This window comes from Xenopus tropicalis, chromosome 1 (genome assembly GCF_000004195.4).
Source record: "Xenopus tropicalis strain Nigerian chromosome 1, UCB_Xtro_10.0, whole genome shotgun sequence".
NCBI classification, from domain to species: Eukaryota; Metazoa; Chordata; class Amphibia; order Anura; family Pipidae; genus Xenopus; species Xenopus tropicalis.
This window is the reverse complement of record NC_030677.2, coordinates 74224057-74283780: the sequence shown is the minus strand read 5'-3', so window position 1 is coordinate 74283780 and position 59724 is coordinate 74224057. Positions and strand designations below refer to the sequence as shown.

At 36.8% G+C, this 59724-nt stretch overlaps 1 protein-coding gene across 5 annotated transcripts; it reads right to left on the bottom strand.

Moving 5' to 3' along the window:
• Positions 1-4072: 4072 nt before the first annotated feature.
• Positions 4073-57829, bottom strand: emcn (endomucin). Of its 5 annotated transcripts, XM_031903130.1 has the most exons (16): positions 57683-57828; positions 50840-50899; positions 48979-49038; positions 46441-46500; positions 44610-44624; positions 35642-35713; positions 35216-35275; positions 34986-35045; positions 33116-33178; positions 29089-29190; positions 16657-16710; positions 13495-13557; positions 11040-11129; positions 8296-8320; positions 7151-7212; positions 4073-5276 (listed from the first exon to the last, which is right to left on the bottom strand). In XM_031903130.1, the coding sequence occupies exons 1-16, from the start codon at positions 57735-57737 to the stop codon at positions 5224-5226; spliced, it is 954 nt and encodes a 317-aa protein (XP_031758990.1). In that variant the 5' UTR covers positions 57738-57828; the 3' UTR covers positions 4073-5223. The 5 variants fall into 5 exon arrangements, with proteins under 5 accessions (XP_031758990.1, XP_031758992.1, XP_031758991.1 ...); XM_031903132.1 differs by lacking the exon at positions 48979-49038 and having other exon boundaries at positions 57683-57829; XM_031903131.1 differs by lacking the exon at positions 44610-44624 and having other exon boundaries at positions 35642-35710.
• Between the last annotated feature and the right edge of the window lie 1895 nt (positions 57830-59724).

Sequence of the window (59724 nt, the reverse complement as noted above, 5' to 3'; positions counted from 1 at the left end):
GTCCTGCCTCTATCATGACGCCAGAGAGGGGCAGCGCAGGCCTATTAATACCAAGACTTGTCTGGTTAGGGTCGGGAGCAGATACCAAACTGGCAGGTAAGGTTTGGGTATGGGTCAACTTTGTGTTAACCTGCACATCACAACTTAACAGCTTTTGGTATTGCTCAATTGTCACTGAAGTTTAAGTCCTGGTACAGCTGCATAGTGATTGGATGGGTAACGTTTGAATTCCCCCATCCAATACCCATGTGGCTTTACAAACTTGAGTGCAAAAAGCTGTGTAGGGGAAAAACATGAAGGCACCTGGGCTCCCACCCTCCCTTCAAAAGTCTGCAGTCAAATTACAGCAGGAGAGCCCGGCTAATCCCAGTAAGTACAGCACAGCCGGGCTCCTCTGAAGACCAAAAAACCCACAGGGCCCGGGCCAACTGTCACCTCATGCGCCCCTGATGGTGTCCCTGCCCATTAAGATATTGTCCTTACACTAGTTGTTCACCAGTAAGATGTCTAGCTGGCACAGGCCAACCACCCATATACAAAGCTGATCACTTAATGTATGTTCCCTTTAGCTGGGGAGCATTTAGGGAATTTACTGATTTACACATTTTGTTTCACTTACAGAATCATGAGAACATACTAAAAACATGACTAAATAAATCATTCTTTATTAGTAAATGGGTTCAGCAGTACTTGAATTGTTGATGAAAGGCATTATCATATAAGGTACAGGTATGGGACCCGTTATCCAGAATGCTCGGGACCTGGGGCTTTCCAGATAAGGGATCTTTCCCTAATTTGGATCTCCATAACTTAAGTCTGCTAAAAATCATTTAAACATTAAATAAACTCAATAGGATTGTTTTACCTCCAATAAGGATTAATTATATCTTAGTTGGGATCAAGTACAAGTACAAGGTCTAATTTTTAAAAATTAGAATTATTTGCTTATAATGGAGTCTATGGGAGATGGCCTTTCTGTAATTTGGAACTTTCTGAATAACGAGTTTCCGGATAAGGGATCCCATACCTGTACAATGCACCCTAGCAAACAAAACAAATACATACTGTATGTTTTTAAGGCCTTGATTGAATGCACATATTAGTTGTTCATATTTTCTCATTCAAAAGAGCAAAACAAATAATTTCTAGCCATGCAGAACAAAAATAATCCATGTGCTTATGGCTTAATAATGACAATACATTAGCTAATTGATGCTAATGGATCTAAGTAGATTTCCATTTGTTTTTAGTGTGTTGGAACACAGAAACCTTGAATAAAACAATCATACAAAGGTGTTATGGGGAGAATCCATTAGAAGATCAATCGGAGCCAGGGGATGTTTTATTGCTTGGGAAGCTGTACCCACCCACACACGAGAGAGAGAGAGAAATGGACAATCTAAATAATATAAATTGTAACTGAGATATCAGGGATGGAATTAAATAAGTTGTTCACCGTAAAATTAACTTTTGGCATGTTGTAGAGAGTGCTATTCTGAGACAATTTGCAATCACGCTTTATGTTTTTATTATTTTGGAATTTTAGCAGTTATCCGGTTGTTAGGGTCCAAATTATCCTAGCAACCAGGCAGTAGTTCGTATGAGAAACTGGTATATAAATAGGAAAGGCCTGAATATAAAGATAAGTATTAAAAGTAACAACAATACAACAATACAACATTTTAGCCTCAAAGAGCAATAGTTTTTAGCTGCTGGGGTCAGTGACCCATGTTTAAAAGCTGGAAGATGTTAGAAGAGGAAGGTAAACAATTTAAAAACTATAAAAAATTAAGCCCAGCTGTAGAGTTTCTAAGAAATGGCCTTTCTATAACATACTAAAAGATAACTTAAAGGCGAACTACCTCATTAAGTAAGTTTGAGTCAGTATAGTGTGATTCCTGACAAAATACATTGAACCTGTGAGCATACACAACCATGTACTGCACTGTGTGTAATTAGGGACCTTAATTACAGTAGTAGGGTATGATACACAGCAGATCTTGGCTTCACTAGACATAAGGTAATACACTGTTTGCGAATAACCACATTCTGTGGAATTTAACTTATGGGTTTGAATATAAAGTTCACTTAGTTTTGACAGAGATCACCAAGTCTCTTTGCACATTTAAAATGATGGTTTGTGCCCAACATAACATAGTATAGGAGCTGACTGAGATTTCTGTCTTCTCCATTGTGTGATTATTTTTGGCCCCGTCACCTTGGTTCCTGCAATGTATCTGTCGAAACCATACAAACATGGAGCTGAGTATATATGTCTCCTGAAGCTAAGGACATGCCAGTGGCAAAGTAGTAAAGGTTAATATTTCACTAAGTAGTGAGTGCTTTAGTCCTATGGTCAATATCAGATGACTCTGGACTTAATCCACTCATGTGCTGAAAACACTATTTGTATTCAAGCCTTGTCTCTCTTAGCAGCAGTACACACTAAACTGAACATACAGGAGTCTGGCATTCTAAACACAGTACAGAGGCTAATAGTATAGAAACACTGTTTTGTCTCTGTATATGTGCATAAGTGAAGCTTACTTTATCCACTTCCTCAGGGCTGCACTATTACTGAGCTCTTTTCAGAATGTCCCAGCCAAGTGCAAGAACTGAGCCAACAGCAGTTGTACTTGCACATGACTGTCAGTCATCAGGGTGAATCAGCAGAGAGGTAGGCATGTTGACTAACACTGACCTTTTCTTTATTACTGTAAAATAGACTGTATTTACAGACATAGTCATTTTAATAGCCCTCCAGAGTATGTTTGGTAAAGCATTCATGTCAGTTTAATTATTAGGTTAAAGTCAAATTAGTCACTTTTTACAGAGTGATCAATCCCTGAAAAAGGTTGCCCACGCTTTATTAATCCAAAGGCGATTGTGCATTTAAGCTGATGTTTAATGTTAAAGCAGACATTTACTCTTATGTCCAGCATGGCAGCAATACTTGGCTTCTGCTAGGAAGATGCTGGCAGCAAAGTCTGCACGTCTGGCCCAAGGCTCAAAAAGTATTTATCACAATTAGACAGATTTTAGCTATAACATGCAATGCTTGATGGGAAGATAATTGCCCCTGAGGGGTTGAAGTGCAAAATATATCCCTGTAAAGTAGTTTGTTAACTTTCTGTAGGCTTTTCAGACCTTTTTTTACTAGAACTCTTAGAGGTTATGCAATAAAAGGCACTAAGTTTGCCCAGGAGCAGTAATATTAACCAATCAGCAGGTAGAATTTACTGGTCACCTGTTTAAAAGCAAGCATCTTATTGGTTGCTATGGGTAACTGATACTGGGCAAATTTAGTGCCTTTTATTACATATGGGGCGGGGATAATGGCCTTAGCTGGCATCAGACTCCATAGGGCTATCTGTAAGCTGAAAATGTAGCAAGTTGGTACTTCTATGTCAGCGCCAAAGCTTCTACGATCCAAAGCACAGCAAGGAAACCTGCACCACTTCTGATGGTGCAGGTTAAAGTGCAAAACCATGCCAGATTGTATCCCTTCTTGCAACCTGCCCAAATGTCGTACATGACCCCAAATGTCTTCTGCTTGCCATTTTGCACAGTAGAATAGTTGACTAAGGAAGTATTCTGATTGGACTGTGTTTAAAAGAAACCCCACCAACACTTCTATGCACAGTAACTGCTAGCCAGCTAATGGATGGTAACATGCTCAGGTGAATAAAAACTTTAAGGACATGGTTATACTGGTGAGAAGCATGATACTTTAATACTAAAGCAGTCACTAGTCACTTGCTGCCATTCTATTGAACGCTGCTTGCAGGGAGCAATGCACAGGTATGAATGCATTTGATTTCTATAAAAGGCAGAAAGAAATTACAATTGCAGAGGAAGATTTATACCTGCAGCCTACTCATGTAGAAGATATGATAAGCTTTACATAAAGTTATATGAATACTAAAGAATATTCTATAATAAGAGTAAGTTCTTTTTTAGCATTAAGACATTTTAATTAAAAAAAAAAATCATTGTTTCAGGTTAGTATAACTGGATTACAGTTACTTAACTAGTTAGTTAGTTAGTTAGTTAGTATTACTGGATACGTTACTTAACAGTAAAGGAAAATTTATTTTAGTATTTTTATTTAGAATCCCTTATGGTACCTGTATTTGTACAATGGCAGAACAGTGTCATAATGATTATAATACTTTCACTCATGCTGTGGGCCACAAATCAGTCACATTTACCAAAAGATTAACATTAAAGAGGCTATATAGGCTGGATATTTTCCTGAAACAGGAATGTTAGAGCTATTTTGTTTGGTTTTAACCACAATGCAGCATTTTATTAATGTTGATTCATTTTTTTATATCAAAAAGTGCCAATGGATCATTGATTTGTTTTTACATGTATGCTATGTCTCTGGAACAAGTTTGTGTAAGTCATGATAAAGAACTCTCAACAATGCAGCCAGCCAGGAAGGGTCATTCCAGTGTAGATTCTTTGTTCATAGAAAGTCAGGAGGGTGGCAGTAAAATTAGCTGTATAATTGAGGACTGTGTCAATTTTAATTCAGCTGCTTGTCTGTTTGGATTTGGGCCAACAACTAAAGCGGTCATATATGAACACAGCCGCAGTGTGCAATTTCAGACCCAAATTGCCATTTTTACACACAAAACAACATTTTCCCCATAATCCCACTTACAAACAACAATTGCATTCATTTTACATGACCGCCCTTGCAATTACAATCATAAATAAGGCCTTAAGGAAGGTCTTGGGTAGTGAGGCTGACATCATGTAACCAGATTTTCTACTCTACCAATTTTATACAGAGATCTTATCTTTGAGGCACCCCTGTAGTGCTGCAACGAGCATAGCAAGCTAAAATGTAAGTAAAGAAACAATTGTGCTAATTAATGCAAGAAAGGATACAATTGTAGATTATTTTATGTTGCAATAAAGTAACAGGCAAAACATATTTCCAATGTAACCCTTATCTGCTGGCCTAGTGTAATCTTTTGCTCCTTTAAATGCATTCCAATCGGTTGATACATATAGACCAATTTATATAAGCAGCAAAACAGAAATGCATTTCGTATTGGAAATGAAAAATTAAGACTTGGTCTAAATTAAGTCAAACTTAAGCCAAACTTAGCTTACAATAGCATTCACATGAAGAGTCAAAAGATTTTACATTTACATTGCGAGCACATATTGGAATAAAGTCACAGTGAGTAATGTCAGTGAGTAATGTCTTTAGCATTCAGCAATAAATTCTGTGTGGTTCGAAGGCGTTGCTCTTTTTAAATCTAGAGAAATGCAAGAGATAACAATGGAGATCATTAATATCTAAATACAGAATCAGCAATACAGTACTTTTAGTTATGTTAATGGGTGTGTTTGTCTGATTGTACATATGTGTGTGTTTGGGATTAAAGACAGTTTTCAGTGGTATATGTAAGTGTTAAAATGGGTGGTTGAAACACAACCTATACTAGCAATAGTGACCCTCTGTCTATAATTAAGAAACAGAATACATTTGGGGGCAGCCCCAAAAAGAAGTAAATTGTTGAAATAATTTCATGCAGGTAAAAAAAACAACAATAGCAACACTCTGAAAGAGAACACTGTGACCACATTGGTGTGATATTCCCTGAAAAGAAATTGAAAATCTGAGCCAAACTTTATATGGCTCCTGAGGGTGATACGCATCGCGCAGAACCTATTTAAGGCAATATCTCTTCTGTGCTCCACAAAGGAAACATTCTACTTAAAATTACATTTTTGTAAGGATCATCACATAATATAAATAGAAGTCAGCATATGGGAATAGCTTGCTTTTAAACAATATCATCATAACGGGGCCAGGTTGGTTAAGCAGAAATGCTTTATGTTTAGGGAATTTCCAGGCATAGTGCAATAAATGAAAAGCTCAGATAATGGCATGATATTAGATAATGGTTAAATAATAACAGGTCCACAAAAACATAACTATACTGTACATTACTTGGAAGCAAAAAATAGCTTGCTATTTATAGGGGTTGTGCTGCTTTTTTCATGAAAACTGTTTTTTTTTTTTATTTAGACATTATTCCTTTTCAAATCTCAGGGGTTAGTGCAATAACCAGTGCAGTGTTTGCACCAATACCAGTAACCCATAGCAACCATAACAGCAATTAGCATTTATTCGACTGCTATTTGAAAGCAAACATCTAATTGTTCCTCTGGGTTACTAGACCTGAAACACACTTTGTTTTATTATTGTATTGAACCCCTTTATGTCCTTATTCATAGCACTGAGAAATGCTACTGCAATCAATATTCCTGTACAGCAACAAAGAAAAATGGAAGATTGCTAATTTAAATCAGCTTATAGAGCCTTATCAGAACAAGATGCGAAATAACCCTTTAAAAACCAAAGGGCACATGTCGTGCCAAATTTGGATATTTAGATCTATTCATATGAAAACAAAGGTATATGATGCTTGATTAAGTTTATGCATTTACCATAACAGCAATGGGTCGGCACCATGACGCAGTTGACGCTGCAGTTGCAATTGTCAGCCATGGCAACAGAGCTCATTTACAATGACCCACATAGGGTTATATTTTTCAAACAGTGAAGTCAGAGCTTGCTACAGTCTGCTATTGTGAAATTCTGCCACTCTCCATTAATTTCTATGGGATTTTTAAAAGAGTATTTTTACTCAAAGTTTGCCTTTGACAGGGCAAGAAGAACAGGTCCATGTCACCCCTCCCATCTCTTGTTTCCTTTTGGACTTTATTGACAAAGCCCTTAAACAAATGGTTAGAATTATTTCTAGGCAAGCCACAGATTTGCTCTAATGCCATAGTAACAAATACTGTAATATTAATAAAAAGCAGCTTGGGATAGAGCTGAGAGAAGTAAGTCAATTCCTGCAATATTTCATCCGCATATTGTGCATTGCACTGCATTTTTATCTCTTTATTACTTTTGTTATTCATGTTTACAAAAAATGTTTACAGAAGATAAGCCTTTTCTAATGAATGGCAGCTTTTTAAATAACTTTAGTGGCATTGTTGGGGGCTATCCTTGCACTTATATCCAGAAATCCCATAAATACTTGCCATTTAAATACATCATAGTCATTATATATAAATATATATATATACTGTATATATATTATATACAGAAACTTACCTGAATCAATATCTGATGATTTTACAGAAAGTAGTTTAACACTTTCTTTGTTTTGGGCAGATCTATGAGAGAATCACAAAGTGAGTTTTTAAGTACATTTTCACACACACAGTAATAGAAATCTATTTATTTTGTTATATAATACATTTTTAAAAAAATGTCATTAGACTTAAGACACTGAGTACATGGATGACTATGTGACCCACTGTGGCCACATCTGGTGCAAGAGCAAGCTACACAGTGTTTAGAGTTCAGCAGCATTCAGAGCTGCAACCAGTCTACTTTCACGCTGTGCTTATGTGCTGGCGCTCTTTAGAAACCTTATGTAATATATGTATCGGTTTTTAACAATTGCAGTAAGCATTGTGAGATCTGAGATTATAATTTTTTGATCTCAGCAATGTTTGGAGACTTATATGATATAATAATAAAGCATAGAGTTATACAGCAGAAAGCAAAGTCATTAACAACAACCAAAAATACTGTTTTTTTTGACAGAGCAAGGGTTTTTAGAGTAGACACTGGCCCTGCCAGTCAGACCCAGTGCAGTGTAAGCGGGACCAGACTACTCAGATTATATAGCGTGAAATAAAGTCAATTTAACTTTTTTTACTTCCCACGAATGCTCCAAATCTGTAACCCAACTTAGAATGTGAAGTCAAAGTACCATAGTATCCACATAGAGTCAGATCACAAACTCAGAACATGCTTCCAGCTCCATTAAACACAATGGCTTGTATCTTTTTTTTTTTTTGTACTCAAGATCCAAGTGGCAAGCTTTATCAATCTCTGAAGAGTGATTTAGCTTTATAGGTATACCTCCCATGGGAGCCATTAAATAGAATGGTTGAGTTTTGCACTGCATTGGTTTCACTCATCTCAAGGGGTCCTTAACGTGCTGCAATAGTTTCCATAGCTCCCCTTACCTCCTAAGTTATCCCCAGAGCCACTAAGCAAGTTGTCTTTCTCACTCTAGCCAGGAATATTTTTAAAGACCCCTTCCTGATTTAGAAAGCATAATGTAGAAGCCTATATATTCCCCATGCAGCCTGGTAAAACCCTTTAAACCCTGTTCTGCACCAGGCAACTGCATCAGACTTTTTATGATTAATGCTGTCATTTTGCTTGGACAGAATTCTACTTACAGTTTATTTTCAGCACTCTCTGCAACTAAAACAGAATAAAATGAGAGATATCATTACAGCTTGTTCAAAATACAAAATCTAGAGTGAAGGTTATAGGTAACATGGGATTTGCGTAAAGCTGCTGACCTGACCATTCACAGCAAGTACAACTATCTAACCAAATTAAAAGCACTACAAGGCAAGATAACTATTTTGAAAATCTTACTATTTAAACATCTCTTATGTCTAGAAATGTTCAAGGAAAGGTTATTCTATTTTCAATATACAAATAGATCTATTATCTGGAATGCTTGGGACCTGGGGTTTTCCAAATAAGGGGTCCTTCCGTAATTTGGATTACCACAAGTCTACTAATAGTAGAATGTTGCACTATGTCATAGTTCAGAAAAATAAAAGATTTTTTGTGGTAACATGATACCATTTATTGGCAAACTGATATCTGCTAGCAATAAATGGCATCATGTTGCCACAAAAAAACTCTACTTAGTCTACTAAAAAACTATTTAAACATTAAAAAAACTCAATAGAATTGTTTTGTCACCAGTAGGGATACAGGCCTCTTAGTCGGGATCAGAGAAAAAGGAAATCATTTTGAAAAAATTTAAAATAGAGTCTATGGGGGATGGCTTTCCCACAATTCTGAGATATCTGGATAATGGGGTTCCAGATAAGGGATCCCATTCCTGTATTTGACCAGACATACATTTACACCACAGAATAAATATAGCATTGAAAACAAGAAGTTTCAAAACTGCAGTTATGGGATCATAATCCAGAAACACATTATTCAGTAAGCTCCAAATTACAGGAAGTCCATGTCCCATACACTCCACTTTAATTAAGTAATTCTAATCTTTAAACATGATTTCCCATTGTAATAATAAAACAGTACCTTGTAATTGATCAGAACTAAGCTGGATGAATCCATACTAGTGGCAAAATAATTGCTTAACTTTATTAGAGTTCCAACAGTATTTCACCCAGAAGCTGTGAACTATATAACATCAGATTCATTACTTTATGTTCCTTCCTGTTCTGGGACAAATGTTTCCCATGTTATTATAGCAACCGCTGTGTCTTACCTCATACCTGGACACGTTTTGCACACTCCCCTTTGATGTCTTTAGGTAAGATTGTGTTTTAGAGCAGCTAGTTCTCAAAAAAAAGATTAGATCTAGCTTGCTGTCATTTCTTTATTTTTTTGCTGGTGTTTCCTCCTGTTTTAAAACTTTGTTATAAGAAGCTGACAAGATTTCATGCCACTGAAAGCAGTTTGCTCCTTGCCCTCACCAGGCACCTTGTCAAAGAAAGGCTATGTTTATTGCTAATTTACAGCAAAATCCCAGCACAGCCGAGACGTCCAACACAGAGGGTGAAATGCACCGGCAAACTGAAAAGAAGCTCGAAAATAAGAATATTTTCGATATCCCTACTCATATCCCTATTTTGTTATAAGATAGTATCTTGTTCTTTTGATATAAAATTACTATTAACAACATTATATACTGTATATATATATATATATATATATATATATTCAAGAAAAACAGATTATTTATGAAAATATTGTCAATGTTTTGAACTTTAACAATTTATAGAAGCTCAGTTTCTATGGAAATATTTTGTTCTGATCACATTCTGATCTTTCTGACTTTGATTGTAACTTGTAACTATGACTTTTTCCCAACTTCATCCTATTAATTAAAGACTTCACTTGGACAAAAGTATTGCTGAAATTTGTTTTGCTAACTCAGATCTCTCAAAAACACCATCTCAAAACATATTATCTCCTAAGGATGGATAAAGAAATTCGTTTGGGCAAAATGAAAGTGGAAAAGTCGCCATGATTAGTGTTAAAATAATGGGATCTTGGTAACATTTCAACTAAATCTCAATTTCTACATGAACTATTTTGGCATCCTTTGGACTTTAAAGGAAACTTTTTAAAGCTTTTTTATATACAATTGTTCAGAAGAGGTATTTGAAGTTTTATTCAGCTTCTAACAGGGCTCTTAAGCTCTCATGTTTGCTAAGCAAATAATCAACAAATGCAATGTTGAATATAAATGGCAAGAGAACTGTAATTCTGGTTCCATTTATAAAAGTGCATTAGGATAAAAACAACATAGACCCCTATAGGAGCAGCTAGGTTCCACTAGGGGTCTTTGCAGTTTAGGACTTTCAGGATATGCTTCTATTTGGAACCCGCAGAGCATATTCAATGGCACATTCTGGATGCACTTAGGGAATTCAGTCTGTTTGATGGTTTTGTCATCTACATATTTTAGGCTGTCCTTGGTGCTTTGCTCCCCATGTTCAATAGGAACTATTATTACTATTTTGTCACTTAAATGCCCCCCCCCCAAATCAGAACCTAGAACAGGAAACAGAAGCAAATACAGTGAATGGGTATGATCATCCTATTCCTCAAAATGATGGCGATGGATGAAAAATTCCAAATTACCATCTATAAACCTCTGATGCTGAGTAAGATGGGGAGAGCCCTTTCCTTTTTGTGTTGAAAAGGGTTAAACTGTGATATCAAATAAGGGAAGAATAATATGCACAGTTCAGAAATTATAATACGTACATAATTTTTGGAATAATTGAGAACATATAAAAAATGATTTGATATAAATATGATATACACAAGAGCCATACATATTTAGCATTTGATTTTGTGTTTGGGGAATTTTGACATAACGTTGAACGTGTTCAGTGAATGTAATGAAAATGATTCCTACCTGGAGACTTTCCTTGACACATCTTATAAAGACATACAGAGACAACAATTAAAAATGGGACCAAAATGCTGCTTAGTGGAATAATAAAACCTACAGAGAGGATAGAAAATATATATTAGACTTCTGCAGAGTGAACATATGTGCTAAAATAACAGTTTCAGCTTGTGCCTCTCTAGCTGTTAATGAATTACAAATATCAGCACCCATTGAGAGCCAAATATTGGGAGCTGTTAATCAGCCATAGTTAGTAAGTAGTGATGGGTGAAAAAGTTTGCCAGGCTTGGATTTGTGGCAAATTTCCATGTTTCACCATTGGCGGATTTTTTCACGAAACGGGCGACAAAATTAGCAGCGGAAAAATTTGCTGCACGTCCAAAATTTGTCAAAAGAATTGCCACATGTCAGAAAATAATTGTCTTGTGTGTTAATTGTATTGTCGCGAGTCACAAGAATTGTCTTGTGACACAAAGAATTGTGTCTAATCAAAAGAATTGTCACCTGTCAACGTATTGTCGCACGTCAAACATGCTGGCCCGCGTATTGGCGCGACAATTTTTTTTGATGCGTGACATTTTTATCTTTTGAAAGTTTTGCAAATTTTTCTGCGAAGCGAAACAGGACAGATTTGCTTATCGCTATTAGTAAAATGAAGATTCAATTAAACAATTTTTTATTTTACTTTTATGCTTGGGAGTAATCAAGCTCTACTGTTAAAGTGAGACAGACATGTTTTACAGTAACATTTTGATATCATTTTAAAAAGAACTAATTTAATATATTGAAATTAAAACATTGCCTCCCCCAGCTCCCCGAAACTTACTTGTGCCTGATCCCCAACAAGCCTCAGTGACATCAAGCTTAGGAGAGGTACAAAGATTTAAACACAGCCCCTAGCTTTTGGATGTTTGCCCCACCCCCAAGTCAAATGTCACTGCTTTAGCAGCCATAATGCAATAACAGGTTTAAAACTTTAAATCCATAAACCCTGTCTAGTACAATAGATATTTTACTAATATTTGGTTGCATAAAAGTATTTATTGGATGTTACCATTTTTTTTTAAATTTTACTATATGAGAAGTTCCACACCTGTCAACTAGGTTTAAAAAGTGGGAGATACAAAAGCACAAATTTCTTGATATAACGCAGGGGTCCCCAACCTTACTTACTCATGAGCCACAGTCAACTGTAAAAAGCCTTGGAGAGCAACACAAGCATCATAAAGGTTCATGGAGGTGCCAAATACGGGCTGTGATTGGCTATTAGGGGCCTCTATGCACCCTATCAGCTTACAGGAGGCTTTATTTGGTAGTAAATCTTGTTTTTATTCAACCAAAACTTGCCCCCAAATCAGGAATTCAAAAATAACTACCTGGTTTGGGGGCACTGAGAGCAACACCCTAGGGGTCGGAGAGCAACATATTACCCCTGAGCCACTGGTTGGGGATCACTGATTTAAATAGACAAGGATATTAAATAGAGAATTAAAGCAATATCATTTAAGAAAGCAGAACCATTTCTCCTGGTATGGTAACCCATATCTACTGGTAGAATTTACTAGCTTCATGTTTGAAAGCAAACATGTAATTGCTTTCTATGGGCTAAAAGTTTGTGTGATACTGATGATAAAATGTAATCACCTTGGGTTATAGAAAACATGGGCAGTTTGCCAATATTAATTAACCTACAGCAACCATTCAAGCCACCAAAAATTTGTACTTATAGGGGATCTTGTACGTAAAGGGGATTCTTGTACTTAAAGGGGATCTAAACCCCAAAAATAACTTACTGTCATTGTTACTCTTATTAGTCTTCTGAACACTTTTGCCATTTATATTAATTTCCTATTTATTCTGATATTAGCAATTTTAGACTGATGTTGAAATCAGACCTTCAACTCAGCAGCTCTTTTTAACATTGTCAGTGGCCCTAACTGTCTGTAGGTTTCCTGTATAGTGAATTAGCCCTAGAGTTGCTGAGAGATTTGTTGAGAAACCTTTTGAGCTTGGGTACATAGAATCATATAGAAAGTCACTTATCCTCCTTTCAGAAAAGTTATAGTGGTGGTACGGTTACTCTACAACTCTGTATAAAGATCTGTTAGATGGATTCTGTCATTGTCTGTTGAGCCAATAGCTATAGTACTAGCAGTCAATATCAGAAACTGTTAAATATAGAAAATACATGTAAATTGCAAAAGTGCACAGTAAAAACATTTTGAGTAAGTTACCATCAATTTCATTTTGGGGTTTTAGATCCCATTGAATGCCTACTGCCCCCTTCACCTTGGACTGGATGAGCTATTTAGGCAGCATATGCAAGCCAATTAAGGCACCCTGGGTTGGTAAATGAGCTCTTTTTGGTAGGAAAAGAGTAGGATTGTATTACACCTATTTTAAATATACTGTATATGCCTTCTATGAATAGCATGCAATGATGAATACTATACACTTATACCCATCATTGGTGATCGCTGCTCCGTATTTTTATTTTCTGTATTTTCATTGTCTCCTGTATTTCCTGAAAAAAAATAAGATGTTAGTAATTTCTAAATAGCCAGATCTCTTATACTTATCTGCAGGTCAAGATCAAAACAATTCTGGAATTTTAAAAGGCAAATGGTTCAATTATGTCAGGCCATGTCTACTACAATACTTCATTGTCTGGCTTAAATAGCTTATAGAAATTTATAACACGCAACAGAAATAACACTTGCATGAATTTAATGAACATGTTCTTCCTGCACATTCATTCTGCTATTAGTGTATCATATCTAGCTATCTACAATATATCTTTCTGTAGGCACTGTGTTCCTTGGCTGGTTGAAGACATAATACAAGCTATTTAGTGCATTTCACTATATTGTTTCTTGTCCTGGAGAGGGTGACCCATTCATTATAACTCAAGATTTTAATAAATGTATTCAACGACCTTTATGGCAGAAATACTATTTTGCTCAGTAACAACCGTCTGTTCATCTTGGCATCTTAGGTGCTCCCTACTTTTAGAGCACAAGGGCAAAAAGACTACAAGTTACTCTACAATGAACAGGAAGGCTGAACCACAAAAGACATTTCTAACCTACTGTGGTTACTGTAGACAGCATTCAAATAAAAAAGGGCAATATACACATAATAGTCATCCTTATATGGGAAAATTTCATAGAAAACAGAGGCAAAAATCATCCACTTTGTACAGCAAAAGGCTGTCCCCAAATCAAATGATACCTTTGGTATCACAATGTTAATAAGGCAGAACATTGCAGAGGCAGCATGATGCCATCTACAGCAATACATGTGAAATGTGGTGCAGACATCATTAAGATGTGACTGTCCCCTTTAGCAATAGCAGAGCAATATCCTCCCAATCAAACTGTTAATTAACTAATAAAGTGGTATACACAGACATCAGTTTATAATACAACCAACTAAATAATTCTTCTATAAATAAGACGCACTACCAGTAACTATAATCTGTCATCAGTGAAAACCTGCTTGTCACTGATAAAATTCTCTCTTAGCAGAACATGAGCAATCTTAACATTAGTATGCTGCATACACTGGATATTCTAGGGCAATCTGAAAGTGATCTTAACATTTCCATTTAACTTTAGTTATCTAGACTTTTTGTTGTGGAGTCGACAAGTTCAGAATGTGGAATTTAGACAGCAATCTGGTTGCTAGGGTTTAAATACCCTAGCAACCAGGCAGTTGTTTGCATGTCTGAATAAAAGCTCAATAGCTGATGAAAAAAAAACAAATCAAAAACATATAAGAATAATAATAAATTTAAAGTCTTACAGTCCATTTGTTTGTGGTTGCCAGGGCCAGTGAACCTGACAACCAGACAGCGTTTACAGTTCATGCCATTGCAGTCTTTTTAGACTTTACTGATTTTGCCTATTCATCTATGTCACTGACAATTTAGTATAATAATCATAGTTGGTTTAACATGATACTTTCTTAATTTTGTTTTTCAGTCATTATATTTGTGCACAGGAAGCATCAAAAATATGTTGAAAATACTGTAATTACTGTTTTTGCTTTTGATGCAAAAAAAAGGGTTTTAATCCTAGTTTTTAATACTAGTTACCTTTTTTTTTTTTAATAATTTTGATTGGTTGGTGTGAGAAATCTACCTATTGAGCTTTGCCATACATTACCAATGTTGCATTCTATTTAACTTGTGGGTGGCAGGATGCTGCGTTTTTTTCTCATGTTATTGATTTAATCCAGTCACAGTGGCATCCGGAATGTACAGGAGGAATGTTTTGCAGCAGTGACTAATTCTGTGATTCATGTGGGCTGTCCTCTTCTGCTGTTGCACTCACTAATCTCACTTTGAGTCGAGGAATGATCTATGTATACAAAGATATGACTTCATACCTTTCTGTATCTATAAATGGAAATTCTGCTCTTATATTGATTGTATATGTTTCTCTGTCACTATAATCAACACAATGTAAGAATTGTATTTAAAAGTCAGTGAAACTCCACCAGTTACAAATATTGCCAGGTAGACCAAAAAATTACCTAAAGTTCTAAATATTATATCCAGAATATGTTTTTGGTATGTGTATGATTTTTTTAATATTTGATTGTATGATATTTTCAATATCTATATAACTAGATAATATACAATTTGGCAGTTTTTCTATTTATATATAACTGTAACTATACATTTTATCCCATTGTGAAGCCAAAAAGTGCCATTTGTAACGTAAAGGGACACGCATACTCTTGTCACCCAAAAATGACAATTGGGGGTATATTATATTACAGGGGTGAGCAAACTTTTTGGCTCAGGGGCCACATTGACTTACCGACGGGCTGGGCCGGGCCAGCGTTACTCTGTTTCTACTCGTCAGTCCCCAGACGTCAAGTCTCACGTGATGACACTTGCGGAGTTGGCGGGCCGGATTAAACAGACCAAGGGGCCAGACGTGGCCCGTGGGCCGTAGTTTGCCCACCCCTGTTATAGTAACTACTTAAGATAGAGATAACAGGGCCTGACCTAGTGGTATGCAGAAGAGGCACATGCCTAGGGTGCAGCAGAAGGGAATGCAAGGCACATACAGTACCTTAACTACCTGCCTATCTTTAGTTCCAGCCAGCTGAAAGAGTGGAAATGCTATGAGCTTTCTGCATTGCCACTCAACCCTCCTCACTCAACCATTTTGTCCACATTGGGTCACCCCTTCCCCTGCCTGCTCGTCACCTACACTTTCCTCCACCAGCTCCAGACCTCACTGTCAGGGGGCACTGAGAGACATATTCAGATAGATGCTTGATAGATATTGTCAATGTAAGCCAGAATAAAAATTCCCTGTTTTACCTTCAAGCCACATGCTCAGAAACATCCTTGGGCCACAGCACACAACCAAATTGTGTGCAAAATTTTGTGCATGCAGTCAAAAAGATATTGAAGGTAGTGTTATCCCTCATACTGATGCTTCCTAATAAGAAATAAGGTTAACCCTGTTTGTAAATATTATCACTATTTTACAAGGGGTACATCATTCACTCTATAATGACAGGTAAATGCACTTTTGATACAGAAAGATATAATACAATGTTATTTACATTCCACTTCCCTTTAGAACTGATTCGCCGTTCATACCTGGAGAGGCAGATTTTCCTGTTTCATGAGTTGGCCCTTGAGAGTCCTGCATACCTGAAACAACACATATTAATAGGGAAAAGTTAACTAACTGAATGATTAGTACTAGAATCAATGGCTTTTATGGTCATTTGATTTATTTAATTTATTGATTTATTTTTCAAGATTATTTAAAAAAAATATCCAGTGTTAATAGGTAAGGAGAATTGTCATACAGGTGTGGAATCTGTTATCCAGAAAGCTCCAGAAAGCATTAGCATGTCCCATAATGCACTAACAATTCTTCATATTTATCTTATTTAACTTATTTTTGCAATAACAAGACCATACCTTGATGTTAACTAAGGAAAGGAAACAGACCCCTTATTCAAAAACCTAGGTGTCAGTAATTATCAATAACAGACCCTATAACTGTATTAAAGAGATTAAATCTGGATATTTTAGTTTGTTGTTCAGAAAATATATCTACAATATATGTGTATTTGTGTATACTAGTCAGGATTGTAAGGCTCATTATTTCCAATCTTACCAACCCAGTGCCTAAGTCAATCCACAGACCAAAGCTTTAGCTTGGAGCAGTGTGTGATCAAGCAGAAACCGAATAGACACAGCATATGTAATTAAAGGAATACTATCTTTCCAGCAAAATCCTGCACTGAAATCTGTTTATTTGAAAGAGCAAACTGATTTTTTTATATTTCATTTTGAAATATCAAATGGGGCTAGCCATATTCTTCATTTCCCAGAGTGCCAGAGCCAAGTGATCTGTGCTCTGATAAACTTCACTCATTCTTAAAGGAACAGTAACACCAAAAAAATGAAAGTGTATAAAAGTAACTAAAATATAATGTGCTGCTGCCCTGCACTGGTAAAAGTTGTGTGTTTACTTCAGAAAGTCTACTATAATTTATATAAATAAGCTGCTATGTAGCCATGGAGGCAGCCATTCAAAGGAGAAAAGGCACAGGCACATAGCAGATAACAGATAAGTTCTGTAGAATACAATAGTGTTTTATCTGTTATCTGCTATGTAACCTGTGCCTTTTCTCCTTTTTTCCAGCTTGAATGGCTGCCCCAGCAGCTTATTATATAAATTATAGTAGTGTTACTGTAGCAAACACACCAATTTTACCAGTGCAGGGCAACAGTGCATTATATTTTTATTACTTTAAAGCTCTTTCATGTGTTACTGTTCCTTTAACTGGTGCGCTGCAAGTTGGAGTGATATCACCTCATCCCTCCCCCCCCCTTGCAGCTGATGAACAGAACAATGGGAAGGTAGCAAGATAGCAGCTCCCAGTAGATATCAAAATAGCACTCAATAGTAAGAAGTCCAGCTTGGGACTCCTCCCTCCAGTTACATGGGAGTAGGAGAAACAATAGATCACCTGAAAGCAGTTCGTAGCGCTTGTTCCTTCTGAAAGCTCAGACTCAGGCACAATGCACTGAGATGGCCGCCTACACACCAATATTACAACTAAAAAAATACATTGTAGGTTCAAGAATAAAATTGTAAATGGTAGAGTGAATTATTTGCTATGTAAACAGTGTAATTTAGAAATAAAACGTGCACAATAAAAATCATGACAGAATCTCTTAAAGCAAAAAAAGATGTAAAACACAAGTTGAGAATGCTCATGGAATGACACTGGATTTATGTGTAGAGATTTGAACTGAAAAACAGGTTAAGGAGGAAGCAATAAAAAAGAGAAACAGCATAAGCGAAACAGGACATAACAGACTTAAAGAACAGTTATGGATATGCTGTAACAAGCTAGGAGAGACTTCCAACATTACATAAAGCAGTTGAGAAAAGAAATTTGCTGTATTGTGAAGATTATTGAAATGAAGTATGTAGAAAAAAATCACCTGCACTCAGTTTATCCAAATGCTTAGTGGTGCTCTTGTCCTTCTAGGCATCACCATGTAGTGTCATGTTGAATACAACCCTTACATGCATTTAATGAAGCTAATTTCCTCAATGTTTCCAACTCTGAGCTTCATCACAATTCAGGCTGTGGCTTGAAAAAATTGGTCAAATTTCCTAAATGGTGTGTGAACATATTCCTAACAAACTTATTGGTCTGCAGGACTGGTATAAATAAGCCAGCACTTGCCTCTCTGGTTTAATGCTTTGCCCCTGTTTGTGTAGGTTTAAACTATAGCACTCCCTTAAGTTGAGTCCTGTGGAAAATTAACAATACATAGGATCAGGTAACTCTCACTAGAATCGAGAAAAAAAATATTAGGAGGAAGTTACAAGCTGTGGTTGGGTTAATCAAAGCAAGTAGGTCTACAAAGGTTCCGATTAGAGTAAATGTTACCTGGGTGTCACTTACTGGTTGCTGAGAAAGAGGTATAAAGATATCTTTTAGATTGCAAGGGTCCTCTTGTATCGCTTATTTGGTGCTTTGTATGTAATTCTATATGTTCAATGTATATACCCATTTATTGTACAGTAGCACTTAATACATAATAATAATAATAATGATTGTACTATCTATGGATAAAATTTGGCCAGTGGTGAACTCCAATCATGTGTGCTAGATAGCACTACAATATTAGTGGTACAGCCTTCCAGCAATGTCAGCAGGGGCATTACAATGCTTAACTTCAGGCAAAATGCTTGTCCTCACCATCCTTTGGTAGATACCCCTGTTACCAGAACAATCTGCTATACAGAGAATGTAAAAAGAAATTTGAACTTTATACACATTAGCAAAGCAGCAAACACAATGGTCTGACGATTTTTCTCAGGTTGTGGTTTACAGCCTTTCTGCATTGCCCTGGGCTCCTTCTGTTCTAACTGAATCCCTGGCAGCAAATCAATTCTACATTATACCACTGCTGTTTCTAGAATTCATATTGATCTTGTCTGATAATCTGATATTTGAGATACTGAACAGAGGCTTTAAAGAGGTATAAGGATTAATCTGTAAAGAAATACAGATGATGTGAGAAAACATTCTCTATTTTGTGCGTGTATTCTTTCATATCTTTTAGGATCACTTCTTCAATAGATCTGTCATTTATAAGCTAAATCAGAATCCGCGATAAAGTCCACTGGCTTCTGTCCTGCCAAGCATTCAGTTTAGTCGTGCTGTCATCCATTTTGATGGCACTTTGCTGCTGCTAAATGAAAAGTGTCATGGGGATGTCAAATGACCTGCCAGTTTGGTCCAATGCCGGTAATGATAAAAAAAGAAGGGAAAAATTTTGCAGTCCGTAAGACAGATTTCTCTTTTGGCAATGTTCTAAGAAATCATTTTTTTTGCTTGGGATGACTTTATAAGACTTTTAAGACTGAGAACTTCCCAAATGTCCTGGGATTTATAATTAGTCAGAAAACACCAATGTTAATTATATCTACTTTCCATACCCTACATACCATCTATTACCATCTATATACTGTATATTGCAGAAAGCCTTAACCTTTTTTTTTTTTTGCAGAAAAAAACCCCCAATTAACAGCTCTGTGCAACACAGAGCTGGATTCTGTTATTCTTTCAATTGCAATGACATTTACAAAAAATAAAAAAGCACTAAAAAATATTACTTAATGTGTATCGGAAAGCTGCTTGCTTCAAATTACTAGTTCCCATTTAAACTACTATTGCCATAGCTTGGGACAGCAAAACACACAATGTAGCACATCTAAATGGGTAATAAGTAGGGTTGCCACCTTTTTAGAGAGTTTTTGCCAACAGGTTGGGGTGGGCATGAAGGGGAGCGGAACTATGACATTGGAATTGCTGGAGGGAGGGTAAAGAAGCACATCTGGGAAGAAATATGGTAAGATCCAGGCATATTGTGGTGGTTCAGCCGAGGATCAGGGACTAGCCAGGGTGTAATCTTAAGGGTATTGCAAATTACCGGCCAGGTGTCAACCCTACTAATAAGGCACGGAAATCTTATTTCTTATATTGTAAAAAGTGACCAGAGCAGTATCTACATAACCGTTCTAAAATGAATTAAGGGTTCTAGCTCTACCACAATATGCAGTAAAAAAAATGGCAAAATTTGCCTCAATTCATGAAAAGGCAACTTACCGTATATACTCGAGTATAAGCCGAGTTTTCCAGCACTCAAAATGTGCTTAAAAAAGAATCCTCGGCTTATACTCGAGTCGGGGCATCAGTTGCGCGATGATGCGGGCATGTTGAGCTGCCGGCAACCCCCACAGCGCCCCCCCCTGCGTCGCCCAAGAACTCGCAATCCAACAACTGCATGCAGGCAGGCACGTCACATGCTTGGGAAGGGGGGCGGGGGGGCTACAGTCGCACGAGTGACGTGCCTGCCTGCCTGCATGCAGTTGTTGGATTGCGAGTTATCGGGCGACGCAGGGGGGTGCTGTGGGGGTTGCCGGCGGCTCAACATGCCCCATGTCTCCTTGGGAATCACTCACAGCCAGCGCGACGTGCAAGCAAGCCCTGCAACTGATGCGATGTACTAGTCGGTTCGGTAGGAGTGTGACTTCTCGGGCCACCGTCCGGCGGCGCGACGTAGGACAGAGACTGCTAGCGGCTCGACGTGCCTGCATGCACCGAGAGGTGACACACGGGGGGGGGGGGGGCGCGGGGGTGCCGGCGTAAAAAAGCATATTGAGCAAATCTAAAAAGTGCATCAGCCCACGTCTGCCTTCCTCTCTCAACAGGTGAGCATAGGGCCACACTATGATCAAATCACTGGTTTAGGAGATCAAATCTGCCTGAATTGGCCCAAAAGCGGATGGCCAGACTTGGCAAAGATAATGTTCATGAGGAAACTTCACAAAACGAACAGATCTTTTTGTGTATTGCCAAATGAAAAGGAACTGCACAAAGCAGGAGTAAATTGTTGGGGGTAGCCCTTCCTAATTGCAACTGCTGCAAAGAATAGCACAATTTTTTTTTCAAGTGACAGTTACTTGTTGAACTTCTGTTTTAACTGTATTCATGTAAAAGAACAAAAATGAAAATAAAGGGATTAAACATGCCACAATGTTACTATACTGTCAACTTACAATTACATTGAGGGGCAGTTGTTTTTGGCTCTAAATTCTAAAAAAGCAAGAAGGCAAAAGCACATTTTCTGATACATGATTAAGTTCCACTGTAATAGCTTTAAAACTAGTCATTACTCTGATTATAAAGCACAGTTCAACACTGGTGCCATCTTGGAAACATACTGAACTAAAAGTACAGCCACCCTGACCGATATCTGATCAAGACTCAGACGCAAATCAGTCAGAAAATTGTATAAGGTGGAGGGCACAACATGCCATAGTCTTCTCCAGACAGGTCTGTACATCACTCCTACATAAGCTGTTCGCCCTAGGCCCTTCAGGTTCCCAAACTAGGAAAAATAGTCACTCATCTGGGGACATCAAGTTATACAAGATATAAAGATTTGTTTGTATTACAAATATAACATGTAACATTTAGATGTGTACAAAAAAAGTCAACTGCCAATTCATAGTGGAGTCATGTAAATGCACAAATAAGAAGTGTAAGATGCCTGTTTCTTTGCGTATGGTTCTGTATAATTTAACATGTAAATATCTTTGTTTCTATCTTTGAGAGCTTTAATACACTGTAGAACTCTCAGTATCATTCCTGTTACTTACACACTTTTTGTGAGGGTCCTTTTATTAAATAATTTGATTATTGAAACTTAGCAGTAGCGGCTGCATTTCCCACCCTAGGCTTATACTCGAGTCAATAAGTTTTTCCAGTTTTCTTAGGTAAAATTAGGTACCTCGGCTTATATTCGGATCGGCTTATACTCGAGTATATACGGTATTTGGATATATTGGAATAAAATGGATTGCAGTTTGTAACATATTTGTTAAATTATGTTTCTGGATTATGATTATTTTTGGGCTTTGTAAGAAAACCCAAATAATGGCCAGTAATCTATTTGCAAAGTGGCCACTAGGTGATGCTGCAATTTAATGTACACTCCAGCCCTTTCAGTCAGTGTTCTTTAGGAAAGGAATGCTGTATAAATAAGTCCAGTTTGCATCTATCAGTAATAAGAAATATAGAGAGAGACTGCAGAAATTGAGACTGCTGAAGTATTTGGGAATATAGGGGTTGGAGGGAGGTCTAACATTAACTTAACTATGTGTTTCCCCAGGGTTTAGAGAACCAATAACCTCCAGTTAATACCCTGTATAGGGTTGTCTTGGGGTATCTATACTGCACTCCTTTTTTTTAATATTCTCAGTCTCTTCATTGTTTAAACACAGTTACAGGGGTGGTTCACCTTTAAGCTAGCTTTTAGTAGTTATAGAATGACCTATTCTAAGCAACTTTCAATTAGTCCTTAATATTAATTTGTTATAGTTTTATTATTATTTGCCTTCTTCTTCCAGCTCTTTGCAGTTTCTAAATGGTGGTCACTGACTAAAACTATTACTCTGTGAGGCTACAGTTGTATTGTTATTGTTACTTTTTGTAACTTTCTTTTCTATTCAGCCCCTCTCCTATTTATATAACAGTCTCTCATCCAAACCACTCCCTGGTTGCTTAGGTAAATTGGACCCTAGCAACCAAATAACTGCTGAGAGAGCACCTGAGCTTCTTTAAAGGGGTGGATTTAGATGCTGAAGGGGTTGCCGTGAGACACCAGAGACAGACACTATTTATTCAGCCTGTTGGGGCTGTTTATACTTGAAATTCAAGAGACTATTTTGAATCACAGTCTCTAGCATTTCCCCTGGGTCTAACCTTTTTAAGACGCAAACCAATTCAAAAGATTGAAAATTAGGTTAAAATCTGATGGCACATACAAGTCAGGTGGTCTATTTTGTCTGCCCGTGCTGTGTTTCTATGTTTAAGGTTCTTGCTGCCATCTCAGACTGGGAAAGGAAAGAAGTACGGTACCTGCTGTGAAAACTGTATACTTTAGTAATCCTAATATCATGTCTGCAATTATACAGCTAATTTATATAAAAACACTGCTTTCCAAAGTGCATTATATTGAACACCCCCAGTTTATTAAAGCGGCTAAAATTTCCTATTTTGCAGTGAAAATCTGTGGAATAAAAAATTGCAGTTAAATAAACCATCCATTCAATGGTTGTTTTTAGGGACACGTGTTAATTTATATAGTAGTATGGATGATATAGAACTACCTGAAGACATGGTCAGAGTTACATTTGGAAATCCACAAATGGCCTTTAAACATAGTGATGGGGATTTACCAGACCCAATACTGTATTTGTCAATGAAGATCATAGGAAATATCATCCAATTATCAGCAGAAGGTGCAGTCAATTTAAAGTTAAATACAGTAAGTACTTACTAAAATATATTTTTATATAATATTCTCATAAGAAAGTGTTTTTCCTGTAAATCATCATTTATTCATATGATCCAGCATTACCATAATTGCTTCTTTCAAGTATTTTTAAAATGCAATTGAATGACATGCCCTTGAGTTCCAAATAATCCTAAAGGTCAAGGTGAACTTGGTTTATTGCTATTGCTTTGAAATTTTGCAGACAGTTTTTACACCCAAAATTATCTCTCAAATCAGCCATTCTGTAATCTATACTACTTCCAGAAGATAATGCCACTAAGAAACAAGGCATAAATACACCATTTAACTAGAATATGCTTAAGGGGTCTTTATACCCTTTGTTCCCTCTTACCTCCCAACCTGTCAATAAGCCCAAACAAATCACAATAAGCACTCATTATCCATCTGAAACTGCCATAAATAAATAACATACAGTAATTGTATACATGTATTGGAGCAATATATATATGTATATAATATACGGTATGAATTAACATAGTGACATTTTGTACAAACATTTTGCATTTACCCAGGACACACATGGGATTTCTGCAGTTCTCCATTTATCTGCTAATGGATACTGATAGATATAGATATGCCAACTAATGTTATTCAGGTAAAGTTGTATAAACACTTCAGTAGGGCTCATTTGTAATTTCAGTTTATAAAATATAGTTAATAATGAAGCTGTGTATCTAAACAACCACTAAGCCTGAATAGAAAAATCTATTTGAATAGCCTTACGGACTGGTCAATGAAAGCAACTAACTGATCCCTCAGTTGAAAAAAAAAAAAAATCTAATTTAGAGTATAATTTATTTACTGAACTGTAAGAAGTGTGGCAAGCAATATGTGGACAAGAAATCCACGATGTTAACGGACAAGGAAACCGTGTTAAACATCAGGACTCAGTAGAGAAGCATACCTCCAAAGAGTGCCCACAAACGTCTTCATTTTGCAAAAAAAAATCACTTCTGTGACCAAGGCAATGATCATGCGCAAAAGCCCTGGTAAGAAGCAACGCATGTGCAATAAAATGAGCTTTTTAATCATGAACTTGAAGCGGGTTGGGTAGTGTCTTTTCATGCGCAATAGCATCACAGCGGCCATCTTAGTAATGCAGAGGATGGCAATATGGCGCCCACAACGGAGATGATGAGGGCAACACTGACAAAATAAGTGGTATTTTGGCCCACAAAATTATCTCAGCCCTTGCCCATCAGTGTGAATATATTGTGCAAGCTGTTGGTATAAACCTAGCCTATGATTAAGTGCTTTGTCATAAAAAGCACAAGGTTATTATTTGCCCTACAGATACAGATATACAGAGGTACAGATATTTTAGTATGCCTGTTCATGGGATTCTGTGGTTGCCTGCCAGGAAATCCTTCATGGTCTTCGGTTTCCTCGGGGCTAGGGGCCATGTGCACCTAGTGAGCTGTACACTGAAAACCATTTTGTTTTGTATTTTTTAAATTTTTGGTTTTAAAGTCCTGTATGGTATGCAGTGCCACCTGGCGTGTTAGCAAATTCACATTCCCCAAAATATCTAAGGGCACAGAGATGTTCATTACAATAGGTTTAAGCCATCTCATAATAGAAGTAAAACATTTGTTGTATACTCCCGTGCCCTGGGGCTAACATTAAAATTATAGCGTCACATAATGACTTGCATGCATCACGTTTGCCTATTAATTATCTAAAACATATGTAATAGCTGATGCTGATCTTTCTTGGCAGGCTTGAGAGATGAAAGACCCACTGCCACACAGTCTTTAAAAAAAGTGGTAGCTCATACAGTAAGCTTTATTGCATATATGCAGATACATTTAATCTAAACCTTGGTTATCAAAAGAGCATATTGTTCTATTATCTTACTAACGGCTGACTTCTGGAGGAGCATGCACATCTTAACAGCAAAACAACAAAACATTATTCTATAACTGAGGGTTTGTCTTTTGTTATCAACCCACAAAGCAATCTTACTTGACTTCCAAACACTTAGCATTTGCCAGGTGAGGCAGTTTTCAATTACACTGGCCCTTCACACAGAGAATATTTCAAGAGAAAAACATAAGCCTACAGTCATGACTATTTCTATAATCAATGAAGTAAACAAAACTCTTTGTAAACTGATAATTACATATGTTTTCCATACCAATTATACTCTGTATGATTATAGTTCTTTTCCATGTGTTACTTTCAAATCATTATTGCACCAAAGAATTTAAAATGAAAATCCTTCTTGAAGTTGTTGACATGCTATTGCAAGTCACTCGGAAAGAGGGCCACACAAGATCACAGCTCCTTTTGTAATTGCAGCATAATACTGGCAACATAATGAAACACAGCACATCGCCTGTTGGGAAGTCAACTGTAAAGCAAAATAGCTGAGTGACATTGGTTAAGATAACGAATTATCCAATTAGATTAAGTAGTCTTTTCCTCTGTAGCCCTGATTATACTAGGTTTTCTGCTCAAGGATGCATTGAATTGGCAATTTCAACTGTCCTTTTATTTGTGTTAGCTAAATGACTATACTATATTTAGCTGTAATTAGTTATTATGCTTTTGAAAATGTGCATTATTTATTAAAAGGTGCAACAATGTTTTTTAGGAGACTTAACATATCACTGTGATCCTTGGGTCCAGGGTGTCCTTGGCAGGTTATTAAATGATGCTGCCCTATGCATCCCACCGCTTTATGGATGTGTGTTGTGATGTCAGGGATTGAGCATGCTCCCTGCTTATTTGAGGATGCCAGTTTGATAACTCTATTCTAGGGAATCATTTGCACAGACAGTGTTAGCACTCCTACGCTCCTGTGTTCCCCTGTACCTCATGAACTCACCTTGTATGCTTTCGCAGTTTGACCTCAGCCTGTATTCTGACTATGATACTTGCTGCCTGCCTCTGACACTGGCTGACTTGACTTTTGCTGTGTGCAGCCTGCCCCAACCTTTGGCCTGTTGACTTTGTTCCTTGATGTTCCTGCTTTTTATTCCTTGCATCTTCCTGTTTCACCTTCAGGGGCCACTGTATTGTGGAAGCCAAAGGTGCGACCACTAACTGCATTTACAATCTGCATTCAGATGGGGTCAACAACAACTCTCCTGCTGACCATCTGACTCGACTACTGTCCACCTTGATTCAAGTGGGCAGGGATTTGCAGGGTGATTTTCAGCCAAACTGCAAAGTAAATTTGCCAAAATGACACCTGCTGCTACAACCTTGGCTTCTGCTACTATGACAGGTGGTTTGACATCTGAACCCAAAATTCTTCTCCCAGATCTGGGGAAAAATCACAATTTCGGGTTATTGTGAACTCCTGTAGACTCCTGTTCTTGCTTACACCTCATTCCTACACTATATAATAACCCTAATATAAATGTTACAGCTGAAGCAGGCCTTAGATCCCTTCACCAGAGCAAGTTACCAGTGGAGGACTACATAACTGAATTTAGATGCTGGGCTATTGACACAGTGGAATGGTATAGCCCTTAAGTGCATGCTTAAGGTTGAGATATCTAGAGTAGGAGTGCCAGATCAACTTGAAGATCTCATTGCACTGGACATTCAAAATGATCATAAATCGAAAGTGTTGTTGAAAAAAATCAAACCCCTATGCACCACTGTGGTCTCCACCTAAGCTTGTCCCTGTCACCTGAGGAAAGAGCCCCAAGGAGGCAAATTCCTCTGCCTCTACTGTGGTAATACTTTTCCAGTTCGTCCTGAGGGTAGGTCCCTTTCTACTTCCATCTTGGAGACGTCTTTTTTGACCAAAGACACTAATTGTCTCTTTCGCTATTCTTTCAGCTTTAAGAAAGAAGGATTGACACATCATCTATCATCGATTCAGGGGCCATCGTTATTTTTCAATGAAAACATAATGTCAAGTGACATTAGCCTTATCATTAAAGATAAACTGAGAAGGGTTATTTCTGATGCTTTTAATTAAAAGAAACAGTTTTAAGACATTTTATACATCACTTATTAGTGAAGCAGGGAATAGGGGTGCTACCTTTTTCTAATAAAGTACTAGCTTTCCTGACTTTATCTGTCTACACATTTCTCAATTAATTGGTATCAAGTATAATTTTACTGGCCAGGCTACAACGCTGGTGGGGAAAGAACTAAAGGGGTCAGTTACTTATGAAGCACAGAGACCTGTGTCTGGCCCACTGGATACAGTGCTGTCTGCATTTGAAAAGCTCTGTATTTGTGGGGGTCGGGAGGGGAAAGGCATTGTTCCACACACAATTTAGGGAGTAGTGTGCCCACCAACATGGGCCATAGAGCCCCAAAGGGCCCCTTCACTGCTTTCTAACTTGTGCACCTGAATTACCCAAAAGTAAATTTTGTATTAATTGGAGTTATCGCAAGTCTCCAAAACAAAGTGTAAAGACCTGTGGCGAGGCAGATTGCAAAGTGCAAAAAATGGTTGATTACACCTGTGTTTTTGCTCTTTGCCTACTGCTTTCAATGTTGTAATGAGCCCTACTGTATTGCAATAGCCATGCTAGTCTATTGAGGTAACATATGTCCTACTGCAAACTTGGTTGTAGTTGAAAGTTCCCAATGCCAAAAGTAACAGAACATACATCATTTTTGTTATTTCTGGTATTCTATCAAGTATTGGAGAGAGTATGCTATCAAGTATTGGAAAGTCAAAACGCATTCCCATCGATATACAGGGTGATTTCTGTGTTAAAAATGGTGACTTGCAAACATCCTCACAATACATGAACCCTAAACAAGTTCTGTAAAATAAAATACTACTAATATTATATTGTATCTACTAATATTTTATTGTATGATGAATGTTAAAGAAAAGGACAAGTGTAATCTAATCATTTACTGATTGATGTGTACTCCTTTTATGCAAGAGGGAATCAGTTTTCTATTAGTGCCAAAGTGCCGAAATACTACCAAAGTAACAAAATACACTCCAATTCATCACCCCCTAATACAGCAATGGATCCCCTTAGTGGCTTAGTACAAGCCAAACATATAAGATATCTTATGCAATATTTGTACTATAAGCTAAATAATATTATATCACTAAAATATATACAATGATTTTAATGGCAGTTCTTTAGAAAATGAATACAATTGCTCTACACCAAAAGTATAAAACCATATTTTTACCTGTAGTAGATTTATGGACCCTGGTAATGGAGGTGCTTAATATGGTAGTAGTTTCCGTGGAGTTTAAAAATGGATCTCTATTATTAGCCGTAGATGTTTTATCTAAAGGGTAAAAAGCAGAGATTAACATAAGATAGGAACCTGTATGTACATATAAATGACCAATGAACATACCTTTTTTATTCTATTTTTTTTTATGAATTATTAGTGGATTTATGTATATTTACATTTGTATTATAGAACAATGGTATTAGCATTGCAGATATGCATATAAATCATCTCAGAATGAAACTGATTAAAAAAATAACATTTTTGCAAATTAAAGAAAAAAAGAAAATTCAAAGCCTAAACATCCTAACTTCCAGAAATACTTTCATCTGACTTCATACACCAGTTGTTTTCATCTGGAACAGATGCACCTAATGAGGGAGACCCTGTGTTTTGATGAGAAACAAATACTGGTTTCTATAGGGTTGATTCACCAAAGGTCAATATTTTGAGCGCTATTTATAGCATGCATTAAAAATTTTATTGCGTCTAATTTTTTGCGTCTTAACGCACAATTCACTAAAAGGATACTTGCATTATTTTAGACGCGATGCTGTTTGCGTTACTTAAGTCGCGGTATTTGACGCAACACGCGCAAAACGCGCCATATTAGCCATACACGCCATTACTTTCGGAAAACTACTGTTCTGAAAATGACCATTTCCCTGCAAACTGGAGGCTGCATCACTCTAGGGCCAACACAAACTTGAATAAATCACACTGCAAAGTCCATATTGTGTTGCCAAAAGCTCATGAACTGTACTTTTCTTTAATTACCACCTGCCCCAAGTAGGGGTTAATTTTCGCACAGACTAATTGCGATATTTAGCGCGTCCAAGTGTTTGTGAATCATGCGTTAGTATAATTTCTGTGCGCTAATTAACGCAATGCGGTAAAATTAACACATTCAGTTGCGCGCTATTTAACGCATGTGATTTGTGACTTAACGCATGCGATAATACTTTAGCGAATTATGCGGGGGTTTTTTCGCATCAATTCTAACGCAAAAAAGCATGCGATAAGCGTTATCGCACTTTGGTTAATCAACCCTCATATATCTACTCTACATTATTTTCAGTATATTAAAGGTACTGCTCAAAGATGTCCAGAGGTTTTTTACTTTTTGACTTTAAGCACAACTTTGTAGTTGACTTGATTTGTATAACACATCTATGAAAATAGCACTTATCCTGTTATAGTTAATACATTATCCATGATCACTTGTAGGCATTAACTCACAGCTCAGTCCATAATCTTCTTAATTCTCTTAATGCTTGTGGCTTGTAGGCTGCTTTACATATGTTATTGTACTGTAGTAAAGGTGAACTTAGAGCTCTGTCCTATGTGAGTGTCAGTAATTCGTATGTCTTAAAAAACAGGCATTGGATCACTTATCCTAATAAATAATTACACTGGACCCTGTATCCATCTCAATTCTTTTGTATCCCCTTCTGTGTGTCAGTCTTATTCAAGGTGTGGTAGATTGCAAGTCTTTTTCTTATGAAAATACAGTACTTTCATGCTTTGCATGGATTATGTTTTTATTAATTAGAAACAAATAGTTTTAAAATTATTATGTGATTTGTTCAGCAGATCTCCAGTTTAGCATTCCAGTATCTGGTGGCTATGGTTAAATTTGCCCAACATCCAGGGAGTGATTTGAATGAAAAGTAATAATAACAATGAAACTGTAGCCTCAGAGAACAACATTATTTTGGATGCCAGGGTCAGTGACCCCCATTTGAAAGGAGCAAGGAAAATAATTCTACAATGAAATTAATTATAAAAAATTATTATCAATTCAATTGAAAAGAATAGGCCATTCTATAGCAGATGTATAACCAGAGACAGACATTAATTACAGTGACCCATTGCCCCTCTTTTAGCTGCTCTCTGCACTTTGCATCATATTGTTGGTACAGAGCAAAGCTTAGCCAGTAGTACTATGTTGCACAAATCCCCAACTTTATGAACAAATATCTATGGAAAGGTGCTGCACTGTATTTCAGCTATTATTCTGGTTCATTGGTTATGCATTTTTAGCCTCAGTTTTTAACCCTTAACTATTTCATTTAGTTTCTTAAGAAGAATAGCAATTAAAGGTTACTGGGGTGATTAAACTCATCTAATTGTAATGTATAATAGGAGCAAGAGTATTGTGAAAACAGTGTTTCACACTACAAGGCAAAATCAATTTGTATTTATATAAGCTATTTCTGATAACCCTCTTATTTCATAATGATGAATTCAATTTATTTTCATAGATGTCTTTCATCTTTTAAATGCCCTCCGTGTAATAGAGTCAGAATTATAGTCAGAGTCTCATTGTGAAAGAACAAAGTTATATATATATATATAAATATCCTTCTGCAGTTGTTGGTGTTTTTACACAGTGCAGGAAGTTTGGCATCCTAACAGATGTGAGGGGCATATTGCTCAGCAGGGGTTGGTATGCAAGACAATACTAATGTTCCTCTCCAGTCTGGAGTTAGTGTTGTTGTGAGCAGTTTTGTATGTGTGGGGCAGGAAGGCATGTCCTGTATGTGATTTGTCTATGCATGTTTGATGGTATGTGTTTATGGAAATGTTTAATAGGATTGGGTGTTAGTTATACTAAACATGTGTGGAGCAACAGAGAGTAAAGATCGAATCAAGTCAAACTTGGTGCTGCTTTCTCATTGCACCAAAACTTTGTTAATCAAATTAATGGCTTTGCTTAGGGCTGTCCAACTGGAGGCACGTGGGCCAGATGTGGCCCTCCAAAGGGTTTTTATGGACCCCAGTTTGGTCAGTGGATCCATAGACTTCATTGTATGCAATCATCATTTTCAAAGAATTCGGCCCTCGAACATGCTATATGAAAAATAATTTGTCCCACTACATGTAATAAGTTGGACAGAACTGGCCTAGATTATTACATTTTCTTTAGGACATTAACAGCAGGTTAAAAAACATTATAATAATCTGCCATTTCTCACATTTAAAATATAAGTTCCTTACTTTTAACTGTATAATTGAAGGGTGAGTTTGTTTGTTTCCCTGTTTATCTTCTGTATGTGGTAAATTGCGTGCCATATATTCTTTAATAATGAAAGTGATATACTTCCATTAAACTTCTAGAGAAAACAACTGAAAAAATACAACAAAACTTGCACAGAAACCATGAAAACCATAAAAGCTCTTATATTGGCATCCCCAGGCAGCTTTAAAGTGGACCTGTCACTCAGACATAAAAAGCTGTATAATAAAAGCCCTTTTCAAATTAAACAAGAAACCCAAAATATTTTTTTTGTTACCACATCCATACCTATTATAAAAGCATTTAAAAATACCAGCTGTCAATCATATAATACCTGACCCGCCGTGGGGCAGAGAGTTACTTTCACTTTCAATTCAGAACTTCTTTAATGCTGCTGCATCCTCACATTCCCCCTCCCTCCTCACCATGTAACTGTGTAACCAGTGCATGGACATGGGTATCAGGTCCCCCATACTGGCACAGAAACAAGATTTTGGCAGGATGCAATGCCTGCTTTGATAACAGTGTCCACAAAATGGCGCCTGCCTGCTTGCTACAATTGTGAATTCCAGGGCTGAATAAAATAAGATTAAAATAATTTATACAGTGTAAGTAAAGTTTATTTTGCTTGACAAGCACAATAGAAAACAATTTGGAATTAACTCTTAAGGTGACAGGTCCCCTTTAATGCTGATATCTAAAAGGATTGTTATTATCCTTTTACATAATGACACAAATAAAATACTTCATATGTGTTACTTGAACAGCTGATTGGGTGCAAACTCCCCATACTGAACACATACTGTTTGTGTGAGCAAGAAACGTGTCAAACGTGAAAAACAGTTATACCTAAAGTTATTTTTGGTTGAATGCTTAAAACTTACTTTTCCATTTGAATTGATAGTTTGAGCATTATCATGCTCAAATATTATAATTCTAGATAAAAAAGAAGAAGCATACCAGTAGTTGCACTGCCAGATACAGTTGTTGCTGCTGCTTCAATTTTAGCATTCTTAGTGATTTCTGAAAATGAAATATACTTTCCATCATTATAAAAGTTTCCATAGTTAGGATATAATGTCAGATTTATATAATAATATAAAACACACTGCATTGAAAGGTGAAGTACGGTGTTATATGTTGTCACTGAGCCACAATACCAAAAACCTTAGAATATAGGTGGAGGTCAGCATCTTTATTAGCTAAGGCTTCATTTTCCTGTCAACAAACAACATTTTTCTGCTTGTTTTGTTTAAAAAAATTAAAAGGCAGTCTTCCATTCTGAGTTATGTATGGGAACTAAATCAATATCTAGTTGTTGGCTCCTAAACAGCCAATCACTAATGTCTGAGGAAGGAAATCATCATGATGGCACATAGGTGTTTTTGGGAAGAGAAAAGGGAATCAGTTCTTATTTCTCAGGTTGCTATTCCTGTTGTAAAGACTATTTGTATCAGCTTTGATTGATATAGTTTTTCATCAGTAAAGCGGAACCTTAAAGAAACAGTAACATCAAAAAATTAAAGTGTTTTAAACTAATTAAAATATAATGTGCTGTTGCTCTGCAAAAAACTGGTGTTTTTGCTACAGAAAAGCTACTATATAAATAAGCTACTGTGTAGCCACGGGGGAAGCCATTCAAGCTGGAAAAAAGGAGAAAAGGCACAGGTTACATAGCAGATAACTAGTAGATAAGCCCCATATAATCAGGGTTTATCTGTTATCTGCTAAGTAACCTGTGCCTTTTCTCCTTTGAATGGCTGCCCCTGGGGCTACACAGCAGCTTACTTATATAAACTATAGTAGTCTTTCTAAGGCAAACACACCAGTTGTAGCAATGCAGGGCAACAGCACATTAGGGCTCTGGCACACGGGGAGATTAGTCGCCCGCGGCAAAACTCCCTGTTCGCGGGCGACTAATCTCCCCGAGTTGCCTTCCCCCTGCCATCCCACCGGCGAACATGTAAGTCGCCGGTGGGATGGCAGACGCGGCGGGGCGATTTCAGGAAATCGGCGAAAAAGCCTCGCGAGTCTTTTTCGGCGATTTGCGCAAAATCTTGCCGCCGCGTCTGCCATCCCACCGGCGACTTACATGTTCGCCGGTGGGATGGCAGGGGAAGGCAACTCGGGGAGATTAGTAGCCCGCGAACAGGGAGTTTTGCCGCGGGCGACTAATCTCCCCGTGTGCCAGAGCCCTTATATTGTTATTACTTTTATACACTTTCATTTTTTGGTGTTACTGTTCCTTTAACCCGCACCCTTAAGCTGTATTTATATATAGGTGCCCGAGGGCCTGTGCTTAGGGCATCTTTTGGGAGGTGGCCCTCACTTGCTGGCCCTCACTTGCCTATAAAAAAATTCTCCCAGTGGGCAGCAGAGACTTGTGGGGTAAATCCTATGGTGGAGTTGGGGGGGGTGAGGGTGGTCAGGACCTTTGACAGGCGTATGTGACCTCACAAAAGGAAAGTGACGTCACACGTAAGTGAAAGTTATGTCATGCGCACAGTTGCATGTAACGTCACTTCCGCAAACAGAGTGGCTTTATTAGGTGTGGTGCCTAGGGTGGTATGGGACCTAAATACATCACTGCCCACACCCAACCCATTATAGGGTGCCACTCTGTAAGCAACTTCTACATGCACTTTAGGTTCCAAGACAGGTAAACTTCAGGAGCAGAGAAAAAGTGTACTTCCCCAGTCTGACTTGCACCCACTGGTCAAAAGCTGGGCTGAGGTGCGCTTGTAATGGTGGATTGCAACGCCTCCCCAGTTTGTTTTTTTAACAGTCACTTTAGTCCTTATTGTATAAAAGAATACACAAAATGACATACCAGTAGTTGAGCTTGTGTCACCAGCTGCTGTAGCTGTTTCTGTTTTAGAACCTTTGGTTTCTGGAAAAAAAACAGGCATACTTTGCATCAGTATAATGCTTTTCAGAGATACTGTAGTATTAACAAATATTACTGAGATCAATCCTAGAGTATTGCCCAATAAGATTAGGAGGAGGAGCTTAAATCAATCAAACTGCCCCCTCCTCTGGTTATAAAGGGTATAAAAGTACCTTCTCTTCTTCCAGCCACTAGTTGTACAGTTGTCTGGGAATCCTCTGGAATTGCTTTTTCTACATTAATAAAAACAATTATCCAGTTGAAAAAATTGGGTTCTTAAAGTTACCAAGGGCAGCCCTTTGCCACCACTAGTAACATCACGCCTTGTGAAAAAGACAGAACTAAACCTTATGCTGCAGGTTGATGTTTTTCCTTTCAGATCAGTCCTGCATTTAAGTTTAGTTAAGGATCATTGGCTTATTTAGCTTAAAAGTTATGATTATTTCACAGTCAGCTGAAACCTCACTTTTTTTTTTATAAATGAATATGCTAACTAATTACTTGTTTTTTCCATGTGGGTATAATATAGCTGCTAATTGTACATAGTACAAGAAAAAGTCTTTTTACATGTAGTCACAAATAAAAGTATAAAAACATACCGGCACTGATTGTAGTACTTGTGTTAATAGTTACAATAGCTGATGTTGCACCGGTATTGGCATTATCCACTGCTGAAAAAAAACATACAATATTATATTAGTATATAATGTGTCAATAGCAGTTTAAAGCTTATATCATGCCACTAATACTGTCATATCTACATTACCAGTCTATATTACCAATAGGGAGAAGCTTGTTGCTGCTCTGCTAAAAGGAGAACTAAATATTTAAAACAAATATGGCTAAAAATTCCTTATTTTATATACTTAACTTCCCCGTAAGGGCAGTGAGGTTGTGGAATGCCCTGCTGGATGATGTAAGTATAAAGATACAGTAGATCTGTATATATATGTGTAAATACATGCACTGGGCTTCATTTGGGGGGAGTTGATGTTAATGGTAAATTTTTTTAACCCAAATTAACTATGTAAAAGTTATGTACAAAGCGGATCTTGGATTTTGTTAGAAGTGTCATTTTTGTTGTGGTGACTTTTTGCGGCAATTTCGCATAAAAATTTGCCAATCACCATCACTAGAAGTAATTGTACATCTCCATGCAGTTATCGGTATTGAATGGTATTCGTTTTTTAATTTACATACATAGCAGTTCAAGATTAATGGTAAACACATTGATGACTCTACAGTAATGCCTGATTATTTATCCATGTAATCAGCCAAAATAAGTAGGTCAATATCATTCTTCCATTTAAGCGTATACTGTGGGGCTGATTTACTAACCCACGAATCCGACCCGAATTGGAAAAGTTCCGACTTGAAAACGAATATTTTGCGACTTTTTCGTATGTTTTGCGATTTTTTCGGATTCTGTACGAATTTTTCGAATCCAATACGATTTTTGCGTAAAAACGCGAGTTTTTCGTATCCATTACGAAAGTTGCGTAAAAAGTTGCGCATTTTGCGTAGCGTTAAAACTTACGCGAAAAGTTGCGCATTTTTCGCGTAAGTTTTAACGCTACGCAAAATGCGCAACTTTTCGCGTAAGTTTTAACGCTACGCAAAATGCGCAACTTTTTACGCAACTTTCGTAATGGATAGGAAAACTCGCGTTTTTACGCAAAAATCGTATTGGATCCGAAAAATTCGTACAGAATCCGAAAAAATCGCAAAACATACGAAAAAATCGCAAAGTACCGATCATTACGAAAAAAACGCAATCGGACTCCATTCGACCCGTTCGTGGGTAAGTAAATCAGCCCCTGTGTGTCTGTAATATTTACACAGAAGCTATTAATTAGTGAGGTTAAATAACCAATTAGTCCAATGTTGAGTAGATTCTCTCATTTATATTGTTGCAATATTTTTTTTTTTTTTAAATATTGAATATCATCATACTTAATTGTAAACTCTCTGGGGCCAGTACCTCTTGTCTTTTATTGCTTAGAACCTATAAACTGTTTATGTTACTTTATAATAAGTAGTTTATTAAAAGACTTCTATTAATTAATGCATTGATTATGGTCAGTGCATTGGGGGTCAGTGGAGTTTGCTCTAACTTTAAAAATGTAAACCTTACACTTCTTCCTGACCCTTCTCTGTGTTGTCTTTTCTTCATATGGAAGTTATTAAGTTTTTGTTAAAGGTTATGTTAAAGGACATGTCAACACCAAAAAGAATTCTTTGCCTAATAAAAGAAAACATAATTCTAAGCAACTTTCCAATATGAATTTATTGAAACATTTCAGTGCATTAAAAGTAAATGTAATTGCTATTGAAAACAGCATTTGCTAAACTCCTGGTTGTTACTTTTTAATGTTGCAAAGGCCAGTGTCCTCCAAAAGTACAGGTCTATAAGTCTGCTGGCGTTTGTTCATTGTTTCAAATGTCAGAGCCACCAGAGCAGAGAATAGAAAAGGACAGACATTGCAGTTATATATACAAATAACTCAAAAACTATTACAAATTTGTAATGAATGTTTATTGCAAAGTGGCTTTTAGTTTCCTCTTATTAGGCAAAATTTTATATTTAGTTTAGGAGCCCAACGATCTTGCTGTAGTAGCTTAATATAGTAAAAATAATTAATGTCCTAATAAGTCATTTTTTTAATTGGGGATCAGTGGAGTTTATATGTAAGTTATGTATGTTTCTTTGAATATAACATCAGTTTGTATATAAGTTACATAAATTGCGTAAATGTAGGGACCCCCATCCTGAAGAAAATTTTACAATACAGTAGTGCCCCCTCCCGCCCCCAATGGCGGCCTTGCATATACAAGTAAAGGATCTTTTATCTGGAAAGCTGGTATGATTTCTGCTATGAATTACAGGAAGACCATCTCCCATAGAGTCCATTATAAGCAAATAATTACATTTTTTTTAAATGATTTCCTATTTCTATGTAATAAAACAACAGTACCCTGTACTTGATCGTACATGAATCCATACTGGTGGCAAAACAATCTTATTGGGTTTATTTGATGTTTAAATGATTTTTATCAGACTTAAGGTCTGATGATCCAAATTATGGAAAGATCCATACCATCGGGTCCTGAGCATTATGGATAAAAGATCTGACACCTGTGCAAGTTGCACTATATCAATATATACAGTACGCATACAATTACATACCACTCTACATCAAAGCTGAGATTCATGTATTTTTCTACTGCTAGAAAAAAACATTAGGTACTTATGGAATTTGTTGGAATAGTTTGTGTATAAGTGCAGCAAAAATTGCAGAAATTCTTATGTAAATAACAACCCAATATTCATAGTAGCTTTCCTGCATTTTCTACTAGCAAAGTTATTAAAACTATTGTAACGCTGTTTTTTTCCAATGGATAATATAAACATAAATGAAAACAATAAATTTAAGGTTACTTGAAGGCCAAGCAAACCTAAGCATGTATTACATTATTTATGAATATAGCCAAATCTGTGATTACTTTGTTCCTTACAATGTACTGCAGATCAGTCTTTATAGTGTAATTTTATTATGGTATTATTGCAAATGAATTATTGTATACACCATATTATTGTATATCTCATTAGACACAAGGCTGCACAGTAAAAGTGTATAAAGTTCTTTTTTAAAAAAGCATCCCTATTCACAATCTCTAACACCTATGCCTTTTTTGCTTTCTTCCAGTGGCATAAATACTCTGGGCCGGGCCCCCCTGCAGAAAAATCAAAGGGGCCCTGCACAGAGTAGCAATCCCTGCCAGCCCTAGTATATTAATAGAAGAGAACCTGAATAGAAAAAGAAGTTATAAAAAGTAAAAATAACAATAAAATTGTAGCATCACAGAGCAGTGTTTTTTTTGGCTGCGGGGTCAGTGACCCCTATTTAAAAGCTGCAAGAGTTAGAAGAAGGGAAATAGTTGAAAAGCTAAAAATAAATAAATAATGAAGACCAATTACAAATTTGCTTAGAATTGTCCATCCTATAACATAATAAATTTTACTTAAAGGTGAACCACCCCTTTACGAAACTCAACCAATGGATAGTCTGCAACCACCCTGAGCCCATAGTTTCTGGAGGGGTGCAAACCACATCACAGACTTTGCATTGCGCAGTTTCAAATTTTGATTCTTTATTCAGGTTCCATTAAAAACAAAAAATTGGCTGACGTTTCATGTCCCAACACTTTGCTGTATTAGACTCTCTGGAGGAAGTGGTCATTCTTTCTCTTTACAAGGCACTGGTTAGGCCCCATCTAGAATATACCATGCAGTTCTTGTCTCTAATCCTTAAGAATGATATTAATGGAATAGATAAAGTCCAAATAAGAGCAAGTTGATAAAGATTATGAGGAAAGGTTGTTGTTGCTGTAGCCGCAATCCCAGTTAGTGACAGCAGGGACCAGCAAGATATTGTCTTGTATTGTAAGGGGTGTAGATACCATAAGATGTACCCTTGTATAACAAATCACTGGTAAGGCCCTATGTAGAATATACAGTTTTGTTCTCCAGATCTCAAAAGGGACATTATAGAAATGGTAGAAGCTGGGATTGTTTACATTGGAGATAAGTGATTATATGATCTCTGTATAACTGAGAGAAAGTTAATAATATGTTAGGCACCCCTCCCATGGTAAATTAAACCAGTTTATTAAATCACAAAGTTTTTTTTTCCATAGGCCAAAACTCCTCTCTTTCTGGAAAAAAAATCACTGACAGGTATTAGATCCTGAATTTAGTTTTGACCTTGCAGCTCTTTGTCCAGTTATCACTCTTGACTGTGTATGCCAACTGATTTTTTTTCTAACACCTACCTATACTGGCTCTGTCTGACTCTGGTTGTCTATCTGTACTCTGTATTTAAAGTAAATATTTGCTTTTTTTTATCCCCACCTGTGTCTGAAGCATCTGCTCTATGCTAGCATCCTGTGCTTTATTGTCAACATTTTTTATTACCCCATGCTATAAAACCTGGTGGATAAGGGGATAGTTATAGTCATAACAAGACATAAAACTTTGGTTGCTTGAGCAGTTCCTCCTTGTTAAGCTGAGCACATTATCACATCTCCTCTAATTAACCAATAGTGAGAAACAATGAACCATTATGAAAGTTCTCTCATGCAAGATGAAAGATTTCATATGTAAGTTGATCTGCTTTTGATAAATATTTGGGTAGTATCTGATTCACTTGATGTCTGTCTGACTCCTCTTGTTTTTTATGAAGAAAATCTAGACAACAATTTGGTTGTTTGGCTAGAATGTGTCTGTTAGCATTAAGTGGATGTGTCTGTTAAGTGGCAAGGATAGTTGTGGGCTGAGACACTTATTTTGGAGCTAAGTTGTTGTCAACCTAGGGGGGCATTTACTAACATTTGTATTTTTTTTCGGTTTTTTTTGCACTAAAACTGAATTTTTTGTGTAAAAAACAATTTTTTTTGTCATTTATTAAGCATAAAAACTACAAAAACCACTAATACAAAACGTCATCATCTAAAAGCTGTCAAGCTCATGTAGAAGTCAGTGGGTAGCTGACCAGTTCCAATTGGAAGATCTTCTTTTGCTTCCTCTTATGAAAGTCTTTTGTATTTTACTCACGCCTCATTAGTTGAAAAACACTATAAATTTGTGGTGTTTGCATATTTTGCATTTTTTTATTTGTCCTTTTAATTGTTTTAATAAATCACTTGACATTTGTGGTTTTAGAGAAAGTAAGTTTAACTGTGGCTTTAAAAAACCATTAAAAATAAAAATTCTGATAAATGGGCGTCCCCATGAGTCAGAGCTGAGTATGTGTGTTTGCATGCATTTATAGACAGTGCCCAGAAAAGTTGTCATTTGCAAAAGATTATTTATATCTTTGGGGAAAATATTTAGATTTTTTTCTGGTCTAAACACTAACTGAAACTGTTTGTCCCAGTGTTCAAGGCTGGATTAAGAAGATTCCTAGACTTGAGATAAAGTCATGTTATGTGGAACTGTATTAAATTGAAGAGCCCTTCCTTCTGCAAACAGCTGCATCCTCTGTGCTCTTTTATTGTACTCCCCCAAGTGTCATTTCATGCTTGCTCTGAATATAAATAGTGATAAAAAAGAATCATCTTCTTTAACAATCTCATCTATGAAAAAAAATAAGCAACACAAATTGAAAACAGTTATAGTCGTGTTTTAGTACCGCAACAGTAGCAACAGCAGCACTGCTGGTTGGTTACCATAGCTACCAAACGACCATGTGGAATTTCTATCAGTGAACCTGGCCATCATTAAAAAAACTGTTACTGTGTCTGACAATAGAGCTAAATGCTTTATGATTATAAAGGCAGAAAAGAAAATGTCAGATATATGCTGGATCGGCTGACAGCAATTGTTATAGTTATTGTTATACAAAATGGCAATAATAAATGAGGACTTGCTTGGTCATACTGAACACAGATTTTCCCATAAGAAATGTTTAAAAATAACATCATTGGAGGCAAAGGCAAAATGTAGATTCCAAACATATATATATTTATATATGCATAAACAGTGTATCTACAGTATATACTGTATATATCCAAAGTACTGCATTCAGCTGGACTTAAACAATAACATCAAAACCTTTATGAGGGACGTTCCTAACAAAAGTGCAAGTTAGTGACACTTCATACACTTGATCACTTTAATTAAATGAAGTGATTGTTTAAAGGAAACTATACCTATGAACAGTGTAGGCCTTTATAAAAATGTATTGCATAAAACATAAAGGGCACCTATCACCTTAAATTTGCTTCCCCCACCAGAGATGCAGGCTAATAGAGCCCACTTTACAGTTGGGGGAAACAATCGTTTTTTACAAAGAAAACAGTCACTGCTGATGCTAGGCCGCCCACACAGAGAGGGAGCTCCCGGTGCATGTTATTTAGCACACATGCTCATAATAAGTTAGACTTCCTGCTCGAGCATTATGCACATGCATGTGATGTAGGAGTGGTGGGTGTGACCCTCCTAGGTCACATGCATGGGCATAATTGTGGCACTCGTTGGTTATGTGCATGTGCAATTTTAGGGTGATAGGTGCCCTTTAAGTCAAACACTGTTCCATCTAAATAAACCATTTTTATAAAAATATATTTTTCAAGTATGTGCCATGGGGTAATACTAAATAGAATAAATGCCATTTTAAATACTATGGGCTGCTCCTGGCTTATACGATTCACTGTGCTTACACACAAACAAAAGGCACACATACATGTTAGGTTACATCAGCCAATGACTGGACAGAGCTCTGTCTGGTGCAGGGGATTATCTGTAAACTGTAAAAAACAATAGATTTTTCATAACTGAACTCATGTTGAACAAGGTGGTATACTGCCCCTTTAATAGGGAAGCACTATAATAAGTTGGTCAACATCAATAATTGTTTGATAACTGATGTGTCTGTACCGTCATTATTTAAAGAATTTTCTTCTATATGCCAAAGTTGTGAGAAAGAAAATATCTGTTTTTTCTCAGTGACCCCCTGAATCTTACTAATTCTTTCTGAATGACTAGATTCTATTGGCTTAAAGGTACAACATAGAAGATGGAAAGATAGCTTTTTTAGCAGTGTTTTTTCTAGAAATCCATGGCACTCGGTAGGAGGAGTTGTGCCTGACACAATTGTGGCCAATGCTTAAAATGAGTGTCATTGCACCCGCATGAGTGCAACATAAATCAGAGGCAATTGAGCTCCTGGGATCCTTCAGCAGGACGCTGGCCCAGATGTGGCTGCAGCTGCATGGTCCTACTGCATCAATTGTTGCAGTGGCACTCAATTCTGAACAGGAGGAAGGCAGTGGCTGCGAGTGTAACTATACGGAAGTTCAAGGAGTGCAGTTTCACACAAGTACCTTTAATGAATAGGGCATTACACACAACAAAGAGAACTGGCCAGTGATGAAAGATTCTGTCCTGTTTCGCCCAAAAAATTGCAAATCTTTGAAATAATTCGCAAAACGGCGGAAATGACGTGTGTCAAAAAAAACTGTTGTGTGCATCATTAGGGTACAAATGAAATGAGTTTTGACATATGGACCATTTTCTAGTTTGACAAGTGTTATGGAGTACCTCAGGGGTCTGTCCTTGATTCTCTGCTTTTAATTTGTTTGTTAATTACCTTGAGATTGGCACTGTAGGTACTGTCTCTGTGACTACAGGTACCTTACAGGATATTTCTGCTTTGCCAGGAGATTTAAATACATTGAAGTACTGGCCTTCAGACTAGCAAATAAGGTTTAATTTTGATAAATGCAAGGTTAAGCACTTGGGCAGAGAACAATCTTCTTCTACTCAGGTGGATCATATCAAGGGTGTAAACAACATTGATGTTCAATAAGCAGATGTTTCTTATATCATGGAATATTCCAGATATCATTGGAATAGCATCCACAAGTCTTTAATCAAATGTTGGAGAAGAGGTTTGTTTTTTGAGAAGGCAAGACAATGTCTGGATGCAATCTCTTGGAATTTCAGTCTAGCCTATGTCTTTCTGCCATGATCCAAAGAGTTCTTCAGGACATCAGGAAGAAGAAAGTGACAGTGATTATTATCGCTTCTGTCCCCAGAAGTCATGGTTCCAAAATACAGTTTTGAGGCTTCCCTTCAGAGAGAATCTTCTTGTATAGGGGAAACATCAACATCCATTTCAGGTAAGCCTGAATTCCCGTTATGCTCCTTGGGTTGGACTGTTTATATACTTTTGCTTAATATAGCACCTAGATCATGATCATAATATATTAGTGTTCTGCTACAAAGATTGCAAGGTGGCAGTACCTCCAGGACCCACAGTGGCCTGTGTCAACAGATGCAGCTCACTTGCACCTAAAGAATGGTGGGCAAAAATCATTTTGAGAGTGCACCAAAAAATGAGCCCTTATATATATATATATATATATATATATATATATATATATATGTATTGGCCATACGAAGGATTGATCCCAACTGAAGGCAAAAGTTGTGAGAAGGCCTCTGGATTTTGGGGGGATGGATAACTGCAAAATGACTGGCTGCAATTCTACACTCTTAACATTTAAATAACAGTAATATATAGCTAAATTATAAAGTGAAATATCAAAATCAGTTTTTATATGTGTGTTAGTGAATTGACTAAATGTTCATTTTCTTTCCTCTTATGATGTATTTTTCTAATATTATTATTGCCTGAATTACTTTTTGTCTGCTCTAATCAAAACCTTTTTCTGCATTCTTTTCCATAGTCCACAATGCTGCCTTTTACCCACCCTTTCCTTCCACACCACGTACATGTTATGATGTTGGAGGAAAGGAGGGTTATTTATATTTCTGTGGAAAAGTCTGCAACAGCCTATCCAAAAAGATGATGTCAACATAATGTACTGGATTTGGATTTGTTTCATATTGTCCACAAGTTTATAGGCTGGGCTTGGAATTAAATATGCAACAAGTATTCTGGATGAATGATTCTCTCTTGATATGATCCCAACACTTAACAACAAGATTCCACAAGAAATAATGCATAATAACAGGTGGGCATTTTAGGATTGCCAACTTACCTTTAGTAGTAGCATCTGTAAGATAATGAATTTATTAATGTTAGCTGGATCCACTGTGAGTGGAATGGGAGAAAAGTACCAATACATTTTGAAGAAAAAAATATAGCTAGAAACCCAAACTGTAGTGAATGTTCAATAAATAGGTTTTAATGTTAACAAGTCACAAATGCAACATTATATAGCTAATACAGGTGGTTATAAAATATATAAGAACTATAGGGGTCATTTGCAATGAACAAAGCAGTGCAAAAAATGGCTGCATTAAAAAAATTCTGTGCTTCAATTTTCATCCAACAAATGTTTTATGAGAAGATTTCATTTTCATTCTAATGTCTCTTTAAAACCTCCTAGTTTATTATTCTGTTTACATAATGATATCCTGTTTCAGGAAGTGCATATTTATATGCCTTTGTGACAAGGCAGTTATAATAGTAATGCTTAATTTCTGTCCATGAATGCCTCCATTTAATATTACTGCTTCTTTTCAAAACCATAACCATGACAAAATTGACAAAAATGCTACATCTTAGCATAATAAATATTGAATTTTAAAGATCATTATAACAATAACAGAACAGTGTGCACCAAGTAATGTTAATGTATACACTACTCTGTTAGGGATGTTGGTGTATGTAGTGCCTTGCATAAATATTCACATGTAGTTGTTTTACAACCTGGAATTAAAAATTTAAATGTTGTTGATAATCTAGATAAAATTGTCCTTAATGTTGAAATGGACTATATTTGGATGTAAGAGAAGGGTGCACCAATAGTGGTTCACATATATGCTGCAATTTCATCATTTGTTGTGTTACAAACACAACAAATGATGTTTTCATCTTGCAACCTTTGTGGTATGTATACTTACATTTAATTATGTGTTTGGCACTATGTAATTCCTTTGGCATATGAATAATAGCAATATAAACAGAGAGTTATACAGACCATGCAAAGTTGGTCACTGGAGGATTGCAGTTCAAAAATAGGAAAAGGGGGTTGGGCCACTAACAGCCAATCAGATTTCATCCATTGAATTTTATTGGTTTAAATTTAAAATGCTGTCATTCTCACACTATTTACGCCAGGGTGCCCACTGTTTGTCACTGGGTGACTTTAACTTAAGGTTAAAAAAAGTGAGCACATCCACTAACCACCACCATAGGGGTTTTTACTATATAACTGTGGTCCATGGCTAGAAACAGTGGGCAGAGCCAACATTAGATCAGATTTCAACCCAACATGAAGTTTGTTCTCAAACTTCCCTTTCTAGTTGTAAGTGTTACACAGGGACAGAAACAGTATAAAGAGAAGCACAGTCCTTATTTTTAGACCACAAAAAAAGGTAGGGCTGATTTGAAGGTAGATGGGGTTTGGGCTGATGAATGTGCTTGGGACGTACCTATCGAAGAAGTAAATCCTAGGACTACTGGAAGGTACAAACTGATACATAGTTTCATGAAGAATGTAGAAATTCCAATGTTAAGAGGAGCCTCTGATGTAAAGATGCAACACATTTCTATTAACCTATATCTGCAGTATTATCTTAGCTCCAGCCACCAGTGCATGAGAGAACCCCTATCCCTCAGGATACCTACTATATTAGCGTCAGAATTCTAAATTAAACAATAGACTAACCATTTCATGGTGTGGTGGCAGTCATGCCTATTAATATACATTGCCAGGTTTACAAGGTTTTTTTTATTGTTTTGTTTTTTTACTTCTTCAAAACTCCATTATCAATATCAATAGTCAGAGAAATAAATACATGACTGTAAGTGAAGAACATGAAACAAGCAAAGAGTCTATTTACTTGCGAGTTTATAGATCATACCTGGTGTGGGTGTTGAAACATCTGATTTTGGATTGCCTTTAGGATGTAAAGTGTTCGACTCTGAGGAATCAATAAGAGATATATATTTTAGAAATAACCTTTAAACCTCTAGAGATTGAAAGTGAAGGTTTTGGTGAGACAGCATTTCTATATATCCCCTTCCCCCTTTTTCCTCATTTAAATGGCCAAAATGGTCTTCCTTGTGTATTAACACAGAAACTGCAGTAAAATCCATATTTTTTTATATTGCAGTTCTAACACTACCAGTCTCCTCAGAGTCTAGCAATCCGCAAGATTCAGACTTAGTAATGTATATCCTTAACTGGTGATAACAACTGGTGATAACAATTTCAGGTGCTGTGAAATGGTGAAGGAACATGCAATTCAGCAATAGAAAGTAGTGCCGTTGCAGCTGTGATTTCATGCTCATTTCTCTGCATTTAAAGGCCTTCCTGTTGTTCAATTAAATTTCTTTTAAAATCATCTTCAGTGTCCTTTGATCAGTGGGACAATTAGAAAATTATTAGAGAAATATATTTGAGCTTTCAACTGAACAGACATGTAGGTCAAAGTCCAATTAAATCTCAGTTAAGATCATCATATCAGGATATGCAGTGGTTCTAACAAAATATTCTGCATCACCAACAGCCCACTCATTGTAGATATTTCAGCAATACTATTAGATATCTAGTATAGCCTTAATATATTCCTTTTGTTTTCAAGCAGACAACATTTTGTCACTAGATTACAAATATCCCTGTAATATCTGAATAATTATTTCTATTTATACACTGCCCGGGTTTTTCTTATATTTCAGTTGCTGCTATAATGTTTAAAAGTATGTGTACATATGTGCATTAAATGGATAATTATATTTTTACTTACGTTCGAGAAAGCACTAATTTTGATGAGCATGTTTCTTTAAATATGTAGTTCCTGCCTCTGTTTATATAATGCTATCCTGTGTCAGGAAATTCAAACTACTTTGGAGTTAGGCTTTTGGTATGCTTCTCACCAATTTAATACAAGGAGACCAAGGCACATGTACTAGACCAAGGCACATGTTCTTTCCTTGAGCCATGACTCCAGAGAATGAAGAAAAATCTATTTACATCAGTACACTGTGCTTGTAATCCCCTGGTCCTACACAGCAGTATGATGATGATGGAAGTTTTTCTCATCCTGGGTCTGTGTTTTCTCCCCACTGGTTTTAGTGTGGCAGTGCCATAGAATCAGTACAAAATAAGCACATAAAAAAATTAAACCTTAAATAATTTTGTGATTGTTATCAGATTAGCCCTAAACTATCCTGATGTCACTTCCTTCCTGTAAGGTGTTACTGACAGCCACTGATTAGTGGGGAGTGTATTCCGATTTGTCTGCTCTCACTGACTGCATTCGAGGAAGTCAAGAGCTTCAGAACAAGTTTTTTTTACCAGGAGATAAACACTGAGGGGAAGGATGCAAGTGACATGGTGTAGGAAGCTGCAATAGTAGCAGGGGAGATAAGCTAATCATATGGGGGTATGATGGCTACAGTTGCTATAGATAGGGAATCACTATTACTTTGTGCTGGATCACATAATGCATTCAGAAACCAATCTGTTGTGTCTAACAGGTCCCCTGCAAGTGTAAAACAGTGTAAAGACAAGCATGATTCTCAGTTTCAGACCAGAAAGAAAACTATGTAGGTTAGTAGGCCCGAGACAGAATTAAATGGTTAGGTTACTGCTTACCTTAGAATCCTGATGTTAATATAGTGGGTACAGGTATGGGATCCCTTATCTGGAAACCCGTTATCCAGAAAGTTCCGAATTACGGAAAGGCCATCTCCCATAAGTCTATTATTAGCAAATAATTCTAATTTTTAAAAATGATTTTTCTCTGTAATAATAAAACAGTACATTGTACTTGATCCCAACTAAGATATAATTAATCCTTACTGGAGGCAATTGGGTTTATTCAATATTTAAATGATTTCTAGCAGACTTAAGTTATGGAGATCCAAATTACGAAAAGATCCCTTATCCGGAAAACCCCAGTCCCGAGCATTCTGGATAACAGGTCCCATACCAATATATAGTTTCAAGAATAATGCCTTGATGTCAAAGTTTAGAGTGGGCCCTAAATTGATTTTGTTTTGGGGCTCAGTAATTTTTATGTAGCCCATGGGGTGTGCTCTGATATTTTCACAGTAAGCCACCAGCTCAGTTACCAACCTAATGTAAAGCTGCACCAATTTCAACCTATATCTGCAGTATTAGCAGAGCATCAGCTACAAGTAGCATGAGAAAACCCCCATCCTTTAGGTTACCCACTATATTAATATCAGGATTCTAAATTAACCAATACCCTAACCATTTACCACATACAACAACATACATTGATGTATGCTTTACAAGGTTTGTTATTTTTTTTTTTTTTCAAAACTTCATTATATAGAGATCATTAGCAATAGAATATCAGAAAAAAATAAATACATGAGTGTAGGCGAGGAACATGAAAAAAACAGAGTCTATGTGAATTTATAGAACATACCTGGTTTTGGTATTAAAACATCTGTTTTTGGATTAGCTTTGGGATGTGAAGTATGCGACTCTGAGGAATTAATGAGAGAGATATATTTTATGCATAACCTTTAAACCTCTAGAGATTGAAAGTCAAGCATATACTGTATATATATATATATATATATATATATATATATATATCCCATTTTCCCTTTTTTCTTATTCACATTGGCAAAATGGCCTTCCTTGTATATAAACACACAAAACACTGCAGTAAAAGTCATATTTATATTGATCCCTAGCCCTACCAGTCACCAGTCTAGCAGTTCACTAGATTCAGACTCAGTAATACATATCCTTAACTGGTGATAACATATCCAAGATGTCAGGAGCTGTGGGACAGTAAAGGAACATGCAGTTTAGTGACAGAAAGGCGTTGTGGTTTTATGCTGAAGGTCAAAGAATATATTTGGGCTTTTAACAGAACAGTCATGTAGTTTAAAGTCTAGTAAAATCTCAATTAAGATCATCATATCAGGATATGCAGTGGTTCTAACAAAATATTCTGCATCACCCACAGTCCACTCATTGTAACTGATCATCTTTATTATCCGCAAGGTAGATATTTTAGCAAAATCACTGAATATCTCCAGTAGTGCTGCACTAATAGGTTCCTTCTGTTATCAAGCCGACTAAATTTGGTCACTCGATTACACATATTCCTATAATGTCTTGATAATTATTTCTATTTATACTGCCTGGGTTTTCCTTGTATCTCAGTTGGTGCTATAATTTTTAAAAGTATGTGTGCATTATGTAAAAAAAGCCATACGTACTGTACATTTTTTCTTTTGTTGTAGAAATCACTAATTTTGATGAGCATTTCTATATAGTTCCTGTCTCTGTTTATTAAAACACTATCCTGTGTCGGGAAATTTAGACTACTTTGGAGTTAAGTTTTAAGTATGCTTCAAACCAATTCAATAGGAGGAGAAACTTGATAAAGGTTTTGTGAACTAGACCAAGGCACATGACTTTCCACAGAATGGAGAAAAATCTAGTTACATCAGTAACAAGATTAAATGGCACCATGCTTATCATCCTCTAGTCCTGCACAGCAGCATTATAAATGGAGTTTTTTCCTATTCTGGGTCTATGCTTTTTCCCCACTGGTTTGTGTGGATGTGTCATACAATGGTAGCAATAGTAGCAGGGAGAGAAGCTAATTATATGGGGGTATGAGTGTTACAGTTGCTGCAGCTAGGAAATGATCATTCTTTGTGCTCGATCACATTATCTAAAATGCATTCAGAAACCAACTAGTTTGAAAGTAAGAAATTATTCTTGAAACTGTTATCAGTGCGTACCCCACTGGGCCCCCTGTACCTCCAAGGACAGGTAGAAACAGCTATAGCTTACTTGAAGGTAGGAGGGGGTTTGGCTTAATCTGAGGTTGGAAACTGAGCTGGTGGCTCATTGATGTGAACATTTTGGGAGCACCACAAGTGAGCTCCATAAAAGTTACTGGGCCTCAAAACAAAATCAATTTAGGACCCCCCTATAAACTTTGACAGCAAGACATTATTCTTGAAACTGTTATCAGTCAGTTCCATACTGGGCCCCCTGTACTTTCTGAGCCTCCCAGCAGCTGCAGAGTTTTCTTGCTCTATAGTTACATTACAACCTGATAAAGGTAAAGATGCACCACATTTCAACCTACATCTGCAGTATTAGCTTAGCTTCAGCCATCATTGGCATGATAACCCCCCCATCCCACAGGCTACCTACTATATTGGCTTCAGGGTTCTAGATTAACCAATTAACTGATAAACTAACAGGGATAAAGTGTGTGGATTAAGTGTGAGGAACATGACAAACACAGAACGCACCTGGTTTGGGTGTTGAAGCAGATTCTGTAGGTTTACTGGTGGTATCTGTAGTATCTGATTCTGAGAAATTAACAAGAGAAACACTGCTAAACTATAATCATACATGTTCAACACAAACACATGAATCTTTTATATAAAGAAAAAACAGTCATAATAAACCCTTGGTCAGTGTAATATGGGCTTGTGATAATTTGCTTAGTATGCTACTAAAATAACACATTGTGGAATAGCCTTTTGCATGCACAGGTATGTGAGGTAAAGACAAGTCTTCTATTTTTCTTCAGCTCTGTTCTTTTTTTATGACCAGTGGGGTAAAAGGAATTGAGGAACCTCACAGAAACACATTTGCACTTTCAACAGATCAGTCATGTAGGTTCAGGTACAATGAAATGTCAAGGAAGATCATCATATTAGGATATGCAGTGATTCTAACAAATGTGCATCACCCACAGCCCACTCGTTGTTACTGCTCATTTTGTATAAATTCCCAGTGTAGATCAATATCATTGGATACTTAGTGCAGCACCAACTATATCATTGTGTTCGTTCTATTGTTAAGCAGACTAAGGTTTTTCACTAGATTACAAATATTCCTTTAACAAATGAATAATGATTTCTATTTATGCAGTGCCTTGCCTTTCTTTAAATCTAAGTTGCAGCTATGATGCTTAAAAGTAAGTGTTTGTGTCTGGATTATGGGAAAAAGCCATGCTTACATTTTCTCTTGGAAAACAATCATTTTGATGGGCATGCCTCTCTAAAAGTGTAGTTTCTGTTTATATAAACACTATCCTGTATCAGGAAATTCAAACCACTTAGGAGTTAGGTTTTTTTCTATGCTTCTATCGAATTCAATAGGGGGAGAAACTGTGGCTGATAAAGGTTAAGTGAACTAGACCAAGGCACATGTTCTTGCACTAAGCCATGCCATTCAACAAAAACATAATAAAAAGAAATCTAGTTAAATCAGGAACAAGATTACATTGCACAAAGCTTATAGTCCTCTGGTCCTACACAGCAGCATTATGAATGTGGTGAGATGGATCCTTTCTTTACCTTTGGGAAAGGAAAAGCCACCAGGAAAATAGGGAACCCCCATAGGAGCAGGAGATGGGAGAGAGGAGAGAGCTGTGCAGACTCTCACAGGAAAAAAGGATTGTGTTTCTTTTGATAGAGGACTCAATGCAGCGTTTCTGTAAGTGCTTATGGCTGTGTTTAAATAGACCTTTCTGATAAAGCTTACTCAGCTTTTACCTTTCCTTCTCCTTTAAAATGGTTTAGTGTGTTATGGAATGGCTTATTCTAAGCAATTTTTAAACTGGTCTTTTTTCTTTTGTATAGTTTTTGAATTATTTGTCTTCTTCTGACTCTTTCCAGCTTTTAAATAGGGGGTCAGTGACCCCGGCAGCCAAAAAACTACGATTTTATTGTTATTGTTACTTTTTATAACTTTCTATTCAGGTCTTTTGCTAATTATATTCCAGTTTCTCATTCAAATAAATGCCTGGCTGCTAGGGTAATTTGTACCGTAGCAACCAGATAACTGATTCTGGTTCCAAACCAGAACCACAAATAATAAAAAATTAAGAGCAATTGCAAATTGTCTCAGAATATCACTCTCTACATCATATTCAAAGGTGGAAAATTCCTTTAAGGGACAGCTCATAAGGGGCTTTGTGCTACACTTTTTTGGCCCAAATACTATGCCCTTTTGCTACATTTGCACTTAGGTTTTGTGCCCCCATATGCCATTGTCCAGGTCACATGAATACTGGGATGGTTGCAGAGGCATATGGAGAGCATACTGGCCAAAAGCCAGTTGGCATAGTGGTAGGAAAAAGACCTAAAATAGCTATAGCTGTGAGTTTAAATGGTGCAGACTCTGTGAAAGCTTTTGTTTTTTAAACCTATTATATTTATGTAAATTATTCTCATAATAAATGTTACAATCAGCTGGATTTGTAGTATAATTGTCTGCCCGCAGGGTAACTACAGCTGCACTATTCAGTTTATGACAAAGAGAGCATGTGTAATAGCAACAATAAATGCCATCCTATTACAGTAATAGCCTATTAGGGGTGTGTAAAACTGCTATCAAAGTTTTTTGCTCAGCCTTTTCTAATCTAGGGCAGATGCCTTTCTTCTGTGATGTAGGTGTAGGGTAAACATATCAATAAGGGTTGATGTGCCACAGCATGCCTGAAACCAAGGTGTTAGGATAATAAAGCTTTGGCTATGGTATTTTACAAGGCTAAGGATTTGTATGAAGCACCATAAAAGATAAAAGGTGAGTTTTCCCTTTATGATCTCCATAGTGGGAGATGTATGCTTGAAGGGTGATGTTACTAACCAGAAAATGTTGTCTCTGTTTAAAGGACTTTGCTGTCTGGACCAAGCACCTATTGTGTTCTGGATGGAATGGCCACACCAGGCGATCCTTTCCACCAGTCCAGCTCACTTATTGTAACTTATTTTTCACAGGAATGCTGTTCTGTTAGTGGTAGTCCACAAGGGGCTCAGTTTAGTGAGAGAACTCATCAAATGTGTGAAGGTAGCACCCAGAGGGCAGGATTTATTTTAACGATTTCTGTTTGTAAGCTGAAATGGGCACTAGTGATGAATGAATCTGTCCGTTTCGCTTTGCCATAAAATTCGTGAAACGGCAAGAAAAGTTGTGAAACGGCAAGAAAAGTTGTGAAACGGCAAAAAATTTGTGAAACGCATTTGCTGCACAGATTTTTTGTCGCCTGCGTCTTTTTTGATGCAACCACGCCCAATTTTGGCACGACCACAACTTCTTTTGACACGCAACAAATTTTTCCATGGCGAATTTTCACAGAAGTTTCACAAAACAATTCGCGAATGGCAAAATGAGGCAGGTTTTTTATTTGAATTATTTAGGCCGTTGACCCTGGCTGATCAGAGAAAAGTTATATTCTGCATTGTTGCTTTAAGAATTGGTTGCTGGACTGCAGTTTCCAACATGCTTTATTCCTTGAAAACATGCAGAATACTGGTACTGTAATTGTAGTTCAGCAATATTTGGATGGTGCTACACTGCTGTAAAAGGTGCATGTTTAACATGGCTGGTAAGTTTTAATTTGGATGGAAAAGGACAGGAATATTTTCACTGTATGGGTTTGCTATTTGTGATAGTGGAGGGAACTGTTAGAACTATAAACCAGGCTTTTCAAATAACCTTTCTCAAAGTCAAAAGTTGATAAAAAGTTGAAAAAGAATGATACCTACTTCTGGGTACTAACTTCAGGTTAGCAATGGAGCTTTCATTTTTAATCATAAAATGCGACATTCATTTGCTGAGATTTTTGCAAGCAAGTGCACAAACACAGTGTTGGGCAAAATGTAGCAATTTGATAATTACACCATTGTAGGAGCCCATAGTGTTAATATGCCCCTATGGCTTTAAACCCTACACTTCCTTATTTCATTGTTACTGGGCAGATACCTATGTTTCTATTTTTCTATTTAGCATAGCTATAATTATTGGCTCATAGGCTTTATGACCACTTCCTGCCACACTTTAACATAGTGGTTGGTTAGGGGTGGATGTTCCTGTTCTGGCCTGCATCTGTTGAACCAGGCAGATGTTCCAGGGAGCCTTGGATCAACAAGTCCCAGACATGGAGTTAGAGATATGTCCTAGAGATATCTGTTCCTCTAGTAAAGTTGGGGAGCAGGGACCCTGTGAACGAGGGATAGTAAGTCTTAGTTAGTAAGAGTACCTTCTTCGCTCCAACAGGAAATACAGCAGAGAGTAGTCTCCTAAAAGGCTCTGCTGCCATAGTGAAGGGACCATAGTAGTGATAAGGGTATCAGGCTTAGATTTATTCTCCCTGATCAAGTCTGCTGTTGGAATCTGGGCTGTTTAATGTGTCAACCCTAAGGACATTAATCTACTTGCCCAAGCTGGTCCTCCACAGTGGTGCATCACATTGATTCAGCTGCCAAATCTATCTGCATGCCTGCCATTCCATCTGCATTTGTAAGTTTTGATAACCCTGCATTGTTATTGTCGTGGTCAATAAAAGTGTTTATTTATGGTTTACTGCAAAAGAACTCCGGGTGTCCTTCTTTTACATCACTATTTCATTTGGCAGTGGGAGGTGTAGTATAACAATAGCATCCATATATACTCTTCCACATAGCGAAGGCCCATCCTGTGTGTTAGGAGTCCTGTGTACCCCAAGCTCTACAGCCATCCTAGCTGGACATTTGGTTTATAAAAGTGAAGTACTACTAGTACATAAAATAATTGAAAAATAAACTGTCATTATTATAATTATTATTATTATTATTAGCATTTTTGGACTGCTATGCCTTCATTTGCATTGCTAGGTTGTTCCTACAATTATATTTTGAGTATTTTGAGTGGTCCCACACTTGTTTGCAACAATGAATAAAATTAAAGGTTAAGGAAAGTTAAAATCCAGGGGGTGGGTTAAGACTTATGGCTTAACTTAGACTTAAGTTATGGAGATCCAAATTATGGAAAGATTCCAATCCCGGAAAACCCCAGGTCCTGAGCATTCTGGATAAGAGGTCCCATACCTGTACTATCTTGAATAAAAAAGGGCATTGACTCAAGGGATGAAAACATAATTTTGCCTCTTTATAGGTCCCTGGTAAGGCCTCACCTTGAGTATGTGGTGCATTTTTGGGCTCCAGTCCTTAAAGGAAAACTTTACCCTCAGAATGAATACTTAACCAACAGATACAGGTAGTTTAATATTATATTAAGTGACCTATTAAAGAATCTCACCAAACTGGAATATATATATATATATATATATATATCAGTAAATATTGCCCTTTTACATCCTTTCCCTTGATCTGCCATTTAATGATGGGGTGTGTGCTCCAGAGACCATGTGACCAGAAAGAATGCAGCTCTTCCTGTAACAGGAAGTAGTGTGAAAACACAATGTAGGACTCTGTCCATTAATTGGCTGATTTGGCCTAGCATGCACATGTGACTTTGCTTGTTTGTGTGCACTTTGAATAATCCCAGGAGAAGTATATTTTTATGAAAATGGTTTATTTAGATGAAGCAGGGTTTTACATATGAGCTTGTTTATGCAATATATTTTTATAGAGACCTACATTGTTAGACCTACATGGGCATAGTTTTCCTTTAAGAAGGATATTAATGAGCTGGAGAAAGTGCAGAGACGTGCACCTACATTTGGGATGGAAGATATAAGATAAGGAACTATAAGATTTAAACTATGAGGTTAGACAAAGTCTAATTGTACATGATTACTCTGTACAAGTACATTAGAGGGAATTATATAGAGATAGTGGGTGTTCTTTTCTCCCATAAAAACGACCAACACACCAGAGGCCTCCCCTTTAGATTTGAGGCAGAATAGGTGGTTTTTCCACGGTAAGGGCGGTGAAGTTAGGGAATGCCCTTCCGAGTGATATTGTGATGGCAGATTCTGTTGATTTCTTGAACAAGCATAATATCCAAGGCTATTGTGATACTAATATCTACAGTTAGTATTAGTGGTTGTATATATAGTTTATGTATGTGAGTGTATAGATAGGTCAGTATGGACTTATGTGTGTGCTGGGTTTACTTGGAAGGGTTAAACTTAACTATGTAAGTTTGTAACTATACTGGGTAGATAATTATTTTCCATGGAACAGACCACAGACACACCACACTGCTACCTTTATAAATGGCAACTCAAATTTTTTTTGGGGCCCTCCTGCTGGGGTTTAGAAAACATTAAATAGAATAAAAAGCCTCCAAACATATGTAAGTAAATATCCGCAATTCTCTGCTAATTTTGAGAAAAAGAGGCTCCTGCAGAGACTGAGGACTGCTGCACAGTGGTTAATGATCTGATCAGAATTGTTCCTATTCCTACATAGTTTGGCCACTGACATGTCACCGTGCTGGGAGGGATGGAGCAGCATACCCAAGCCCTGCATACAGAAATACATTGCGCATTGCTTGGTGTGGTGTTCCCTTATGAGCATCGTGTTTCAGCCTTCAGCTGTCAGTTCCATAACAACTGGAGGGCTGCAGGTTGGATATCCCAGTGCATATAATTAAGATATCTAGCAAATGTTAGACATTATGTGCTTTGTCCTTCTAATGCTGAAGCCCCAGGGCAATTGCCTTCTCTGCCCCAGGCTAAAACTGCCCCTCTTCTAGAGTTATTGTTTTCCTGCTAATGAACTCTGCTGATGGGCATTCCATGATAAAGCAAATCAGTAACTGCATTTGCTAGTAAAATGTCTCATAGCCGCCTGCATAGAGAGCAAGTTGACAGCCTCGCATAACACAGAGCATGAATGCTATGATACCAGCCACAATAATATGAGAAACCAGTTCCTTGTTTTTCTATTTTGCAAATATTAATTCTATACTTATCTTTCATTATCCAGTATAATTCTGTAGAGAATGATGTACATGCTGATAAAGCCATCCGACATATTTAATGGGCTATTGCACTCTTAAATACAGGAGAGCACAGGGCTGCAAACTGAATGGCTCCACAAATTCCCCTGTGACCAGCAACCTTAACGAATACTGGCCCAAGATATACAGTAGCTGTCTTGCTGGGAGTTTAAGGGCTTAGTTTTGCTACATAAAAAAGTTAAAATGCCTTACTCTCCAGGCCTAAAATTCCAAGGTCCTCCTCGCCAGTCCCAGCTGCCCTTACTCACAACTAATGCTAAAAAATCATTCTGCTGAAGATAAAACAAGCACAAAGGTGGATTATTGTCTAAAGTTTCAATAACACATGCTTTCCCATGAAATCCCTCTATTTTCTAATAGAGCTTAATAAATATAAGAAAATGTATAGTTACCCAAAACGAGGTTTACCAGCACTAGAAACAGGACTGCAGCTGCTAGGGACTTCATGGTTCTCCGTGGCTTCCCTTCACATTGTCTTGGTACTTTTTCCAAGCAGTTTGGGACTTAATTATCATCTGGAAAAGGTGTGTACTAGCACTGCCTCTCTTTGCTTATTTTAGGACTGATAAAGAACTGGAGGAAACACTAAATCCCCGCTGGGATTTCAGGACAAGGGGGGGAATGTATTGTTTAAATTCTTCACAGGAACTTGTTTTCAGTTGACAGGCTGATATGTTTTCAAGAATAAAAAATATGATTTGATTTAACCATGTGTGTGCCGCAACAGGGATATGCGAGAAATGGTTGTTACATGAAATTGTTTTATTTTGTTGAAGTATTTCAAACAAAAAGAAAAAAAAGAAAATGCATACAACACACTTTTGGGACTTTTTATATGTATGTGTATATATATATATGTGTGTGTGTGTGTGTAAAGTTAAAATCCAGAGAGTGAGAAATTAATTTAATGCTACCTTGTGTCACAACCATAGACCATAAAACACGGTGTAATTTATGGAATCTCTTGGAACAAAAGAACAACTACACGATTGCCTATTAGGGCCTAGGTAGATTGAGTGTTTGGTACACTTTAAGAGGGGCTTGGATGAAGAAGCATAATATCTAATTCCACAGTTATCTAAAAAAAACATGCACCAACTACACATTAGCTTTATTTTACATATTTTATATATTAGGAATTTGTAATTGTAAAGTAACCTCTCTTCAATGTAATCAAGATCACATGCAGATCCTATTTCTGCATATTTAGATACATATAGATGGTAAAATCTTAATATCAACATTATATATCATTGTAAACAAATTATGCTGAAGACTATATATATACTCTTGTCAACTATACAAGAAAAGAAAACTCAATATGTGATCTAACCCTATATGTAAAAGATCAATAAAAATATGTTAAAAAAAACAAAAAACAATAAACCTTAGACCAATTTGCACATAAACCCCCTCCCTGCCTCCCAGAAGAGAGAAAGATAACTAAAAAAAGATAGATGGTTAACACAAATATAACTTTAATCAATAGATTCACGTGCCTTTATTCAGGTTTTTTTTAGGTCTTAATTTCTAATTAATCTCTCTCTTTATTCTATAATATTTCTCATTAGTCATGCTTTTACTTCTTATTATTATGATCATGATTCATCTCATAACTACAAACAAATGTTTTTCTTATTCGTATTTTAAATTGTATTCTGAAATATTTTCTAAAACACTAGATATTTTATGTGTTTTAAAACAATACCATGGTTATTATGAGTACAATGTGTTATGTTTGTAGCACAAGAATGCTTTAAAAAATTACAAAATGTATGGGCTGGTTAAGATTACAGAACAACCTGGTAGAATATTAAAGAAGACCTTCTCTTGCCACAAGGGAAATTGCCAATCCTAATATTTTAATGAATGAATGTTACTAATGTAAATTGCCTTATATTTATTACTTAAGGGGAAACTCACCTATTTTATAAGATACTTTAGTATATACTTGCAGTGCCCTGTTTGTTCCTCTTTGCCTACCTTCTGTCCTTCTGTCTTCCTTTCCTTCTTTCAGACACCTTTTTTTGAGTGAATAGTCCAGTGATTGGCCTGTGTGAAAGTCCTGAAGTTTTTTTGGTTGATAATGGGGAATCTGATTTCTAACAGGATCATGTGAAAACACCCCTAGGGCCCTGGATTAGTAAATGGGTTATCTTGGTGAAGTGTGTATATTCTAATCTACACCAACTCACCTTCTTTCTCCCCCATTTTCTGTTGCCTCTTTTGGCAGATCTCTCCTCATATGTTGTCTTTTGACCTCTTCTATTTTCATTTAGTCTTTGTTTCTCTTTTACCTTTCTACCTTGCTCCTTTCCCACCTGACTTTTTGTCCTTTGCATCCTATTTTCCCTTTTCCACCATTCTTCACCACTTTTCTTTACTCTCTGTTTGTTTTCCTCACTTCTCCATCATAGTACACTGTTTCTTATTT

Excerpts from the sequence above, each read along its gene's own strand:
- emcn (XM_031903130.1), bottom strand. The coding sequence starts at position 57,737 with ATGAAGTCCCTAGCAGCTGCAGTCCTGTTTCTAGTGCTGGTAAACCTC. Across the intron at positions 35,046-35,215 it reads AGTGGCTGGAAGAAGAGAAG|AAACCAAAGGTTCTAAAACA; the intron begins GTACTTTTATAC and ends TTTTTTTTCCAG. Across the intron at positions 5,277-7,150 it reads ATCATCAGATATTGATTCAG|ATTTAAAAAGAGCAACGCCT; the intron begins GTAAGTTTCTGT and ends GCATTTCTCTAG.